This window comes from Argopecten irradians, chromosome 4 (genome assembly GCF_041381155.1).
Source record: "Argopecten irradians isolate NY chromosome 4, Ai_NY, whole genome shotgun sequence".
Lineage (NCBI taxonomy): Eukaryota > Metazoa > Mollusca > Bivalvia > Pectinida > Pectinidae > Argopecten > Argopecten irradians.
The window spans coordinates 42,249,511-42,311,192 of NC_091137.1; the positions used below are offsets into that span (position 1 = coordinate 42,249,511).

At 34.5% G+C, this 61,682-nt stretch overlaps 1 protein-coding gene and 1 long non-coding RNA gene across 2 annotated transcripts; one reads left to right on the forward strand and one right to left on the reverse strand.

The window, feature by feature from the left end:
* Positions 1-4,848: 4,848 nt before the first annotated feature.
* LOC138321721 (sushi, von Willebrand factor type A, EGF and pentraxin domain-containing protein 1-like) lies at positions 4,849-36,208 on the reverse strand. Its single transcript, XM_069265628.1, is given in 27 exon segments — positions 4,849-8,089; positions 8,956-9,064; positions 9,541-9,615; positions 10,574-10,729; positions 11,148-11,342; positions 11,738-12,010; positions 13,104-13,304; positions 13,728-13,898; positions 16,565-16,795; positions 17,148-17,312; positions 18,572-18,750; positions 19,064-19,262; positions 19,549-19,710; positions 21,964-22,125; positions 22,851-23,162; positions 24,541-24,699; positions 25,123-25,305; positions 25,756-25,951; positions 25,953-25,969; positions 28,188-28,445; positions 28,821-29,000; positions 29,588-29,776; positions 32,177-32,301; positions 33,143-33,332; positions 33,676-33,720; positions 34,351-34,531; positions 36,069-36,208. Coding segments are annotated over 27 exon segments (4,452 nt in total). The 5' UTR covers positions 36,162-36,208; the 3' UTR covers positions 4,849-8,043.
* A 3,812-nt stretch (positions 36,209-40,020) lies between these two features.
* LOC138321722 (uncharacterized) lies at positions 40,021-54,632 on the forward strand. The gene is made up of 5 exons (XR_011208354.1): positions 40,021-40,218; positions 42,646-42,857; positions 44,354-44,480; positions 47,201-47,348; positions 51,470-54,632. It is a non-coding gene; the product is annotated as an uncharacterized lncRNA (long non-coding RNA).
* Positions 54,633-61,682: the final 7,050 nt, after the last annotated feature.

Here is a 61,682-nt window from a genome sequence, read left to right on the forward strand (position 1 = left end):
TTTGAGATTACAAGAGAAAAATATAACAAATCATTGAGATTTGACATATTGAGGTCATGTTTGAAGCTTATTGAATATTTGATATAGAATTTCAAAATATTGCAAAACCTATTATTTAAGGCCGACGTAGATACGATTAGAGTACCGCTACTATTCAGTATAAGCAGGTTTCGGGTGAAAGTTGGTGTACATTCTTTTATCTCTTTTTCCGATCCGTGATCACATTGAATTAATGTGCATAAAGTGTGAAGAAAAAATATGTATATTACATAAATCAGGGTTTTTATCAATATTTACCTTCTTTCGTATTTGTACAAACAATATATCATTACTATGTCTGACTTTTGTTGAAATTATTTCTTACCTTCCATACAAATATTTTTACCCGACCTCAGTTCAATACAGACTTCACGTGCCTGACAGGTCCCACATGGGTTTGTTTTGTAAATCTGAAAGAGATTCAAATGGCTGCATTGAGATCGCCTCTGTACTGCTGGGGAGTCGATATTGTGTATGCCTAACTGGTTTTTTTTAAGTTTTTGGAAATATTATTTCATACTAAAGTTTGGAATAAAAATAAAATGATGGTTTGATTGATTTTGAAATTATGTATGCCTAACTGCTTCTTTTATAATAAAGATTTTTGGAAATATTAGTTCATACTAAAATTTGGAATAAAAGTAATATGATTGTTTGATTAATTTTGAAATTGTGTATACCTAGCTGTTTTTTTTCATATAAAGGTTTTTGGAAATATTAGTTCATGCTAAAGTTTGGAATAAAAATAGTATGGTGGTTTGATTGATTTTAAAATATCGTGAACCAAAGATAAATATTCACAATATGTGTAATTTTGCCGGAATTGTATTGCCTTAACCTCCACATGACAAGCTACACACTGTAATTTCAAAATTGCAGAATGATTGTTTTCATAATTGATAAAACTAGTAGTTTCGTTAAAAATAAAGGTAACAAATTATATTTCCTCCGGATAACAGCATATACTACCCCTACCACTCTACAAATTTGAATGACCGATAAACGCCTCGTACAAAATGTTCTGATGAATAACTATATCTTGTAACTTAACCATCTTAAAGAGAGAAAAAAGATGCTATTTTTAAACCCATTTTAAAACAGGTTCAGTGTGTTTGAATTTTATTCCGTTACAATATTTGTATTTTTCATCATTTCTTGTTACTTTTACTACACTTACAATGTATTCTAAATTTTAAGTTCATGTTTCATATTGCTTATTACATTCTCTGAAAAACGTTTGGTTTCCAAAATGGCCACCAAATTGGCCTTTTTCTTCAAATGATTGTATAAAAATCTACAAATGATACGTAGAAGTACAATTTTTTCAATATTCATATAACAACTTGCTAAAAATAGTGAAAATTATTGTTTGAAAATCGCAAAAGCTCTTTGATGAAGGACTTCATTTTTAGATCGTTAATATAAGTATGATATAAAGCTTAAAATGTGTTTCTGATGGTTTCATCAAAGAATGAAATTTAGTAGGGTATCGATATTTGGAATGGACCGCAAAATGCTTTGTTAAAGATGCTCAACCGCCGAGAGAGCATAAACGATACTTTTTATTTGAACGTTAATTGATTTTTAATTGTGGATATATATCTAATTAACACAAAAAATAATATAAGATCTTTTATTTTGCTTTTATTGTGCATGTGTAATCAGTACTGCATTCTATATATGACATAGTGCTATGGAATTTTTCGGGATGCAATTAATTATTTTGAATAATTTAATCTTGAAGTAAAATGAGAAACTCAAACTTTTCAATTGTGGTGATAATGTAAATTAAGTAACTTTTGTATCTCAAGAAAAAAAATTATTCGTCTGCTCCTGTTTGCGATAGAGAAAAAATACAATTTGTCAGCGGTGGAGCATCTTTAAACATATATCGATACCCTCCCTTACTGTACGCGTACATTGTACCTAGAAAATAATTGCATGCTGTTGATAGCATTGTCTTTATGTCGATATCAACGATAAATCTTATTTGATAAAACATTTCGAATTAGATCAAGATATTGCTGCTTTGTAATGATTATATCTTAACGTCAAGAAAATTCGGAAAAAAAATTGTTTCACATCCCAAACATTAAAAGTGAAGTGGAAAACTTTCATAATTCATACAAAATTCTAAATATAATATTTGTAAATATCTAATCTATACATACCTCTGCATTGCTGTAAATATTGAGGTTAAGCGGTGCATAATGAGAAATATAACCCCTTATTAAGTGACAAGACAGCTGATTTTTGTTGTAAACAATGTCGGCACAATCTGTATATTTCTGACACTTTCTCACACACTGTTGGTATCCAATCGGTCGTAAATCTTCAATTATTTCATTAGTATAAGCGATGTTTTTACTAGTCACGTATTGACGACACTTTTCGGATTTAATGCCTCTCAAACTTGTTACCAACATTAAGCATAAGAACGTAAATGGTTTCATTTTATAGGAGTTACCACGAGTTCTTCGCAAGGTGCTGTCGAGTTATCCGAGTTCCATCGATTCTGAAATGGACATCGCAATGTGGAGACCGTAATATATATCATACAGCAAACAATTAAATTATCGATTGCATGGATGTAAATCTACATGTCGCTTTCCTGTCAGTTTCCTGTCATAAAGACTCCACCTTCTACAATCTCATTAATTAAGATCAGACTTGTTATTCCGCTCCAGTACTGCTCTCTAAGATACGTAATGGAACGTATCATAGAGTGTATTAAAGCGGAATTACTGAAGTCTAATTTAAATAAGATAAGAATGCACCCTTTGTTTATGGACCCTATGCAACTTGTAGGAAACAGATCAATTTCGCATGGAATCAAGAAATATTACCCATCCGCTAAAAGTGAATAGTGAATTTTTGAAAGACAATATTGACTACGTCATGAATATACTTTTTGGAGAAAACGTCAAAAGCTATCGCATAGCAAAATTGAAAGCAGTTTAGAAAATAGAAATAAACTGACCAATCACAGGTATGACGAGATTTCGAATATGTAGATAGTTTGATACACTGTACATCAAACGGCCAATCTATCCGTGTCATCTGTTGATACATACACAACGAACCTTCAGTTTTATTATGACATTGTCCGGGAATGAATTATACGACGGTGATAGTAACGCCTGAAATATCGAGGATGAAAAGCCATCTATAGCAATAATAAATACCAGGATTGGAAGCATAATACCTTTACTGATACCTTCGTAGATCGTACTTGTATTAAAATCTGTATCGAAGTTTTTTTAAATTAAACCCCTAAATTGAAAGAAATTAATCTTTATTGTCTGTATGAAGGAAATCATTGCTATCTAGTCCATAGTGTATTGGCATTAAGAATGTCTCATTTTGTTCACTATCTAGACATATGCTGAAATTGTTTTTTTTTTCAAATGATACTGTATATTGATTTGAATTTTAATACAATACCAAGGCCCTAATAGATATCATTCTATTATCGTTTTAGTAGCAACATCCCTGTTTACCAATATTGAAGGCAAACTCGTCAATAAATATTAATGATGATTTATTGTGAGGATTTTCAAGATGTATATTGGGGGATTATCTCGTGGCTTAATTAATCTTTTAACAATTTATTTAAGATATCATACTTACGGTAGACCAATATTCCCAAATAGTTAATGGTCCTGGAAATCATCGGAAACCCATGAGTCACAGCTCTATCATTCATAAAGCGGGGACTCGCTGGTTCCTAGCATATGCACTTTAAAGTAAAAGCATTTGTAAAAAAGTGCAAACATTCTAGAAGTCAAATTTAGAAAAATGAGTCATATTAAACAAAATTTAGTTTAAAGGATGAGTTTGAGGGACAAAACATTATTCGACTCTTTCAATACTTATTGGACTCGCCCATTGCTTATTCGATTCCCTCATTACTTATAACTTATTCGATTTGCTACAGGCTATAACGTTTAAAAAACGTGTTCATTTACAAATATGCGTTAATTCTCGGACATGTGCGCTCAAATACGTTCTCTGCAAACCTTTTTTCCTTGGCTATAAGTTATAGATTTTGCAATAGATTTTGCAATACTTTCTTTAAAATACGTTCAAATCAACCAATCAGATATTCATTGCATTCTCATGGATTAGATATAATTGTGATTTAAGATATGTATCTTTTAATGTGCTATATACTAGAGGTTTACTTGATACATTTCGCAAGCCATTCGTAACTTTGGCACAGTTTGACAGAATGAATTTGATCAATAGTCAGTATGTTTCAATCTCATTATATTTCTTGTGGTTGACGTGCAGTAAGTTCTCAAGGTTTGTTTGGGTGTGGACAAAACGTATGAAAATAACCATTTCAAGAGAAAAATAAAGATCTCGAGCTTATTACACGTATTGCACATAGACAAAATGCACGCAATCATGCGAATGGGTTCATTTGTACCTATATGTATAGTAGGTAATATGTCATTTTTTTTACCAGACTTGACATTACAAAACATCCATGAACATTAAATGACTTTATACAAATGGCAACTAGTTACCATGTTTCTGTGACGTCTGTTGGTCAGAAATATGAATATTCACTTGAAACATGTATTTCAACTGATATGCCGGCAATGAAGAACCCTGCCAAACACCATTATGGCGTTCATAATAAATTCAAAGTTTTACTAATGCTAATTTAGTTTAGATATATTCTTCTAGAAAAAGATGAATATTCAGTTTACGGTTTTATAAATTTATTTACTTTCCAAGTAATGTAAAGCATATTTTTTCTTACAGGATTATATACAGATGGGAATGACAGAGCAGTAAACACAGAATACGTATGGGCAGAATATGGTCAGTCTTTCGGTTTCACGAATTGTATCCGGGTGAGCCTTGAAATGCCACCACTCAGAACTGTGTAGTGATTAATTCTAACACCGGGCTATGGAACGACGATAGTTGTCTTGGTCACAACAGGTTTATATGTCAGTACAGCTTGCTATCTTTATAACATCATATACTGATCTCGAATCCGCTTGATTTTACAAAATGACCATCAAATGAGTAATTTTAAAAAATCCTTGTACAAAGTTTTCTGTAAAGAATAAAATTCTTTCTTTTTTTCAAATTTGCAAATGACAACATGCAACAGATACAATGATTGGTATTAAAATTTTATTTGAAAATCTCAAAATGTCTTTGATTTATATCAAAGGAAATTTCCATGAGACTAAAAGCTCTGAGGTGCGGATCCTTAACTAATTCAGTCCGTTATGAATTTTGAAGAAAACATGTGAAAAGTGTATAAAAATCATAATAGCTTACCAGTTATTCATTTATATAGTTACTTTTAGTTCCGCGGTCTCTTAAGAGTATTGATCATCTCAATGTACATGTACCTTTATTGAAAAGGAAATCGCAAATTTCCCCCTCAAAATTATACAACAGTAGTTTGTTTTCTGTATATACAGAATAACAAAGAGTTGCATATCCCACCGCAAGGTGGCGGGCAGTCTAATAGCAATACATACAACAAAAATATTTTCTAAGTAAAGCGTGGCATTATCCTCCGCGGTATAAAAACTCAAATACATCAATGTCAAATACAATTATCCAAGTATAACTTTAAATGTTTGCAAGCATTGTAAAACTGAAAAAAATAACAGCAGGTAACAAAAAGAAACTGTAACTTGGTACTTTAGACTGAGTTTCCATGGTAACAAAAAATTCCAAAAAATTTGAAGGTCCGCAACAGCAAAAGGCAAACAAGGGTACTTGTCTGATATATACAGACAATTTCCTGGAGCTGTGTTGAATGGCTTTGGGGGTTATAGCCCGGAAACAAAAAGACACAGTAATTTGGTATTTTAGTTTCCATGGTAACAGAAAAAACCTAACACGGAAGTTCTGCAATAGCAAAAGGCACAATTAGGGCAATTGTCTGATGTATGCAGAAAATTTCCTGGAGCTGCGTTGAAAGGTTTTGAGGTTATTGTCCGGAAACAAAAGGATACTGTAATTCGATATTTTTGTCTAAGTTTCCATGGTTACGGAAAATATTCCAAAAATGGAATGCCCGCAATAGCGAAATGCACCACTAGGGCACTCGTCTGATGTATATAGAAAGTTTCAATGACATGCGTTGAACGATTTTGGAGTTATAGCCCGGAAACAATACGAAGCAGTAATTTGGTATTTTTGACTAAGTTTCCATGGCAACAGCAAAAAAAACCTAAGATGGAAGGTCCACAAAAGCAAAAGGCACAACTAGGGCACTTAGAGCTGCGATGAACGGTTTTTTAGTTATAGCTAGAAAAAGAATCTCGGGCGGACGACCGGACGGACGGACGAACAGAGCCCGATTTAATATCCCCCACATACCGTAAAAATACGAAAAAGACAAATAAAATAAAGGATCCTAAATAAGAGCTGAATTTGAACTTGTAGAGCAGAAACTATAAGTGCGAGACGAGTTGAAGAAAGTTTACTATGAAATCAAACATTTAAAAAAGAAATGTACTATCTTGCAGATATTTTAGCCTCGGTTACCATTTTGTGTTGAATGCCGCCCCAAAAATGTACAATAATTATATCCGCTGTCAGAAACAGACTTACAAAATCAAAATTTCATTACACATATATTGCCCAACCCAAACATTAAACTTTTGAAAATGATGCACCCTGAGTACCTAACAGGCTGTCACCAAAATATTCACCTCTCTAGAAAAACTTCTGCCCAAAAGGAAATGTCCAGACAAATTTTGCTTTTTCAGTTTTTCCTGTAATCCCTATAGTGATTGTATCCGTCTGACAATCTGGATGTTGGTTTTTAGACAAGAACGAATTGATTTCTTTGAAACTTCTTAAACACAACATAGGATTGTGCTTTGATCAACTACAAAAGTCACTACAGGTAAGGGATACTGTAATAACTTGCGATGATTTGCAGGGAACACGAATTGCTTCAGCAACACTGGGATTTTTTTTCAAATTTTCATCTTTATAATTATCAGTATTACTACACAATGTTATCCTAAATAGTAGTAAGAGCTCTCCGATACAATATCTTTTTCATCGTATACACAGTATGATATAAAAAACAAACAGATTTAGAATTCCGTGTGTATATATGTTAGATTTAAAAAAAAATTGTAAATTTTACAGTATATTCATATATTTACATTTTGCCACAGAGACTCCCATTACTCTAATGATAATTGTGATCTGCATTATGAGCCAATAAATGCAGGCTATACTTGGTGTAGTTATATCTATATACATGAATGGAAGTCCTGTTTGCTGAAACAATATTAGTCAGCGCGGGAAAATTGACATTGTAGTTGAATGAACCAGTTTGCTAATGAAACTGAAAAAAAATCTTTTAAATGTCTGGACTATTATAAGTAAACTCAAAAGCTATTGAAAAACATTGAGATTTTGTTGTGTTTTCAAATTTGTATATGGATTATTTTTAATCACATTGAACTTGGCTGATGAGGTTAAATGGCTGAAGCGGGAAATTCAAATCTTCATTAGCATCTAATAAATACTTTACTTTGAATTAGAAAACAGAATTTGAATATAACAATTAAAGATTATATGCATGCAATCTTGGTGGCAGATAAATATTCATAGCGTTCTAATCGATTTATCTGCCACTAAGATTGCATTTATATCTCCAATAAATGCAATCTAACACTCCTTTAATTGTTAAATTAATCAAACGTTTACCAGATATTTATGTATTGTATACTAAGACTATGTCATTTGGCATCAACAAAAGACAATAGTTTAACACTGGAAAGTGTAATAATTGTATTATTGGCGATGGATGATCCTGGGAATTCCGCTCCACTAGTCAATAATTCCTTGACAGCAGTATGAATGCTTTAAATACTGTTGACAGTAACATACATTTGTCTAGAAGTATTTGACAGTGAGTTTCTTGCTAAAAACGCTGATTTCCCCCTGGTGGTGGATTTCCGTAGGTGGGGTTATTTTGGAATTAATGCTGCAACCTTATATTTAAATCAACTTCGTTCGGCTCTGAAACTCCGGCGGTGGATGTGGACTGTTAAAAAGATACAGGATAAAACATTAAAATGTAATTCTAATTTCAGTGTTTATTCAATTAACCGGCATGTGACGGAAACAGAATCTTAAATTGATGCATTTTTGTGAAATTTCAATGACAAATCTGCCTAAGGTTATGGAGTAGCTGATAATTTTCACGGACATATTTTAATTTTTCTGCGATTTTGATTAACAAATGAGGTGTGTAAGATGCCATGTATACCGCTTTTGTTTAAGACTTAAAAACTTATCATCCAGCTGTGTACTGTCGAATCTGTCTTAAGCGACCACTCAAGGGAAATTGAAAAGTGGTCTCTTAATAAAGAGTGGTCTCTTAATAAAGAGTGGTCTCTTAATAGAGTAGATCAGGTTAAGGAGGATATATTTTTTTGGTATTTTAAAATTTGAGTTGTCATTCACTGTTCATGAATAAATTATAATTCAGTGTATCATAAGCATTCAAATATTTTGAGATAAAATGAATATAAAAAAAATATTTAACATATCTAAAAATATCATTTCAGTAATTAATTAATATAATAATGTGGTTCTCAGTGAGTTTCATCGCAAAATATATACTTTATGTGGTAATAAGGTTATAGGTGTGGCATTTTTTATTTATTGTAAATATTTATTTTCTATTTGTTTGAATTATTGCATATTATTTTTATTTTATTATTTAATTATTCCTGGTATTGAAAAGAATATTTTTCTATCATATTACACAATATATGGGAATTTCTGTGATTCTTCGTTAGTACAGATTCGACTATATACAGTCGAAATCGCCGAATTATACCCTCGGGAAAATATGCGGTTTTGGAGTATATATAAAGCGTGAATATAACATTGTATCTAACTTACCAAACGGCTTTTCTGGGTCGATAAATGAGAGCACCTCCAATAAGGATAGTGATGAGAATACCAAGCACTGACAGCAAACAGATCAATATCATGGCGGTCTCGGATAAGCCTACAACGTATCATATGTTAAAATATAGTTATTAAGGATCAATATGAATTACAATGTTGCGTTGTAAAGATGCCACGTTCGTTGCTCCAGTGAGCATTAATGATCTGCTAGGCCAATATTACGTCTTTGTATATAACAGATTTAATTGTGTATGTATCCATAGCGACGTTGTTCCTTTTTGAGCGAAATTCTCGTCAATTTATCTGAAGAGTCAATCTCTCCCAGGGTTCATTTTAATGTGGGGACCGCAATGAACCCTGGGAGAGATTGCTGAAGAGTATGTCGTTACGCTCGCAACTACATGACATCACGATTATTACCTACCCGCAAAGGCAGATAACTCTGACACAGGATACATTTTTGTTGAATGTAGAAACATGAAACTTTACAAAGTTATGATATTTACGTTATGAGACCTAACGTAAGTTTAACAGCATGGTGTTACATATAGATATTTGATGCCATTACTATAATACCTGATGTTGTCGTAGTTGTTGCTGAGATAGTCGATGTGGCTGATGAAGTGGCGATTTTCGTTGTCAAAACAGTTACTATAGAAACAATGGTAGAAATCGAAATAAATAATTTAGATTATAGATTATGGAAAATAAAGAATATGTGTCTGTAGTTTGTGATCCTGAAGAAAATTGCTGAAAAGATACTTAAGGTGTCTTAATAATAAGTAAAGTAAGGTCGAATAATAGCACGATAATTCTGGTCAATATCAGGTCAAGATTTCTTGAGGTTTCAGATCAAATATCATGTGAAATTCTGATCATTTTCAGACTAATGAGATTTGATATATTTATTACTTCTTTGTGTTCAAGTATCTCTTCCGTTTCGTACTATTACCAACTAACCCGATTTCTCCAGGTTTTTGATCCGTGTTTTAGACACCTAAGAATACATAACCCAATGACATACCGGATAATCAAATAACCCATTTTATCCTCACAAAAACGGCATGCCAGATTAAATATTAACATGTTTGTTTGGCTTTTCATACTTTCAAAAAGTGTTAAAATGACGTTAAAACGTTGTTATATACATGACCCTTTCATTCTTGTTTTCAGCACTGATCCCCCCATTTTTCCTCATCAGAGGTTGGCAGTACTACTCAAGTTGACGATTATCGATTAAATCACCCAGTCATATACTCAACCAATCATTAAACTAATTAAGGCCAAACCAATGATCCAGTTATCCTACTTCATATGTGTTATATGTTAAGCAGGAGCAGAGAGTACCCTACGTAGACTTTGGAATATAAATCCTATATTTAGGTGCAAACCTCCAAGTAGAGGTAAAAAGTACAACAATAAGAAACAGACAAAAAATAGATTATTAAGAGAAATAATAAATAAAAAATAACAGCAACAAAACAAGAAAAATCAAATCATGTCATTTGTGCTTAAGATTTTTTTTTTTTCATATTCAAAACTCAGAACATCTTAAAGATGCTTATTCATTTTATTTCGTGATTTACATTTATTGGAATTAAATATTTACTAGAACAGTTTCCCTCGTGCAGCATCCCCACGAACTCTGTGGTGTACCCGGTCGGGCACTGATGACATATCACTTGACCAGGCTTGCTCTGGTAGGTTCCAAGGTCACAAAACACACACCATGTCCCATCCTGCCTGGTACCGGGTGGACATTCCACTGGTAAGGATAACGTAGAGATGTTCATTTGCTCAAAAATATTTAAATATTGTATTATTTAAAGATGCTCCACCGCCGACAGAGCATAAATGATATTCATTATTGTGTATATATGTCTAATTAACACAAAAAATAATGTAAGATAATTTATTTCGGCTTGGTGCATGCACAATCAGTACTTTATTCCATATAGGATATAGTGTCACGGAATTTTTTCGTCATGCAATTAATTATTTTTTATAGTTTTAACTTGAAGTGAAATTAGAAGCTCCAACTTTTCAACTGTGGTTATGGTGTAAAGTAAGTAACGTTTGTAACTGAAGAAAAATAATAAATCGTCTGCTTCTGTTTTTGATACTGAAAAATACCTTTTGTCAGCGGCGGAGCATCTTTAAAGAGAATAGATTAGGAAACCTACCACATCCTCCATCATCGTCTATGCTGCCATTGTCACAGGCTGTATGAGTCTCGATAACAACACTATCTGGGTCTATAGAGTATGTGTTGCCGTTGATGACGACACTGAAGAAAGCCTCGGAAGTACTGTTGATTTGGTCTGCAGTATCATCAGATTCACTCAGTATGTTAAGGTAGGTCTGTAGCTCTGAACTTACTGTTAAAGATGCAAATAGTAACATATTCCAATTAATCATGTCACTTTTATTATTTTCATCGCGGTATGAAAAAAATGTTGTCATTTTGAGATCATTCTAAGATTTTTTCTTCATGAGGTGTGAGGAAAAAGAATTGGTCAATCAATTTTAGTCAATCAATTTTAGTATGAAAACAAAGAAAATATAATTATATGACTCAACAAGTTCTATTGTGATATGATGTAATGATGACTTTCCTGGGAATAAGAGTGGACGCATTTTGATAAAGCAATGTAATAATTTGCAGTTATTTCATAATTGAAATTTATTTTTGAAAGATTGATGTCGATTTTCAAAATATGAACGATATAACTTCACTAGTGTTGAAAGCCTTAATAAAGGTAAGTCAGCTTACTAATATTGGACTCAATGAAGGCTGTCAAGTTCAGGTCTCCAATATTTTCTAGATCGAAGACGAACGACATATCGACCGTCGTCCCGGTCGTGCGTCGACGTCGTCTTTTACCACAGGTGTCTGTCGTCACAAAAGCGTCACATGTGTTATTGCGCCGACACTGAGCGTTCCCTGCTATTGCCTGCAGAGCAGCATCAGTGGATGTGCCGCAAGTTAACGCAGCCGTATATCTCGCTGATGTTCTTACTGTATGACTTTTCCCTCCATAAATGCCTAAATTGTTAAGGAAATAAAAAATAAATGAAACATTTCAGTTCTAGTTATTGCCTTCATATTCAACTATACAATTACAGTAAAATACATTAATAACGTACACACTAACAATGAATAAATGTTTATGACGTAAATATCATTCCCCGTCGTGAGATATATATACCATGTGTACAACGAAGTGATTCCGATGACCCTCAGAGTTTACTGTATGTCTATAAGACATGATATTACATTAATGAATATCTTTTTCATCCTGCATTCTTTCTTTCGAAGCATTCTTTTTCCATGTTTTGATTAGAATTAAATATTTGTTGTGCAAATTGCATATGTCGCTATATCACTTATTTTGTTATGTAATAGTTGTGGAGAGGGTTTCTATACGTTGTCATTACTTTTGCCCAATCCGTTTGTTCTATACAATAAAATATGTTAAAATAAAATCAAGTGATTCCGATGACCCTCAGAGGTTCGTTATAACTGTGTTTTACTGTAAATCTACGCGACATAATACAAACTGAGATTATTAGAAAAAAAATCGAGGAGATTGACCTGATAGCGATCAATATCGATTGTGTCCATTTCAAAACAACGTTGAATGAATGGTATATTCGTCAACCAATTGACAGTGCACTGATATCAGTTTTAGTAATAATATTTGAATGTTAACATTGAGATCGTCTTCTTTTACCAAAATGGCGGAATGTGGAAACTTTATGGCAAAATGACCTGAACTCATGAGGTATTACTCTTTCATACAAACATATAGCATTGCTGCTTTTGTAAACAATTTAGTTTCTTGAGAACATGAAACAACTTTCAACATGAAACAACTTTCAAAATTATAGACTTTTAAAGTACATTTATACTAATTATAAGGTATATATTAATCTGTATTTGCATATTACAAAGCCATCTGCTCTGCCATGTGTTTGCGAGCGCAACGTCATACTTTTCAGTGAAAGTGTGTTTTGCTCCTGAAATGATGACGTCAAAATGGATACCAACACACAAGGCTTACCGGACGCGCAGAATTACCGGACACAAACGTAACTCTGTAATAAACAAAGACAGATATCTGACATTATCAACTTACGTCCACAACTCGGAGGTTTCCCATTCCAATTATATGACGTGTTGCTCCCACACTCATAATACTCCAATGGCTGATTAGAGGGAGCGAACTCATACCCTGCTTCACATGTCAAATTACACCGGGTGTAATCCGTCTCAGACACACAGTGATCCGGGACGGCTTTCCATACCGACAGAAGCAACCGTTCGATGGAAATACACGCTGTAGAACAAATTGGAAAACGCGATTACGAAATGCAAACTTAAAAATCGTAATGATTATTTTCATATAAACTTTTTAAAAGCTAAATATAAGGATGTATTTCAATATTTTTGTCATTTCGAAAACAAGAGAAAGGGGTTATTTGGATTAAAATTAATGCCGTATGGCGACGCATAAAAACTACATCGGAAACAAAATAATGGAATATCATAAAATACCACTTTCTAACACAAAACTACTAACAATATGGTGCTCAATATTGCTATTAAGACTAAAATCGTGAGGAAATACAAATTCTTTGCATTGCTTGGATGATTGTCTTACTACATAGAGTAGTATCTATTTGACAATTACCAAGCAAACGAGACTAATAATAAAAGAATGCGCTCTTTTCTGACACCACCAGAAGTTGGAATAACTTACAAGGACATTGCTCAGAGTTACATTGCCTGATCTCTTGGTCATCTCCGCTACAGTCGTTGCCATCTGGCCCCGGTGGAGGACTAGAACAGGTGCGGATTCTCATTTGTTGACCGGTATTACAGGAAGCGTTACATGTAGACCAGTCACTCCATACCGTCCACTGACCGTGCACTGATTCATAAAGTATTTAACTGGCTATTAAGTGGCCTATACTATTTCAAGTTAGAGTTATCTTCCTTTGCCGATAGGTATGTATTGTTACGTCATTCTTTTCAAAGAATATGAACACGAGTTTCGCTAACTTTACAATGACGTAATATAGGATACCTACCCGCAAGGGAGGTAACTTTGATGATATCAACGTTTAACAAGCAGGGTCATTTAAGGATGACCTCCCCTGATTGCGGTGTGTTGCGTTTATGCATGTGTGTGAACTATGTACTTTGACACCGCAGTATGATAGTGTTCTGTATGCTGCCAGAGACACAGACAGAACAAGCATACCCCGGCCGATCATATCATACTGACATCAGGCATTATTATTTTATATTTACACTTGCTAGGCTTGGTCACTATACGCTAATACTAGCCGATTTTGTTTACCATAACTGCATGGTAACATTGAACTTTGAACTTGCGTAAGGAAATGTTCTGTGCAACGTAAAAGGACTACTTTTTTTTTTAAAAAAGAAACACATGGCTTTGTTTACATTTTGACGCAACATTACGTGTATATTGTTGTTTTTCATAGAATTTTGGAAAAATGTAAACAATATATACATGTTTTATATTTACATATGATTCAAACAATTTTTAAATTAACAATTGTATAAAGAAACGGAAAAATATCCCGACCGGGGCGACGTGCTTTCATTTTTGTTAAAAATGATGGGTGTCAAATGTAAACATTACCTCTGTGCCTATGTTCGTCCTACGATCGAGCCTTTGGGGTGGACGGGTGTGAGACCCTCTGATAGAGGTCAGTTATAAACATATCCTCTTGTCTTTGATCTTTGAGTATTTAATCATGTGTATTATAAAACATGCACCGCTAATAATCCACGTGTTGACAGTTCCGCGTCACCACAAATACATTGTATCCATCGAACACAAGTGAATTTGTTTCATCTATCGATGGCGATATGGATCTAAGCGTAGATTATATAATCACATGGCTCCCAAGGATGTAATACCGTCAAGTCAGACGACATCTCAAACACATTGAGCTACTTGAAAATCGGTGTTTTGCCAACTTCGGCAAACTAAAGTGTGTAAGCGTGCGTCAGCTTCGCCTCGCTGCACAATAACGGTCACCGAGTTCACACATGTGGCCGTGTACAAATTCTTTATGTTATTACGCTATATATTAACTTTTAGCAAAATTGAATATATATTTAAAGTTCTGATCTGATTAAATAAAATTATCTCTGAAATTTACTTTGTTTGTCATGTTTATTTTACACTAAAATATTGAACTTTTTTGTCGTCGCGGATGAATAATTCTACCTTACGTGAAGCGTCACCATTCGCTGTTCAAATGAGTAAGCTCCTCCCACTTTTGACCGACTTTTATTGAATAATTACGTCACTTTCAAATGACGATTTTATTGCATAAAATATAAATAAAAAGTCGTTTGAGTGTAAATATAGGGATTGGATTTCGTTTTTATGTTAACCATGCTTGTATGGAGCAATTCCTCTAAGAATATATTCAATATGGGGCGCTAACGCGCCCCATAGAATATATTCTTAGAGGAATTGCTCCATACAAGCATGGTTAACATAAAAACGAAATCCAATCCCTATATATTCACATTATTCAAATGTTAACAATTACCATTATGCTGTCGATTTGGTTTTTTATTTTTTATTTTAAATAGATACACCATACCGCTGCTTTGCATACTTTAGATCACTTGAGCAAAGTACCTAATTTATTCTAATCGTCCAATAAAGCATAACAATTGAACTTAAGAATCTTAATGTGCAGATAAATATGAAAATATATACAGCTGGAATACATTAATTGAAATCAATTCAGCAAATACATACAGAGTAATTACACTTTTATTAATGAAAATTGGGAACTTTGAATGTTGAATGTAATTGGGTCACCTTACATAATTTATCACAGAGCTAATTGTACATATTTTAGAACTTTTTAAAGCAAGTGTCTAAAATTTAACATCAAAAAATAGTCATTCTCTGAATCACACCTGCATAGGAACTAAATATTCCGTCTTTGCATATTACAGATCTTCACCCATTGCATTTAGACGAATAGAATCTTTCCCTGCCTAAACAGCGTGACAACAAAAACCCAACCTGAGGGGTAATTTATGAATGTCCAACCCGGGGCTTGCTGAGGGCTGGATATTCAGAAACTCCCCCGAGGTTTGTTATTTTATTGTCACACCCTCATAGGTAGGGAATGATTCTTTTTCTCTCATATACAAATAAAAAGATAATAGCCTAAAAAGAAGCATTTTCACCGCGACATTAACATGGCTCCGTAGTCTGCAGGTCAATATTGATAACGTTATTGACAATGCATGCCACGGTCTCACCGCATTAAGTTATGACGTTACTGTAATTGTTTTCAGGTTTAAAAGGTAAGCGCGCGAAATCTGTCATACCCTAGGGTTGACAGAGAAATCTCTCACGGCTAAAACTGGTGACAAATCAGTGAATGGTGGGAAAATAATGAAATTCATGTCGTTTTCTCACAAACACATGTTATCACATTCAGTACATACCCGCAAGGACAGATAACTCTGTAATATGCAAATACGGAAAAAGATCAGAAACATGGTACATCGCATTTCAACATAACGTACCAGTGATCTCCTCACAAAATTCCCCTTTGTAGTCGCCTACACACTGACACGTATAATTCCAGTCTTGATTTTGACAAACAGCTCCATTTTGACAAGCATTGTCGAGACAGAAGTCGGGTGGGATGTCACAGTGTCTGCCTGTATATCCACCAATACAGGTACAGTTGTACGTGTTCAAAAGGTTTTCACATTCATGGACCCCACACGGGTTACTGGCGCATTCATCAACAGCTGTGAAAACAAATGAATTGCATCGTTTATTTATCACAGCTATGATCACATACTCTAAAAGTAAGAGTATCAACATTACAGCGGTGTAGTTACTAGCATCATCGGTAATCCAGGGGTTACTACGGTCATTTTGGTCATTTGCCGGACATCAAAAGAATTTAATAACGGTACACTGTATATATGAGTTTAACATATCTCTCTGAAATAATAAAAGGAAGTCTTTATATACTTTTACTATGACACAGTCCAGGTGCAAATATGAGGAGAGTGATAGTAACCCCTGAAGTATCAGGGTGTAATGCTTAAAACAGAAAAGGTGCACGAATACCCGACATCACTGCCAGAAACTTACCATCACATTTTGACGGAATATCCATAACTATTCCCTCTTTGCCTTTAAAGTTGTCCATGTTGTAAATAGCGTTAGTAGACTGTGGCGAACACGTTTGTACATCTCCTTGTATTTCAGCATCTGATCTTTTCGTACCAGTCATCCAAAATCCTGACATTCTGCAATCTTTTCATAAAACGGCAATAATTACAATAAAACACTCATGATACATGTAACACAGCAAGAACTGAAATAGGTATTGAACATATATTCTTTTATGCTGTCCTTAAATAAATTAGATAATTATATACATTTATATTTCTATATCTCATTATCCACCTTTCAAGTGACTACACCCATGTCATATATTGCCATATTCAAGTAATGTTATGCCGGATGGGGATAAATATTCTGACGTCAGGAAAGTTTGACGGGAATAGTTTCAACAACAGATTTTGGGTTACGCAATATAATTTATCACACAACTAGCTCGTCCAGCCATATCATACGGCCATATCATAATTATAGTATGGCATATGTGTAATAACTGTCATGTAAGATCCGCTGTTTGAAATGATCTATCATAATTTATATGGCTAAATAAATTACATTGCAAATAGAACACTGTCACGTTAGAAAGGGCCCTGCTCAATGTACCTTACGTTTAGAAAAATAATATTTTGACAATGAAATCTACACTTGAAGATATGACTTGAAAATGATTAATGACAGTATAGTACAAGAGATCCTAGAGGGATCTTGGCGCCTAACAAAAATGATCAATGACTGACCATGGAAAAAAGGATCATTTCTTTGCTTTTTAAACTTACATATTAAAATCTAGTTGGAAACTACATATGAAATTTGAGTCAGGATGGCTACCTGTCAGTCATCTTGGTTTTTGTTGACTGATCAGATACAAAATGCAATATACACAGTAAGGATCGTAAGGGCACCTACATATAAAATTTGAGAATGATCCCTTCAGCACTTTCTAAGAAATAGAGGTAAAAATTAAACTGCCATATCCAAGATGGCGGTCGGTCGGCCATATTGTAAACCAATCGGTTCCAAAATACAATATGCACAGCTATGGTCTTAGGAGAACCTACCTATGAAATTTGAGATGGATCCCTTCAGTTCTTTCTGAGAAATAGCGGTAACAAACTTCAATTATAAAAATTTAAGATGGCTGCCTGTTGACCATCTTGTTGACCGATCTGTCCCAAAATGCAATATGCACAACTAGGGTCCCAGAGGAACCTTCATATGAAATTTGAGACAGAGCCTTCATGAGAAATAGTGTTAACAAGAAAAACAGACAGACGGACAGATGGACAATCTGATTACTATAGGGCACCCGCATTTCGATGCGGGGCGCTAATTAATCAATTACCTGTTTTTTGTATCTCATTGTATACTCCTTTTAAATGCAAAATGCTTACCAGCAATATCGCCAATTCCCGTCGATATTTGGACACTTGTGCCCGCCGTTACTATATTTCCCGTTACTGTAAAAGATGCAGTATGTTGGCCACTGATGAGCAGCTCAGCTTGTCCAGTCGCTTCATCCCATCGGACGGTGACGTGTGTCCAACTACCAAGTTCCGCTTGGATTGGCGACCTTTAAAATAATTACGCAGTGTATTACTGAAAAATACCTACTAAAATGGCTTTTATTTTTTTAGAATAGGAATGTCAAAATAGTTGATAGTTTTGTAGAGTCGCAGTTTTCATTAGGTTTCCGTTAATATTACACGTATCGTCACCTTCTCAACAATTCATTTAAAATCTAATATATCTGTTAAATAAAATCAAATGGTATTTTGTGTCGTTATACTAAGCTTGCTAAATCATTTAACATACATATTCATAAGAAATCATGATCAAATTTCTAGAAAAACGAACATTTTGGTAACTGGAACTAATATACTTACCCTAAAAATCCCAGTGTATGCGAGTCGACTACCTGAAGCAGTTCCTCTGTAGCCATACCGTTTACAAGATGAACACTAGGCTTTATCACATTTCCTGTGGGGCATCTAAGCCAGATCATCATCGAGAATGCATTTAGCGACGAAGTTAAACTTGAGAAGGTAATGTTTGTTCCAGATGACGCAAATATAACGTCAAACCCTTCAAAACAATCAAAAAGATTAAAAACTAGTATTTTTTTTCGCTTTAAACTTATCCTTATCTTGCATCTTCTGTACACATAATAAGTATATATACTTTGATTGACTACTTTCTCATAAAAAGAAACGAAACCTGTCATTGCAATTTCACATTACTACTATCAAACTCATGCAGTAGATGCTGTTGCCCCTCGACTTAAGGTTGTCATGCCGACATTGACTTACCGACACATGCAGTAGATGATGTTGCCCCTCGACTTACGATTGTCATGCCGACATTGACTTACCGACACATGCGGCAGATGAAGTTGCCCCTCGACTGACGGTTGTCGTACCCTCACTGCAATTCGTACATTCTGTACTATGTTTGTCAGACTGGTAGGTACCAATGGTACAGCTGGTACAGGGAATCACGCCATTGCTGGAGTAGGTACCAGCATTACAAACCTCTAAAAGTATAAAGAGAAATGTTTTTCTCTGGTTACTCTGGCTTTCATCCTGTCATAAATCTAGCACATCCCGTGTGCTGTTCTGGTTTATTTTGTTCAAAGTTCATTAAGGTCAAGTAAAGCCGTAATACCAGGAGAAAAAAACAACGACCTACCTGGTGTGAACACGTTACCAATAGCTTATATTATCACTCACTATCCTTTAGATTTTGTTATACTTCAAAAGAAAATCTTATATAGGTTTCTCCAGAATTATATTTTTCTGGGTTTTTTTCCCCCTTATTTCCAAAAATCTTGTTAGCAGGAAATCTCAACTTTACACACGTACGCGAGTTCTTGAAATGTAAGTTCGATTTCGTACGATAACATTCAATGTCAAGGTCACAGACATAAAAGACTTTTTTTCGAACGTACTTTAGACGCTCATAACTTCATAACCGTACGCTGCACAACGTGTACGTTTCGCTATTCAGATATATCGCGACATTGAACTGTTTTGCATACTACATGTTATCAAAGTTGATGTCAAGGTCACGAGTTCGCTAGGGAGTCAAATGAGATCAAACAAGGTCAAAATTGAACTTCACCATAGAATTCCGTTGATCTTGACCTTCATTCAAGGGTAAAAAATATTACTAAACTATTTAAACAATTTCTTAATAACCAAAAGACCTGATATTTGGACTGCGGCATGCTGGGATAAAGGGATACTAAGTTTGTTCAAATGAATGACCTTGACCTTCGTTCAAGGTTACAGGAATAGCATTGGCTTAAATCTTTAAATGACTTCTATTTAATAGTCAAGAGGCTTAGAGACCTGATATTTGGTCTGTGGCATGCTGGAATAATGTGCTATCCATTTTACTTAAATGAAAGGCCTTGACCTTCATTTAAAGTCACATGGGTCGAATAGGACTAGAGACCTTATATTGTGCCTGTGGCATGCTGGTATATTTATTCAAATGAATGACCTTGGCCTTCATTTAAGGACATATTCAAATGAATGATTTCGATTAAAGGTCACAGGGGCCAAATAAGTTAAAATCTTTAAACGACCCTTTCTTAATAACCCAGAGGCCTAGACCTGATATTGGGCATGTGACAAGCAGGGATGATGGGCTATCAAGGTTGTTTTTTTTTCAAATGAACGAACTTGATCAAGAACCAATGAATTTAGACACCTGATGTTACCGGAACAGTAAGTAATACTGACTGTATTATATCTCAAGTATGCACCATTATTAGCAGAAGAGCGATTTGGGTCCATCGGGTCATTGTTGTCTTTTAAGGCGCTGTCAGTGGGTCCTTGTGTACAAATTGTGATCATACATCGTGTGTCTCATGGGTCATGTGTCATCCATCTGTTCATCTATCCGCCCATTCATTTGTTCGTGCGTTTGTAGTTTTGTTTGTCTGACATAATGAAATCTATCTGGAAGTCTGTGCGTATCATACTCAGTGTCTGTTCTGTCTTCTATAAGGGCGTATGTCCAGACAGACTTCAAACGGATGGCTGGAATGACACATGAATATCCATGTGCAGCCGGAATCATAATTTTATTCGTTCGTTCTTTTTTTGTTCGTTTGTTGTTCTTTCTTGTGTTCGTTCTTTCTTTCGTTCGCTCCTTCATTTGTTCAATTTGAAGCTAAGGGAAACTTATCAAAGCGATTGATTACCGGGATGGAAATCCAATGTTTTTGAAATAATAAAAAAAAATAAAAAAAAAATGAAGAAGCTAATTTATAAAATATAATAATTACTCGAAATATCTTAAACTATTGTTGTTATTGTATTCCCTATACTGACTCGGCATGCGATGTTATATGTCATTGGTGACACAATTCCATTGATACGAATCATAAAATCAGGACAGTTATAAATCTTAATTAAATTTGAGAATCAATACAGGTGTTTTTTTCTATTTTGGTTAAAGCAATCATCTACAAATCTATATCTAACCTTGGCTTGATTGGTTAAACCTTCTATGAACACCAAAGGCCATTTAAGAACGTGCGAGGTTCAGTAGGTGGAGGAAAGTCGGAGTACCCGCAGAGTAAACATCAACCTGTTGTCAGTACATGACCCACGTGGGATTCGAGCCAGGTCATTTAAACCATTCCACAAATACAACGATAGATCAAGTAATCACTCTATAAAAGCCATGGCCTTGTCTTTTTTTCCTTTTTAAACAATACTCCATAGAAGTAAAATGGTTACGTTAAATTAGCAATCAATGAATCAAGAATACTCACGGAAACACTCTGTGACATTCTTTCTCCTAGTTTCTTTAGTAGACATGTCAGATGGACATGGTTTACAAGTGATTTGGTGACTCTCATCCTGGTAGGTTCCTATTGGACATTCCACACAGTCGTTTACTGTTGTGTCAAAGTACTTCCCTGTGGCGCAACCCTCTGTGAAATGAAGCGACGGTTACATAATTATGTACAACTGTATATCTTTATATGTTAAAAGTCTACGTAATTGTACATTTGTATATATAGTACATTGTAAAATAGCCTTTAGAAAATGTTTTCAAAAGTTCCTCCCTAGCGGAAACTTAATTCTTATCTCTTTAAAAGCCCCATATATGCAACTCTATTTTGTAATCGCAAACATCTAATGGAAAATCATCACATTTTCTCTGCATAAAATGTTGACAACAGCCAGGTAAGTTGTTACTGAGACCAACTGTGAAGTTTTGAAAAAGAATAAAAAAAATTATTAAGGAAAAACAGAAACAAAGATGTTATCGGCCGTAGAAAATGTGTAGGCCTATACACGAAACGCTTCGGTAATTGTCAGTTTTGCAATGGCTACAGTTTCAAGATGTATGTTCACAGTATGTTCAAAAGACGATTTTTGACCATTCGATATCATAGATTTACCTACATCGAATAATGTTATAATACACGTCTATCGTATTTTTTCTAGGTCATTATTACAATGTTCGATTATTGTATATGTTGATGAAAAAAAGTGAAACGTTACGTATATTTGGCCTTTAATAAGGATCATTAATTACTTAATAATTTTTTTTTGCTCATACGATCTCAACTATTTGGATAGTCTTTATATTACGAAATATACTGTAATAATTTTCAAGTTTTCGTTGATAGCAGTGATATGTCCCACCTACCACAGTTTGGAGATCCATCAGCATACGAGGGGGTCTCGTGGGGCCGACATGTAATCATGGGCAAAGGATCATGCACTATGGTGGGTGAAGGTGTGAGGCCGCCATACACGAAACTACCATTTGGTTTGGCAGCCTCATCTTCTAAAAGAGGAAAAACTGCTAACAAAATATCGTCATTGGCGTCCAAGTCAAGATTATCCTGCCACGGAGATTCCAATGTAAACCCAATTGTAATAAAATAGTCAGTGCTTCTCTTTTTCTTTCGACCTGTTACGGAGCCGCAAGTCACGGTGACCCCGTTAACTGAACACCCTGAAAGAATGTTACACATGTTATTAAGAAATGATTGATAAAAAGTACAAAATATTGCAAATCGATAAAGACATGAACTATAATAATTACAAAAAACATAGACATTAAATCTTCATGAACTGATATCAGACATCCAATTTGAAATTGATCGGTGCTTGATAGAACTTCTTCGACATAAAGAAATGAGACAAACATAGAATCCTTAAGAAGACTCATTCCTTTCTCTTCGCGTGAGAATTTGATACAAATTTGCAATTTTTCATTTTTGGAAGCCTTTGACGAGAATTATTTATCTAATATGAAAGCAAAGTTATGTCATATTCTCTCTATCAAACACGTCATGTTTGATTTCGTTTCATCTCGTTTGAAGTTTTCATTCAGGTTGAACCGCATCACTAGAAGGCGTAGTTCGATTAAATACAAATCCGCATGAGTAAATAGTGCGAAATTTGTTTATTATTTATAATATAATGCATTTCATTATCAATATTATATACAAAATGTGAATCGTTCTTAAATAAAGAGCCGACAATAATACAAAGAAGTAATAATTATGTAAATTTTATAGAACAAAAGTGATAAAAAACAAGAGACATTTTGTATTGTGATGTTACCGGTTGAATTTAGGTGCGAAAACCTTTTCATCAACTGTTATTCGCCTTCGCTGAGATACAGGATTGACAGATGTCGTTTTGTGACTGCTGATAAGTTAAATGTATCTTAAAAGTAACACTTATTCGGAGGTAGGTTGTCTGGTATATCACGTGACTGAATTGCCACCATCTCTGGTGTGTTTTTATTTCGTATTACACATCATTTATCAAGAATTAACTTGAATAGATTTTAATGTTATGGAAATATATTACAAAAGTATGTGTGCACTATAAAACAACCAAGAAACGGTTTATGATAAGAGTGTACTCATATGTTTGTGATTGAATTTACTATAGACAATCTCATAAGAATTCCGACTTCATTGTGGGACTCTTTTTATATGAAATCATTACGCTGTTGTCACAGGCGACAAATCAAAAGCGACATTACAAATGACAATTTTTCCTATATGAGCTGATAAATTAGTTTATAATCCAATGAAATGCTCGTAACAAGCAAAATTGAAACGTGGTTAAGTTAATTTGATCCTTTAATCGGATTGTCATTCAGATCATTGACGCCGTTTAACTGAAGGTTATAGTGTTAAGTTTTATTTAGTTTTTCGTACATAATTGGCTCTACGCGTATGAATACATACCTTTCAAAGAAATCTACTAATCGCAACAGAGATAACTTATATTTCACGTGTTAAATATGATTTATAAAATGATTTTATTGAACGAGAAAACATTGTAGTTTATGAAAAAGGAGCTTGATTACATACCAGATGGGGCACAGACGTTATTCCATCCAGTGGCGACCATGTCTTCGAGGACTGTTACGAATTTCTTTTTCAGGTCCTCTTGGACAGACGCATCGTTACAGTTACCAACAAAGTAGTGCATTTCGCCCGCTATGATATTGGATATCGGTACCTTCTGACCTATGGACAATTTACAAAATTCCGTATATCATAAACAGAAGGTTTTCAAAATATCTTAAACAATGTTATTTCCGTTTGAAATATGTACACTATAAATCTACACAAACATATCCTGTCCGCGAAAATAACCAGCTATGTGGTATGTTTCACCATGTACTCAATTAAGCTATGCTAAACGTTTCTATGGCCCCTATTTTTACTTGAATTCCGCGATCGTACTATTGGACTTAATATCTATCTTACTCATTCCTTATAAGTTGGTGAATTAAATTCTCTTGAACTATCAACCCCACGTAAAACACTCTGGTTTTGGTTTAACGTCATATTAACAGTCAGTGTTATTTAAGGACGTGCCAGGCTTATTGTGGAGGAAATCCGGAGTACCCGGAGAAAAACTACAACACGTTATGTATTATATGATACCTGTACAATCGTCTACTGCGATAGGGTCCCACACCTGGTTCGTTGTACAGATGTATAATTTTCCGGGAGTCACACCTCTTGGATATCCATAGTTAGCATTACAACTCTGTCGGCAGTAGTAGTTGGTGGCACTGTAGCATGTCAATGCACCATTCAAGGGTGGAGTGAGTTCAGGACATTTATCTTTAACAAAGCGAAAAGTTAATTATAATTTTAATTGTCATGGTAACAAGCATGAACGTTATTATCTAAAGTATTAATTAAATATATTATAGTTTAAATGTGAAGGTAACGTTATTGAAACTGATCAATTCATATTCAAAACTAATAAAATTATGGTTCATTTGGTAGAATGTACTTGACCCAAGTTTGGTTATTATGCTGACCCCGTCATCGCTTCGCATGATACTGAATACAGACGTGACTGAGACATTATATTTTGACAGTAAAAGCATTTGAGACGGCAGCCCCAATAAACAAATAGTACATTGGTACATCTGTGAAGGAATACGTGTTATTATTGAAACAAACAACAGTTGGAACAGTCGACCGTTATAATGTGCAGTTCAAGTTCTTTCGACAATGTCGTCAAATCAATGAAAACTTTATCACACCTGTTTATATAAATCTTACCGTTACATTCCGGCTGAATCCCGCCGCCCCAGTCCCATGTCCCCTTGTCCGTAGTTCCATCCCGTTCACAGGTAAGACTTGTATTACCTATGAGATCGTAGTTCCTCGCACATGTTATATTGCATTCGACACCGTAAATGTACTCTGTTCCAGGGCAGTCAACTTGTATCAAGCCGTCATCAAATAGATCGTTTTTGAGGATCACATTCCAGTTCTGTAAGAAATAACGTTTGTCTCTTTTGAAATTCAATGTCGCAAATTTGAAAAAAATATCGACATGAGTTGTCAATTAACAAAACAAATATAAAGATCTAGCTTGTCGGATATAGTGATCAAGAATAAGCTATGTTGTCCTGTAGAAGGGATAAGTGGTAAGTTAGGATGAAATGTTACCACACATGGAACATGTTGAGTGGCAGTTCCGGTTTTGTATACGAAAAGATTGGCTATATCTAGGGCGCGGACCTTGTCGATTTCTTGGTTGATCATATGTGATTTTTATCCTCTAGAGAGATGGTGGCATTTCATTTCATCTCTTCGCATCGACGTTCGAAAGTGGTATTGTCGGGCACTATTCGTCGGATTCGTAAAGCTTGTGAATAGGGAATGCTATTTGTTGTATGCAAGGGATGACAACTGGTGGGACGGAGGTATAGATGGGAATCAGCAGGTTTGGAATACAAGTCAGTACAGTTGTGTGGCCGCACAATGTACCAAAAACTGCGCGCGCATATCTGTACAGCTGTACGATTTGGACGATCGGTCAAACAAATATTGAACTATTGTCCCGCATTACTGTTCGTATCCTATTATGTAATCGTGTTCGTTTTGTATGTCTTGATAAAGGGGCAAATCGCCTCGAAAATTTGACAATTTTGTTTTGTCCACACGGTTGGAATTACTTCCTTGTCCCATATTTACCATTTGAAGTAACATCCTGGCTCAGGTATACATATTAGTCCAACAGATCTAGTATAGAAAATGATGTGATTACCTGAACGAACGTTAATAAAACCAGATATTTATCTAATACACTATATACATTTCTGATAAAACCTATAATCTAGCTAGAATAAATGTGACTACATGTATACGATTTTGCGTATAGTTTAAGTTTGAATATCTAAATGAAATTTCTTAATGAAACAACATGACAATAGTTTTAATTAATAAAGCTGTCCTGCTTAATAAAGCTGTCCTGATTATGTGTTTAAGTTATTTATTTTCAATCAAATTTTAAAATGTTTGTAATAGAAAACAAAGCAGCTTCAAGTACATAAATTGCCAAGTAAACAAAACAAAACAAAACAAAATACATATTTATTATTTAATAATATCCTTTATATTTCAGATTTAGATTTACCATGTACAGTAGCAATAAAACGTCATCATCATTTCGCATGTTTACTCAATAAAATTGAATTCCTGAATTTATATCAACCACGATAGCTATCGCACAGATACCGTTCCTACCGCACAGACCGCACATCGTGCGCACAATTGTGCGCACAATGTTCCATCCGCACATCGTGTAACGTTGTGCGGTCACACAACTGTACTAATGGATCCTCGTCTAAGGTTGATCTAGTGTCTAGAAATATGTTGGTATCTGATGATATTTCATGGTATTGTGATATGTGTTAGCATGTTCAATAAATTCATCGAGAGACTGTCGGTTGGAGGTCCATTTGATTTCAATATCATCAATGAATCTGAGCCAGCTGAAAGGTTTGATTGGGGTAGAGGTTAAGATTTCAGATTTAAGGTGTCCCATGAATATATTGGCATACGAAGGAGCCATCTTGATGCCCATAGTCGCACCACTAATTTGTAAGTAGTTGTCATAATTAAGCTTGAAGTTGTTAAGGGTGAGGACAAGTACAAGGAGATCTACTAAACTCTCTGTCTACGGATGGTCAGACACACGTCTGTCCAATGCCGCACGACAGGCAGCCATGCCGTTCCGTTGCGTATAACAGTATATACATGTATACTATATATACATATTTAAGCATTGAACGTCTTTCAGTTGGCATTCATAGCAAATATGAATGCCAACTTGACAGAGGCCAATTCCATGAAGCGCGCTAGCGCTTCATGTTGATTTTGCCTCTGTCCAGTTGGCATTCATAATGGCTATGAATGTCAACGGAAAAACGTTCAATGCTTATATTTACGTTTGGTTACAATTTTATGTTGACATACTAAGATATTTTGCATTTATAATGGATTTATCATTCGTTATCGTCAAGGATGGAACAGCCATTCTAACAGCCGTTTTCCTCGCTGGCACGACAATTGTGACGTCACAATTATAATGACGTCATAATAAGCGATTGAAAGTCATAGTCTATATGACTGCCAACCTCGCGTGGTTAGATTACATAGTGGGACTGCTGTGAAAATGTAAATATATAATTGTATATACTTACGTTCCACTACTACGGTAAAGGAACAGCTGACTGGAGACTGGTTGCCTGAATAATCACGCGCTACATAGTTTACGGGATGAGATCCCACGGTAAAGACGCTTCCTGACTCGGCACCCATGGTTCTCACAATGGTCACATTGCCAGAATTATCGGTAGCTTTCAAAGGCGACCACGTGACCACAGCTGAAGTCTGACCTCTTTCTGCGTGCACGTGCACTGGACTTGATGGACATTCGGTGAAATACGGTGCTTGGAAATCTGGTAAAAGTATAAAAACACAATATCTCCGTTTTATTGCATTGTAATAATAAATTTAAGCACCTTAATGTACCTTAATCATTAAAATTGATTCTTCCAGAAAACGATTAAACAAATTTTCCAATTTATGTAACAGCTATGATTGCTATAAAGTAACAAAAGGTCACATATTACTAATCCACGGATATATATTATCAAAATGTAACGCCTATATGATCCATAGTTTTAAAAACTCATTTGGATAATTTTGCAGTAGGGTTTAGCTTGTATTGTATTAATTATATTACATTATACTACGTGTGGTACTTACGAAACATAACAATACCTAAGACATATAAAGATCAAACAATAGAATAACCTGTTGATTTTCCATACCATAGCATGGCTGTAGCGTGCCTGACCATGTCCCATCTTGACGACACTGTATCAAAACTGCCACCGTACCATATCCCTGATGCGTAGGACATGACGTCATGCACGTGCTTCGGTAGGAGTTACCGTCAGTACAAATGGCCTGTCCGTTCTCGGGTACAGGGAGAGTCGGGCATGTGATTTCTGGAATTAAAATAAATAAAGAATTTTAAATGTTATTAACAGAATGTTATAAACAATGTGCTTCATGGTATTAATTCATGTTTTATGATATGAACTATGTACATGATCACATATATGGATTTATTAGCTCGGGAGGACTGTCTCGGAACCAAGATTAAAAGAGCTTTCTGTCCCTAGAAACCACGTGATAACCATGTGATGTTTAAGAGAAATCAAATGTATTGCTGTACACTCCACTGCAAACCTAATGCGATTTTATAACCAATCGGAATTGCAATATTATGAGATAATTGACATGAGTACTGAGACAAACGTTGGCAGCAAGGCGAAAAAATCATATTTATGTACTTCGTGTAGGTATAATAGTCCTTTCTTACTTGAGAATAAAGTAATTATCGTAAATTACATTTCTTTCTTTTCTTCAGATTGAACATAATTTTGGTTTGTTAAATGAAAATGAAATCCGTTCACGTAATAGAAACAATTGCCAGGTTAATATAATACCATATTAAGACAAGTCAATATTTATAAAGGAATATACAGGTAATCACGATTTAAACATATGACTCCTTTATAATACAACGTACTAGAACAAACTGTTGGACTTCCATCGAATGTATTGCCACTTTGACAGGTTCTCACTGCACTTCCTGATAACGTGTACCCTTGGTCACAGGTAAATGTACATGTACTGCCGAGGACAAGGTCGTCCCAGTACGGCTCACATGACACGCCACCGTTAGTTGGTCTCGTTGGCTTGTAGGTGCAACGCTGAACTGTAATAAAACATGTATTGTCAAACATGTCAAAAATATATAAAAAAAGGAAATGGTGTCTTAGGCAAGTAATCTTTACACACAAGTCCAGTTGTGAATGTGAAAAAATTGGCCTTTTGATATCACCAGAATGTGGTCTCATGCAGAAAGTCTTAACACATATGTGATTGTACTGTGTAATATAATGTGCTACACGAATTGTAGTCGTTAAAATGACGTTCATTTTTAATAAAGACGTCATTAACAAATATATGTAATAAGTTGTTGCGGTTAATATTCTCTTAAGTTGTGTTCCGCAATATGCTTTTCTAAAAAATATGTATAGCAAATCAAAAGAAACGAAACGTTAAAGACATCATAATGCATGTAGTGACAAAATATTGTAATAAACTAATTAGCTTCATTTCATCAATGTCTACAACCTTTACAACGGAATCGAAATAAATAAAAAAAAAACCAAAAAAAAAAATATATAGTATGTTTCAGGATACTACAGAATTGTATGTACCCCGGCCACAACAATAATAACCAAGCTTACAGTAAGCATTGCAAGCAACACATGTCCCCAGCCGTCAATTACATTTTTCTATTTTATTTCTAATTTTTCTAAGTTATATTGCTTAGTTATGCTATCATTGTATGAAGTTTGAACAAATTTGGTCTCAAGTTATCCTCCGGAAACAAATAATTGTGAAACAAACTATTTTTAGTAACAGTGACCTTTGATCCCAAATCCAATCCCAATCTATTTTATCCCTTATGATTCCATTGTATGAAGTTTGAACAAATTTCGTTGATGTGTTCTCGACTTATCATCCAGAAACTATCTATTTTTAGGAACAGCGACCTTTGTAGTTGAACTTTTGACCCCGAATCCAATCACAAGCTGTATTTTCTCATATGCTAACTGTGTGAAGTTTGATCAAAATCTGTTGATGGTTTTTCAAGTTATCTTCTGGAAACTAATGTTTTGTGAAGCAATCTATTTTAGTAACAATGACCTTTGTAGTTGACCTTTTGACCCCATGTTCAATCCCAAGCTATGTTATCCCCTATGATTCCATGGCATGAAGTTCGAACAATTTTCATTGATGTGTTCTCAACTTATCGTCCGGTAACTAAAATTTATGAAAAAATTCTATTTTTTGTAACAGTTACCTTTGTAGTTGACCTTTTGGCCCCAACTTCAGATCCAAGCTGTTTTTTGTCATATTCTAAAATCTGTTGATGTTTTCCCAAGATATCTTATTTTTCGCCGGCAGTGGACTAATAAGTGCTCTCGGCATCGACATCTTATTGAATAGTGAACTTTTTCTAATGACTACTGTATTTAAAGGCCCAATATCCGTATCTTTTTTTTTATTTTTTTTTTCATGATTTAGAAGAATGTTGAAAAAAAAATCCTGTTGTATATTATGCAGAGACAGGACTAAATCGAAGTCAAGATGAGCGATTATGATTCGGAACATTTTGATAAAAAATCAAAAAAATATCAAACATCACTAGGTGGGTCCCACTTAGTCAAACAAGCCGAAGTTAACCGACATTGTAACGTCGTTGCCGAGAACGTCATGTGACTACCGTAACTACGTAACGTCTGTCCGAATTCTTCCGAAAACGGGTCATGAACTTTCCGACTTCCGTTCGGCAATAATCGTAACTTCTATGGCGACCAGTTTAAAATGAAGGCATGCTTACATGTATCGACTTTCAACAAGTGCTGGACCAAAGCTATTAAGAAATCCTTATAAATATTCTTTAATATCTTAATTTCAACTACATCTACAAATACTAAAAATCTCGGAGTCGAATTTATCTTGAATTTTTGTTGATAGTTACGTATAGTGTGGCTTTAACACTTAATACACACTAACTATGTTCTCTCTAAAATGTTGCTAGAATCGTCCTCCTTTATTAAGTATGCAACATACCATCAATTTATATACAGGTATAATTATTTTAATAATATCCAATCTTATTTATGTATGAAAAAACAACAAAAGGTTGTTAAATATGTAATATATTCCACACGATTGAGTTATTCTTTTAAAAGTTACAAATGACACCAGATTTAACTTTTTATTTATAAATCGCGACCAATGACTTTTATTGCGTGTTAGAGCATTCATATACAATGATTCACCAAATATTTGAATTTCCGTTCGAGCTCTCTCGTACAATTGCAAGGAAAATTCTACTTTTTCGAGAATCAAGCAGTCTGAAAAAAATCTGGCCAGCCGTTTTACCTCACTTTGAAATGTTTTGAATTTGAAGTAATTGTGAAGAAAAAGACTTGGTAATATAAAAAAAAATCATGAAATAATACGAATGGATGAATTTTGTTTTTAATTACAATTAAGTATAATAAGGTCAATAAGTAAATGTTTAATGCTTACATACCTGTCACTGTGAATTGCTTTGTACATGAATCCGCGTTGCCATAACTATCCCTGGCCGTGTAGCTAAAGTAATGAGTACCTTCAGTAAACGTAGACCCACTTCGTAAACCATGGGTTTGGGTGATACTGTCAATAGAAATCAATTCATAAATAAATCTCAGGAATCTTAAAAAATATTGTAACCCTTTCATAAATTAAATGATAATCCATTTGTAACGTCACATCTGATTGGTTGATGCAACGGTGCAACGATATAGGCAAGAGTTCCACAAAAATTGCAATTTCAATGAATGCGGCTTAATAATAAGGTTTATTTACGAGATGTACGAGGTCAATCACGTCATTATTTTATTAAGAGTACACTATGATTTTGAATGATATTTCAATATCATAAAATTATATTACGATTATCTATAAATACAAAAACTCCCAGAAAAAGGACCATTACCTTTCCGGAGCAAAACAAAAATGTTTCTTAAAAACATTAATAACATCAGAAAATATACACCGATAGCCTAAGATGAGGTTACAACATCTAACATAATGCAAGATTCAAAGCATAATGTATGATACCAGTGAAGAGTCTTTCGCTGTTTTGCGGTCTGGCGCAGTAATATATTCGACTAACGCGCGGTATATAGGACGACAGCGGAAAACATGAGACATAAGACATTACATTGGCCACAAAATAGGTTCGGTCGGTCAGGAGGATTTTTTTTTCCTTTTTTTTTAAGTGTCCTTCATTCTAAAATGATGGCGGGAACTGAAGTCTTAGATCGAAATCTCGACTATTATTTTTTTCGTGAAAAGTGGAGAAAAAAATTAGGTTCGGGGGTGAAAAATTAGGGTCAGTCGGGTAACCCTAAACAGATTTTTTTGTCATAAGTAGAACGTAATGAATGAAAATAAATCTGGAATAAAACTGATACATTTCTGTACACTGAAGATAAGAAGATAAAAGGCCTACGTTATTGGATTGTTTTCAGGATCAGTGGCTGTAGCGCTGTTCCAGGTGACGACTGTAGATTTCATTCTAGGGTCTGTGATATATTCATTATTGATGGCAGGACAGGTGATGACAGGGGCTTTGTTGGGTGGAGGGGGAGGTGGAGGTGGAGGAGAGTATCGTTGGCTTCGCCCTACACGTACACGTATGCCTGTTAAAAAATGTTAAAAGTGTAAATAATGGCATGTTTAAAAGCCAAAAGGAAACATACGATAAATTATGAATATTAGTTGGTAGCGTTTAACACAAATTTTAATATAGCCTTTTAGTATACACTTTCTCATTTTATATCACTTTTACACTGAAATATTCACTTTTCATCAAACATTTTTAAATAAATTTTTATATATATACAGACAAATATGTTTTTGTAGTACATGTAGAAGGTAAAACTTATCAGTTCAGTAATATAAAATAGACAGAGATTTGATACATCAAGCGGCGATGTTGTATAAAGATTCTGAAGAACTCAACTGAGTGATGTTTATACTTACGAATTCGAATTCGACCCCACCTTTTCACTCTTATCTTTTCTTCACCTGAAAGACACGGTCGTCAAATTATCCTGTCAACTTTGTTGCTGTCCAGTTGGCGTTCATACTGCAATAATTGCCAACTGAATGCAGATCAATGCTTATATTTACATTTTATAGCATTTTGTTGTGGTAATATCTCAAGTGATTTTGCGTCTATGTTGAGTAAAAACTTCATTATCGTTGAAGACGGGACAGTTATTTGAACAGCCAGCTTCCGTTATCACTCGCACGACAATTGTGACGTCACAATGACTATGACATCAAAATAAATGAGTGACAGTTCATGGACTGATGAATGCAAACTGCGTTAAGTAAGGTCAGTGTACATAGTAGAGCTGTAATGGATGTGTTCTGTTTGTATAATGGAAAAACACAACAAAAACTCCATATTCTTGAAGTGAATGATGTAATTCATTATAATAATAAATGATGGAAATACAAGCAATACTCTTTACTTATTATACAGACTTGTTTGTTATATGTCTTAACTCGATTAAATAAAAATCTCTTATTCAAAGACGTGAATCAATTAACACCACGATATAGCAGGACAGAATAGACAACTGCTCAAACCGTGTGCTTATATCTCGTACGTTGAATATGCGACTAAAGTCGATGCTATCACAGACTTACCTTCTTTTAAGTCATACCAGATTCCTATTTTGCATTTTATGTTCCGATCACGGCCCTCCTGAATAACAACACATGTTGTACCAGACGGGACTGAATTGGTCACACTGACTTCTTTGTTTTCCCCATCTAGTTCACAGATAATCTTTTCAACATTGCTGAAAGTTGTTAAGGAGCAAAAGCTCTGAAACAAATGATGGCGTAACTGAGAACAAATGAAGAAGTGTTTTGTATGAGAAATTACGTAAACATCATCAAGGCAAATAATTATTGGTAATGTTCCAAACAGGATGAGCGGAGTCAGCTCAATGGTAAAATGCGTTATCTTATCCTCAAAAATTCCTTTAGCCAAGCTATAGATTTGAGTCCGATTAAAGGCATTTACAAGGTTCTAGTCGTGTGTCGGTAATTGTTCTCATCTACTTCGCAAGTCCCACACTTGGAAAATCTTTTGCCAACAAAAGCTATGGCATTTTAAAACTTAATTCACTTTGACGATACATAAATAATATTACTGCATACTTCCAACCTGTCACAAAGGAAAAATGTGGCCAATAAATATCTTGCTACCACAGTTGAGTCCACACATAATCCCCTTCCATGGGCAATCAGAATTACAAGGTCATGAAAGGGGCTGCATACACTCTTTCATGGCCAATCAGGATTACATAACCATGAAAGGGGCTGGACATGTGTGCAGTCGACGATGGTAACAAATGCTGTAAGAGAGGGGAGATAATAATTATTCACCCTGTTCATTCAATCAATCAATAGACCAACTAATAAATACCGACAAGACTTTTAAAAAGACAAAGCAAAAAGAAAATCCCAGTAATTTAAATGAACATCAAAGGGTTTAATTATCTCAAATGAACATCAAAGGGTTTAATTATCTCAAATGAACATCAAAGGGTTTAATTATCTCAAATGAACATCAAAGGGTTTAATTATCTCAAATGAACATCAAAGGGTTTAATTATCTCAAACGAACATCAAAGGGTTTAATTATCTCAAATGAACATCAAAGGGTTTAATTATCTCAAATGAACATCAAAGGGTTTAATTATCTCAAACGAACATCAAAGGGTTTAATTATCTCAAATGAACATCAAAGGGTTTAATTATCTCAAATGAACATCAAAGGGTTTAATTATCTCAAATGAACATCAAAGGGTTTAATTATCTCAAATGAACATCAAAGGGTTTAATTATCTCATGTTTCATTTAATTATTTTATGACAGCTGGAAAGCAATTTTAATAAGTATTGTAAAGAAAAGTTTCTTCAGGAACCTTTATAACAACAAATGCAAATGACACTTTTAAATTCAATTTACTTGCATTCAAAGTTTCCGACATTTTTTCCATTATCTTATTTATCTTCGAATCATTGAGCAGAGCTTGACAATAATCAAATTGTTTCATACGGTACATATCCGGATCTCCAAAAATATTTTAATGCAGCGTTTCCCAAAGGTCATATTTTTTTTTTATTTCTACACATGGCGAAAATCCGTATGCTTCTTTCGATAGGTTTTGACAAATATTTGTGATTGGCTGGTCGTCATTCTCTTAAAGAGACATTCACACAAGCCTACTATCTTTCAGCATTAAAATATGAATATAAATTGCATATTATTTAGAAGTGAATCAACTTTTCTTACACGTACATGCCGAAAATTAACAAAAAATAGTAAATGAAAAGAGGAACGAAAGCACTTACATTTCCCCTACGCTTGATGTCAGAAAAGGCCGCATACACTCCCGATAGCATTACAACTATCACCAAGCATTCAGCGGGACCGTAACTACGCATTCCGAATGTTTTTTGAGATGAAAATAAAATAGATGAAAATTTAACGTTTTTTTTTCAAATATTGCACATGTTTCGATCAAAGTAAACCGACACAAAATGGAAGTTGGTTCGACAGTGTTATAATGTCATTACTCCTGCAGTCATATCATATTGCAGTTGGTGGCTACATTATTTACTGAACTCTAGATTGAAATATTTCATTGGATAACACAGGTAATAATACCTGACAACACCACTATTGACTGTATGTGAAGTTATTTATAGATGATTTGAAATAGTTCAGGTCGCCTTTCCATATATTAAATGAAGCCGGAAGTAAAATCCATACAAAGGAGAGAGGTTTAGCTATGAAAGAGCTAAACAAGAGTTTTTAAAATACTGTAACATTGAATTCTAATTGACAAATTCTTTAATACGTATTTATATCAATAACAATTTATCACATATGATATAAAATATTCGTTTTGTTTCTTTCCGTTATGAATGTAAGTTTTACCATATGTATACTTTGTATAAGTATTACTATGGAACGCCAAAGCTGTCTCGTATGGTTCAACCATAGGTGTTTCGCACGCTGTTAAGTCAAAAACCCACTATAGACTAATATATAGAGAAAGATAAGGAACTCCTCCGTGATGCAAAATTGGGTAATTTAGTTCAAAGTGCTGTAAAAATATCCAAACCAGATATCTCAACAGCTTCGGTCTAAATTAAAAGTTAAGATGTTAAACTTCAATATGATAATAAGAAGTCATACTGAACTAGTGTACTTTTTTCACAAACAGACTCGAAACTTGAAAAATTGAAGAAATTCCCTTAGTCGGACACGATCAAGAACATTTTTGCAAACCAAAATGTATATTAGCCACGGCGAAAACACGGCAGCCTACAATAACAGGCTTTGACATAAACAAGCATCAGGTGAAAACAATCGTATTTACTTGTTTGACGCTTCGTTCTCATCCCCTTATGTCGTATTTCAGTGCTAATAGTTATCCGGGGCAGGTTGACGGCCATTTTGCCACTATCTTTAAAGTAAGGTAAAGCCTAATCTCATTGGTCGGTTGGTTTTAACTCTACCTAATAAGACTGACATTTGTGACACAAGCAATAAATATAAGCATCTAAAAATTAAACAAAACCTAAATAAGACTGGCATTAAAAGCAGCAGGAAAAAAACACAGAAAGCAACAAGTAAGTCCAATGATCTTAGTTGGTACAAATGTTGCAGCTGCATATTCAGCCTTTCCAGGCCTTCAACAGTCTCCTGAAGACATCTTTCGGGAGTCCACACCTGGACTGCCTCAAAACGGAACGATTTCTTGCCATACCTTGTGGTCCTTGATCGAAATTTAAGTCAGAGTTGTGTGACAACACCTAATAATTTGACAAAATTTTCACATTCACTTTCGTGGTTGCCAATGTTAAAAGAAGGGATGAGGTTTTTATTTTTTTATTTTTTTTTCTTTTCCGGGTTTGCCTGCATCCCATTTTTTACCAAACTAATTGATCAGATTCTGGCTCTCATTTCCCAGTGTATTTGAAAGAGCGATATTGTTATTACTGGTAAAAGAAAGAATGTTGTCATCTTCTATATGGTAAAACATATCATTCATGGAAATGTTAAACAATAGTGGGTCAATAATCGACCCTTGTGGTACTCCCTTAGACAGCTGCTCCGCATCACTGGTATTGGGCCCAAGACTAGCCCACTGTCGCCTGTTTCTGAAGTAACTGCGGACAAGGTCTAACGATGAATTATTAAGTCCTTATGCCCGCAGCTTTTCCACCAACAGTCCATGGGGGAGGCAATCAAAGGCCTTAGATAGATCCATCAAGATGGCACCAACATATTTGTTGTCATCTAAGGCCTGACGCCAATCCTTCAGGAGTCGTAACAGAGTAGTATGGAACCCAAAGCCCTTCCTAAAGCAGCGAGGGAAGGGTAAAAAACTTAATCGAAATATGAGCAAATTTCAGATAGAGCAGGTAAAACATTCACTGGTCTATAATTTTCCTTATTCATTGGATTTTTTTTCTTTAAAATAGATGTAACTTGAGCCTGCTTTAGTCTATCTAATATATTTTTTTTTCGCAGAAATTAGCCAAATTTGCAAGGGGCAATAATAGAGAGTCAGAGCCAAGTTGTAAACTTTTGGCAGGCATACCATCTACGCCAGTTGATTGTTTTTATATTTAGTTGTTTAATGACTTTGTCGAGCCCTGCTGGCTCTATAGGGGTGAAACCAAAGACTGTGGTGTCTTCTGTACACCCTTTGTTGGACAGAAAAGGCTAGACTGTGGGCCTGAAGTCCTTGGACTTTGACCCACCACTTCAGCGTTCGAAGAGGTAAAAACGCATAGACAGACGTTTTATTTTGACAACAAGTTTTCTTTATTGACGACACTTTTGCCAGTTTGCAGGAGTGCTATATTTGTGATTATTGTTAAATATTATTGTTATTGCGTTTTTATATACAATGCCTTGTGTAACTTACTGTTAAAAAAGGGGGGGGCTTGTTAATTGTAGGTACCTTTTCCTTTATAGGAAGGTTTTCGGCAATAACATCTTTAAGCATATGTTCATGTGTCCATCTGTTTCATCAAATACATATGCTATATAAAATGGCACAGATTGAGCCAATCGCTTGACCCACAGCCAAAATTTATCGCCTTAAGACATAATGTGGGTTTGTTTGTTAAAACAACATCTAAGGTGAAGGTTCACTTTCTTTTACAAAACATGTTGGTGAACTAATCTCAAACATCAGAACATCGGCCTTCAGTGAAGTGTTTAACGACTATTTGGACATGTGTAACTCCAGTAATGCTTACGTAATGTGTTAAAGTACTTTTTTCCATTGTCCTCCATCTATTATTGTTGTTTTGTGTGTTAAAGTACGTAAACTTGTTACCATTGTTCTCAATATAAAAGTGTCAGACAAAAGAAAACAATATTTGACTTACAGATCAGCTAATATATTTAACCATATATGACTCACAAATAGGAATCAATTTAACAAGACGGTGGTTGATTTTTTTCTGTACAATAAGGTCGACGTATATTACCTCACAAAGGTTTTACAAATGTAAAAAAAAGGTGAAAATGATGAAGAATTTGATGTAAATGAAAAGAATAAGAGAGGGATAGTCATCGAAGCAATTACGAAATAGAGACGGGCGTCTATTGATAAGAGTGTATTAGTGTCATGATTATAATGGGGGAATCTTCCATTTACTAGTGATTCTAGTTAAATTTTAGACAGATTTCGTATTTTATACTAGACGTATTACCTGGGTATTCGTATGGTGTAGTGGTAAGGCACGTTTCGTTCTTATTTACCCAAGGGTCACAAAATGTTATATAAAATACTTAACAATGTCGTGAAATTTGTCAATATTTCTTGTTTTATAAGGAATGTAGAACAATACATTTATATCATATATTGCTGCGTGGTTATGTAACAGAATTAGCCTCACTGAATTGGCCCTGTAATAGATACACATTTAAAAATAATGTTATTTTTTTAAGTTCAGAGCCATAAAGTAGAACAGGCACGGTATGTACATGTAAGTTTCACTTTACAGGTATCAAATAGAATAATGTAGCAGACGAGGTAGACATCACTACTAATACATATACATTCACGACGGGTTTTTTTTTCAAAATCGAAGAGCAGGTTTTGGCTGTTATTTTACTAAGCCTGTTATCATCTAGAACCACAGTAAATTTATGGTCACACATATGATCCTTAGAGAAATTGTAGGTTTGTTTCCAGTTTTTTGTTGTGTTTATTTTTTGAACAAGTGTATGTTTAAGATGGTTACCATAACCGCATAGCCGCAATGCTACACAACCGCAGTAGACGGGTTGGAATTCTGGTGCAAGCTCCGCATATGGATAAATAACGTAATAGTCCGTTTAGCCAATCAGGCGAGGCTTTATATTTATAGCTTGGTGAAGGTAGATTTCCCGCGATCCCGTAACATACAAACATGCGCGTGATGCTGACGGATGAGGCGGCATGCTGAAAACAAAACAAATGGATTGTGGAAGGTAAGCTTTAACAGAGAATTAAACGTATTTTATCTGTAATATTTGCTAAAATTATAAATAGCGACTGAAATAAGGACGACGGATCGATCCGGATAATGTAAAGAGCATCCGGCAAACACACAGTCAAAGGTGCCTGGCTCCCCAGTTCTCGCTAGGTATTTCCATTCTCGTCATCGCATGTGTAGGCCTTCTTGTCAATACGTGCACACGAATTTTCAGATATTTTTATGGAAATAGCATGGTACACTGCACACACTCGAGGACTTCAAGGCACGTCATTCCTCAAGTAACCCTTGAAGTTCTCATGCATTCGTTTTGCCAAGGACGTATAAATCCTTGGTTTTGTTTTGCACAGATCTTTTTATTAATAATTAATTTCATTCACACTCTTGCACCCCTTAAGATCAACCTCGACTTAATCGTCATTATCATGTTGACGGCGTCGTGAAAACCAAAGAAGAGTGTCTTCTATTAGAAGATATTACTTTTCTCAGGTTGGGCACAACCCTGCATATGCATATGGAATATCCTGCATTTTAGAAACAGTTACCCAGAAATGAAAACACATTAGTACAACCCGTTACAATACACTCTTTCCCCATCTCTGTATGTAACCATAGGCCACGGCCAGCTAACGGCCAATATGGCGGTTGGCTATGCATAACTGAAAATGATTTTTGCTGTGAAGAATGCTATAATGTTGTTTTAAAAAAAATATTTTCATAAATTTTAATGGTGTCATAATTTTAGAATGCCTTACGACTGATTTAAGACTATGTTTGTGCGCTTAAGTAGCGGGATTTGACCTGGTTGGTCATCAGTGACCAGGTAGCTCAGTCGGTAGAGTAACCACTAGTGTTTGGAGGGTACTGGGTTTGAATCCCAGTCTGCCCGCTACATTTTCTCCTCTGCTGTTAAAGAATTGGCACCCAACTAAATAACCCGCGTGATGGTTATTGGAGGGTCCCGGGTTCGAATCCCGGTCTGCCTGCTACATTTCTCCTCTGCTGTTACAGAATTGGCACCCAACTAAATAACCCATGTGGTGGTGTTTGGAGGGTCTCGTATTCGAAAAAGGAGGGAGGAGTGTAGTAGGATTGGACTGCATGGATCAATCATCGGTGACCAGTTAGCACTCAGCTAGTGTTTGAAGGGTCCCGGGTTCGAATCCCGGTGTGGCTGCTACATTTTTTTCCCCTCCTGTTACACTTACATGCACTAATAAATTTTAAACAAATTCATGCATTTTTCTTTCTCAGAATCCTGTATTTGGTTAACTTCTTGATTAGTCAAATGGGTAACTGCATCAGTGTAACATCTAGCAAATGATTATACAATAAATTTAATCACTGCCTCTGCCAGGATTTGAACTCGGGACCTCAGGGTTACTAGTCTGACGCTCAACGGATCAATATATTCACAGGGTTACATCAGCATGTTACTCAAATGCAAAACTGCTACCCAGATGGAACCTGTTAATTTATAGGAGTGACTACTATCGTCTACAATTTTAACCATTGCAATATAATGCTATTGCTATCGGGGAAAGCACTATTGCGATAGATCATGATTGAGAGCAGTATCCGTAACCATGTTTGCTGTTTGATTGTATGCATTTTATCGTGACTGTTACACTGTAGTCTGTTACTGTAAGACTACCAAACCTTTGAGTTTATTTAGCTACAGAATAATATCTGACTATTAAAACTATCGATAGCTTATTAGCACACTGTCAGCTTTTGTTATCGACTTGTTGAATTTTCCATCGATTGATCAAATAGACAATCGCAATATATCGATATAGTCCAATATTTTGTTACACTCGTATTAATTTATCAAAGTGAATTTGCATGACAGGCTAATCGTACGGATACAGATGCGATGGAGAGAATTGGTACATGTCGAGAAATGGTCGCTGACCAGTAAAGGCCTGTAGCGTACCTAATCATTGTTGATATTCAGTCTGGATCTTTGATACTAATGCATGACTTGTAGTTTGGCCCTAAATGACCTTAGTTGTCGATCCCATGGGCCGTTAAACTCAAACAAACAAACAAACAATTGAAACATATATTATCTATATTTAGCAATGATATATATCATATTGTAACATATATTATGTGTGCATAGTTTACATGTGCATATATCTCAGTCATTTCAAGGCTTTAATATGATCGATTAGATTACACCTATAATTCTTATCATGTAATCATGCGTATCAAATCATGTTACCGTATCTTATACATTTCACATTAAGTCTGTATCATCCATAAGACTGGATTATTTAGGGTAATGTTTATTACATAAAGGCTTAGGCCTGTAGTTGCCAGTTTTCTCTTATTTCCAGTTAAAGCCAAGGGAATTGATCAAAGAGCAAGAGCGAAAGCTTATATTAGAAAGGTAACTGTCTCATATTTATATTTTCAGTGTCAAAGGTCCACATTTCACTTGTGGTGACGGAATTGCCGCTGTCAGGGAAACTAAGCGTGAAGGAGCGAGGAAGAAGCTGGCACAGTGTGGAGTACGCTGGAGCATTATTACAGTGTACCGACAAAGTAACGCTGGCACAGGATGCTCAGTACTTTTTCCGGCAATTCCGCTGCGCCAAGTAGAGCGGTGGCCACCCAACTATTAATTGTGTAAGCCTCTGGATATATACATGTAAACACATACAGTATATAAATAAACACATGCTGAAAGAATAAATGCTAAAAGATCACTGCATCTGTATCAGGATATTTGTCATATTCACCAATGCATCTCAAAGAATGAAAAGCATTTGCAAGTTTACAGTGACAGATTCATGTGCCATGAGTACAGAAAGAATAAATTTATGGATGACTTTTTGTGAGATTTATTTCGTCCACAACTTAAATTTTGGTTTTCTTATAAACCTAGTGTCCCCTTTGTTACATTTTTAGCCCACCATCATCAGATGGTGGGCTATTCAAATTGCCTTTCGTCCGTGGTCAGTCCGTCCGTTAACAATTCTTGTTACTGCTATTTCTCATAAAATACTGAAGGGATCTGTCTCAAATTTCATATATATGTTCTCTTAGGGCCCTCGTTGTGCATATTGTATTTTTGGGGACTGATTGGTCAACAAAATGGCTGCCAGGCAGCCATCTTGGATTTTGATTGTGAAAGTTTGTTACTGCTATTTCTCAGAAAATCCTGAAGGGATCTATCTCAAATTTACTATGTAGGTTCCCCTAGGGCCCTAGTTGTGCATTTTGCATTTTGGGACCAATTGGTTAACAGGATGGCCGACCAGCTTCCATCTTGGATTTTAGTAGTTAAAGTTTGTTACAGCTATTTCTCCGGAAGTACTTAAGGAATCTTTCTCAAACTTCATATGTTGGTTCTCCAAGGGCCCTAGTTGTGAATATTGCATTTTTGGGACCGATATGTGAACAAGATGTCCGACAGACCGCCATCTTGAATTTCGGTAGTTGAAGTTTGTTACCACTATTTCTCAGAAAGCACGGAAGGGATCTGTCTAAAATTTCATGTGCAGGTTTCCCTACGGCCCTAGTTGTGCATATTGCATTTTGGGACTGATCGATGAACAAGATGGCTGATAGGCCGTCATCTTGAATTTTGATAATTGAAGTTTGTTACCGCTATTACTTAGAAAGTACTGAAGGGATCTGTCTCAAATTTCACATGCAGGTTCCCCTAGGGCCTAGTTGTGCATATTTGTATTGTTGCCAATATGAAAGTAGTTAATTAATAAACCTATAGATATACAATTCGGAATATCCACAGTATTAATTAGAATAAGGTTAATAAAAAAAAAATGTACAACATGTGGTTTAGTCACACAGTAAGACATGTAATGAACACACTCATAAAATAGCAAATTCATTGTTACCTGTAATAGAATAACGAACTATGCATAATTACAACAAAAATATTTATAATTGGTCCTTAGAAGTTCCTTATATCCGTGATTTACTGAATTTTGCTTTGTAGAACCTTGTAATTATTATAACAGAATTAGCCTTACTAAATTGTTCATTTTTTTTATTTAATCAAACTTAAAATCTATGTGTTGGAAGCAGTTCTATTTCTTCGAATTCTCCTTTATGTATGGATTGAACATGAACACTTGTTTTTAATTCTTTACTTACAGGACTTACCCACTGTCTGCAATAATATATTTTTAGACAACAATGTATACACATGAAGTTCTGGACGATGGATGGATATATAGTTTCTGGCCGATCGTCTTCACATGAACAAATTAAAGTGAAGGCAGGGTATGTTAATTTATTATATTAATTTATTAAACATGACTGATGCGCACATGTTATTTAATTGTTCATCTCTGTACACATACCAATACAGGTTCTTTCTTAAGTACCCAAGGCTAGTAGTAGATTTAGTTATAGTGTACATATATCAAGTTCACAGCCAGACATCATTTGGTTCACATGTTATAAAGGAAAATCATACAGCAAGTCTACAAATTGTGAACATGACATCTTGTAATCAGTTATGTAGATATCATTAAATCATGATCAATATGCTTGTTTTGTACATAACTAATACATGTGCATATATATATATATATATATATATATACACAAAAAATAATTGGAAATCTGTACAAAATGTATAGAAAATTGCCCAAGTGATTGTCAGACAGTGCTCCACTAGGGCACATAGGCACCATTTTGTACCTGACCAAAAGGTATATTAATTAGGCCGGGTACTATTTCGTTCTAGTAGTGTAGCAGACCACCATTAAGCTCAGGGTTTGATCCCAACTGGCATTGTGGTGCTGTAGAACACTCAAATTGGATGTAAGAAGAAAGAGATAACCTGGATTGGTGTGTGTTTTAGGGTGAACACATTTCAAAGGGGAAATTGTTAAGTAGTATAACACGTTTTAAATGTAAATAGGCATGTAGAGATACATGTTAGAGTTGCTTTTTAGCTTTGCACTACGAGGAAATTCCCTTTCGCTCAGTCAGTAGAGAAACAACCAGTACGCGTGCCGGAGGTCACAGGTTTGATTCCTGCTGAGGCACACTATGCTCTATAGGCCTAAGCTAGTTACTGGTCAAGCTACTGACTCTAAGGGGAGGATCTTCTTAATGCAAATTAAAGTTAAAATATGTCCATATCACTGCATACAGCATTTACAAATATACAGTACAGTGTTTAGTCAGTTAAGTGAAGTTCATTGCCATATATTTACATTTTCACTGCAGTCCCACTATGTAACCTTACCAAACGCAGTTGGCAGTCATATAGACAATGAACTTCAAGCGCTTATCATGACGTCATTATCATTGTGACGTCATAATTGCCGTACCAGCGATCACGAAAGAAGGTTGTTCAAATGGCTGTTCCATCCATGATGATAACCAATGATTATTTCATTAAAGAATTCCTTGGCATTTCATCATAAAATTGTAACCAAATGTAAATATAAGCATTGAACGTCTTTCAGTTGGCATTCATAGCTATAATATGAATGCCAACTGGACAGAGGCAAATTCAACATGAAGCGATAGTGCGCTTCATGGAATTTGCCTCTCGCCAGTTTGTATTCATATTGGCTATGAATGCCAACTGAAAGACGTGCAATGCTTAAGTGACTTTTAACTCATTCGCCACTGAAGACACATTTGAATGCTTTGAATTCAAAATCTGAAACAGTTCATGAACTTTCAGGATTGAATGAGTTAATTAATGTAAGCATCGGACTGTATTCAGTTGGCTATTATAGGAGTATGAATGTCAAGAGATTTTGCATCTATAATGAATAAACATTTCTCCCATGCATACATCACAAGGATATCTCATGGTTGATAGGGAAAAGATACATGTAACTAGACAATTATGTGATGTCCTCAATACATGCTGCGTGCATTGTCAATGATGTCATCAATTTGATGCCTAACAACGTTCCTGTTAAAATGGCGTGATGAAAAAGCTGGAAAGCCACGGAAATTTCATATTTTATCTACTTAGTATGGGAGAAAAAGAATCAAATATGGATCTGTCAAGTGGACAAAAATATTGGAACCCTTGCAATTGGCAGGCCTCAGGTTGACAATCACTTTTATTCGTGGTCATCTATTGTCGGTTGTGTGTCTGCAAACAATTTACATTTTCGACTTCTTCTCCAAAAGTACTGAAGCAAATTCACTAAAACTGTCTATAAAGTAAAAGCCAATCAACATTTTGAATTACTGTAACAGTATATGGTACCCAACTGCCATGGGGCTGTGAGATGGGCAAAAGGGGAAAATTGACTAAACTTTCAAAACTCTTCTTATCTACTCACAGATGTGATGAAATTCAATGCTGTTAAAGATTGATTGGTCTATGAGGTCCTTTACAATAATTGTGGATTTTTAGGTCCTGGAATCTCTCATATTTATTTTTCTCTGAGGAGATAATATTTATTATAATTTGTACAGGGAAAGCATATCTTTAAGCATTATTTGTTCAATTTCCATCTGAAATAGGTCAAATTTGGTAAAATGAAATAGCATTTTAACATATAGTCAAACTGGACCAAAATAATCCCAGGGGATTGATGGGCGACCAAAAAGTGTCAAAATGACTTCTATTGCAAGAATCACCTCAACTGAGTCAACGCACAGATGTAATGGAATTAATTTAGTACTTTTCATAGCATGAGAAGTCAAATCAATGCAACCAGCTATACTGGTACTATAGATAATAAAAGTTTTTATTTTTCTCTTAATCATTTTACAAAACTTAAATGTGCTCACATTAGTCCTCAATGACATCAAATGAGGCTGATCGGTGCATGCATATGGAGCCGAATAGTCTTAGCATATCTTTGTGACTTTCTGTATCAAAACTCATGTGTATGTTAAGGCCCATGGTTTCTCTTTTTGTTTTGTGACTAATATGAAAAGGTGTATGAATAATTTGAGTTTGACAATGATATTCAAAAATCTTATTGCATAATGTGTATTTTTCCTTGTTTTTTCAGTCAACCTCTTTGAAGACAATGAGAAAGTCTCCCAGTTATCCAAATAATATCACAGGTCAACACTGCTGATATTTCTAAACTTTTTGCTTGGATCACAAGAAATGACAATCCAGACGTTTGATGGCTCTTTAAGAAATTATATGATCAGGTAAAAAGGTGTTTTAATTATTATTCTCACATTTGGGATATGAAAGTAACTTTCCATATCACCCTAATACTGCATATTGCATTTTGGAACCAGTCAGTCAACAAGAGGGCCGACAGGCAGCCAACTTGAATTAGATAGGTGAACATTGTTATTTGCTACTTCTCAGAAAGTATTGAAAGGATCTGCCTCAAAATAATATGTAGCTATATAGGCTTCCTTTTGCATTTTGGCACCGATAGGTCAACAAGATGGCCGATAAGGAGTCATTTTGGATTCAAATATTTTAAGTCGGTTTCCGCTATTTGTCAGAAAGTACTAAAGTTTTAAATTTCATGTGTATGATCCTAGATGTGCATATTAATTGTGTTTTGGGACTGATTGGGCTACAAGATGTCCAACAGTAGCTATCATGGATTTTGACAATTGAAGTTTGTTGTTAATATTTCTGGAAAAATTACTGAAAGTTTCTCTGAAATTTTATATATTGATTCTCTCGGTCCTTAGATTTCTACCAATACAGGGTTTTCAAGATTCCAAAATGAGATGGATAAAGTACTACAATTTACCAGAGATTAGTCCCACCTTCCGGTGATAATGACATCATGAAACTCGTGTCGAATGATGACGTAATAATCACCAGATGTTGGGATTAATCGAAGGTAAATTGTACTTTACCCATGTTGTTTTGGGATCTCAAAATCCCTGTATTGCATTTTTGCATGTAAATGATCAGGAAACAACATGATTGATATATCTTTTATAGTATTAAGTGCCTGATGTGTTATGGCGGCCGACACAATGCCAATGGTATTGGTTCTGGGATTTTACTGAAGTGTGAAATTTTCTATTTAGTTTGAAAATAGATGTTTTATTTTAATAGTTGAAGTTGGTTACTGCTATTTGTCAGAAAGTACGAAAAGGATATGTTTTAAATTTCATGTGTAGGTTCCCATATGACTCTAGTTGTGCATATTGCGTTTTTGGACTGATCAGTCTACAAGATTGCCAAAAACTGTGACTTTTGATTAATTATCATGAGAAGGTAATGTTTGTGTAGCCTGCAATGTATAAGGTAATAGGGATAGTATTTTACCATATAGGTTTAGTTCTTGTTTCAGGAAAGTATTTTTCACATTAAAGCAAGATGGCTGACAGGAACTGTCTGTTACCGCTGATGATGGAATTAGTTTTGTATCTTAATGCAATGGTTACTATGGTCTGTTTAGGTGATAGATTTCAGAATCATCTGATTTTTCAACTTCCAGAAAATTTGTACATGTATGTAAATCAGAAGATGGTACCATTATGTGATGGCAGACAACCATCTGACAAAAAGGTGTTACTTGAACAGAAATTTGACCAAACTATGTGTTTTGTCAGTGACAGAAAAAACGTTAGTAACATAGAAATTTATCAATCCTTATTATTTAATCCTTATTATTTATCAAATGAATGACAAAAAGGTATCACTAAAATGACAACTCAACAATATGCACAGGAGGATTGACACAAAGAAAGTGGCTCGAATTATCAAATACATTTTCTTCTGGTGCCTCATAAATTCCAACAGGTTATATAATTACATGTGTATTTATGAGTAATTTAATTTCATATGTTACACTCCTTTCTATTGATTGGAGGTGTAAGGTTATTTTTCCTTAGACCAAAAGAATTGTACGTTGAGTATTATGACGTCATACATTAATTAGAACGTGGAAAATTTTAAAGCAGCAGTCATTGGCCGAACCAAACTATTGACTAAGATATGCTACAAATCAATTTGTTTTATTGTAAAACTAGATAAAAGTATGTAAATCAATGCCTCGTTAGTACACTTACTTTTTTCAATTTATATTGTAAGGATTATTCTCAAGATGAAGTTTATGAAATCATAGACAACAATCAAATGGACTTTTTTTTCATAGACACCTCGCCTGTATGATGAATGCTCAATGGCCAGTGAGTTAATGTCATGGCGCGTCATCAGTCAGTCGTCCGCTGTCTGTCTGTCAACATTTCTTTTAAATCACCATTAGTGATAAAGTTCTTCATTAATTGTAACCAAATTTTTTATCATTGATTCTGACCCAAACCCCCCTATTCCCGGGGCAGGAGGGGTGGGCCCAATATGGGAAATAGAGGTAAATCCTTTACTAGTAAACCGCCTCTATATCTAGTCATAGTGTTCTGCATGGAATGTAACCAAATTTGGCTTGGAATATAAATATATCCTTTAGGGAAGGGGAACAGAGTTTGCATCAATTTTTATCTGACCCTTAGGGAGAAGGAAGGGCAAGGCCCAATAGGGGAAATAGAGATAAATCCTTTAAATCGCTACTGTATAGGATTTCATAGAACATGAATTCATTGGATTATAACCAAATTTAGCCAGAAACATCTTCTGAGGAAGAGGAACAGAATATAATTTTGGCTCTGACCCTCTCGAAGAGAAAGAGTGGGGCCCAGCAGGGAAATTATAGGTAAATCTTTGAATTCCTTCAGAAAAGAAACAATGATCCTGTATTCAGAACATTACCGTACTTGGCATTACAAACCGGGTGAACGATAAAGACCTTCTGGGCCTCTTGTTTGTCTATGACTTTATAAGCCCGAAAGATACTGAGAATAATCCTTAACTACCTGGAAGCTGTTAAAGATACAAAAAATAACAAACAAACATACTAATATGTACAATAGGTGAATCATAGATTCTTTACCTCCAACAAATTGTAATTTTCATCTCTCAAAAACGGATCAGATTTATTAGTATATAATTTCTTTACTTTACACTTTTACCATCATTTAAATGTTTGAGCTCTATTTCTTTTCAGAATAAAAAAAATTGCAGTATAGAGGTTCCCCAACACATGACTGTTGTTTATCATATTTATCAAATTCGGGATAGTTAATTTTCAAATTTTGAAAAGACACAAGCTTTAGGGAGTGTCTTTTACGAAGGACTATGTATGGTTTGGGGCCTTTCTGACCCTCAAATCCATGAAACTTTCAAAACTATTATTTAGTGATTAATTTGTTGTATTTAAAATATTTAGTACATTGCTGATTCAACTATAATGATTGTTTTCTTATTTTGCAGCTGCAGTTGCCATGGTAACCATGCTAAAAACACAAATTTTGAAAATTTGAAAAGCAAAATATGGTCAAAATTCCCACATTTTCATATTTTATGCATAGGTTGAGTGGTTATCATGGCAACTGAAACTGCAAAATTAGAACACTCATTACAACTAAATTCAGGATGTACTAAATATATCAAATCCAACAATTTAAATACTAAATAATAGTTTTGAAAACTTGGTGAATTCAAACCATATATACCGGTAGTCCTTTGAAAATTAACTAACAAGAGTTTAGATAAACATGATAAACAACAGTCCTGCGATGGGGAACTTATTTATCCCATAACTTTAACTCTATATGTATACTGTGGTGATCATTTTCTCATCTTCATTCAGGGAAACTTGCCACAATATAATAATATCTTTCCGCCATAAAATATAGTGCCTAAATAGAGAGCCAATATTTTATTGTTTAATACTTTGAATAAGCAGCTACTGTTAAACAGTAATAACAATGCTATTTAAAAGAAAATGCGCTATGAAAAGTATCCCATCAATCCTTGATAAGGGCTTAATGAGGGATTCATTCCAGCGTCTAGCATAAATGTGTTTGTTTTTAAAAAGCTTTCTGTTCATTGACAAAAATATGGTGATGGTACATTTCTATTTTATTAATTGACAAATGACGCAATTGGTCAAATTTTTGATGCAACACATAGCATTAGTATTATTGCTATCTGGTATACTTTCCCTACAATAACATCTAGTGGTGACCTCTTGAACCATTTCATTCATAAATTCCCAATTTATTGAATAATGTTCCTTTGGACCACTCAGAAGGCGGCCTTTTCATTACTGCGCATGCAGTTACAGTAAGGCAGTCATGGGAAGATGTCGGCCACCATATAGGATCATGTTGAAAATTGATGCGTAGGGTTTAAAGGAATGCTTAACAACATGCCTTCTGGGGGTTGGTGGGGGCATCTGTAATGGTTCTCGTTATAATCAGTACCTTATTATATGAATTAATTTATTTTCCAGGATGCTTTGACATGAAATGAACCATGTGTGACAGAAGAATGAAATGAACCATGTGTGATGGAAGAGTTTGCAGGAAATACTGAAAACATATACATATGTAGAAGCTCCAGTAAAAAAAAGCATTTGAAAACTGGCATTATTGGCCTGACATCCAGTGATCCAACCCATGTGATGTTTTTGCCTGTCACTATTGCATATAACCAGACTGTTCCATGCAGGAAATTACAAGAGCGGAAAATAGACTGATACAATGATGTTATTATGTTTGTTGTAGCACATTTTCGACAACAAAATAAGTACCTAAAAATTGTGTGTCAAAATCCTATTGTTATATTAGTAGTAGAGTTATTTGTACATAAAATTTGTACATCTACAGAATCCAGAAACCAATTAAAATTCCTTCCTTCTGTGATTAATAATTACACAGTCAAATGAATCTATATTGTTACAATTCAATTTCAACAAATTTTATTTCAAATATTATTTGAAAAGGGATTGAACAACAGGCATAGTCTATATAAGTTCTCTCCCTAAGTTAAAACTAGTACATAGCAAGATATATAAGTTAAGAAACGCAATGTTTTTTACAATATATAACAGTATAAATATATTATAGTTATCAGATACAAGATTTGAATGTGGAAGTTTGTAGATTGCTTAAAACTGTATGTATATAGAAGATAATTGCCAGGTTTTAAAAGGTTATTGGTACTGAATCCAGTATTCAATGAAAGGTTTCCCTCCACCCATAGGATACAGACCAAAAAATGTCCATATCGGCTTCCTAGCCATTGGTCATCACCAATGAGGTTTGGATTCTGTATTTAAAGTAAGATTGTTAAGGGGAGTAAATCAGTTTTGCTGTATTTATGAATACACTTTGAAAGATTTTTAATAGTACATATAGGTTAAGCTACATTTAACTGTTATATAATTATAGTAGTGTAGGGGGATTGGACTGGGTCGATCATCGGTGACCAGGTAGCTCAGTTGGTAAGAGCACTCGACTAGTGTTCGGAGGGTCCCGGGTTCAAATCCTGGTCTGGCCGCTACATTTTCTCCTCTCCTGTTACAGAATTGGCGCCCAACTAAACAACCCACGGTGGTGGTGTTTGGAAGGGTCTCGTGTGTCTTCAAGGGCGAAGACTTCGAGAAAGGAGGGAGGAGTGTAGCGGGATTGGACTGGGTCGATCATCGGTGACCAGGTAGCTCAGTCGGTAAGAGCACTCGACTAGTGTTCGGAGGGTCCCGGGTTCGAATCCTGGTCTGGCCGCTACATTTTCCCCTCTCCTGTTACAGTGTTAGAAAATATAGGACAATAATAAGATGATGATTAAGTCAATCCATCTCCAGAAAATTCATATTAATGTTTATAACTAAAAAAATAATTTAATCATCACCTAAACAACACTGCATAGTAATTGTTATAATTAATACATAATGCATACAAGTATAAAGTATCAATATTGTTACAATGATATACTGTATTCATGTACAAGGTTCCAACGTTTTAGTATTAAAGGGACAAATCAGTCTAAGAGAACATTAGAAATTTTATATATGTCTGAAATAAACCAGTTATTATGGAAATTGGATAAGTTAGTTTTACTGTGATATGCCCAAAAAAGTCCATGGTGGTGAAATGTGTGTGAAGTGTTTAAACTCGCTCATTGTTCACCATTACACATTGTGGACGAACGTCTTGTATGCCGAACCCTGGCCATTGCTCGTATAGTAATGCAACTTTTGTCCAGAACTACTGAAATCGCTCTAGGTGCATGCTCCTGTCCAAAAACCCAATTTCATGAACTCCTTGGTGGTTATGTATTGCATTTGTTTAACTTTTGTGACTTTGGCTCTTGTGTGGGTACAACATACATAATGTACATGCTTAATTAAAATGCTATAATGATAAATCACAGAACAAAGGAATGTTAATTAGTATAAGGATTCAGTAGATTTGCAAACAGAACGTTTTTGACATGTACACATTTTATGTACAAATAAATCTACTACAGCTACAACAATAAGGTGAAATCAGTTGCGACATCATTGTATACTATCAAGAGTGTATACAGTGTATAAAGAATGTATAAACTAAAATGTACTATCAAGAATGTTAAAAATGTACTATCAAGAATGTATATCAAGATTGTATAAACTAAAATGTACTATCAAGAATGTATATCAAGAATGTATAAACTAAAATGTACTATCAAGAATGTATAAACTAAAATGTACTATCAAGAATGTATATCAAGATTGTATAAACTAAAATGTACTATCAAGAATATTATATCAAGAATGTATAAACTAAAATGTACTATCAAGAATGTATATCAAGATTGTATAAACTAAAATGTACTATCAAGAATGTATATCAAGAATGTATAAACTAAAATGTACTATCAAGAATGTATAAACTAAAATGTACTATCAAGAATGTATATCAAGATTGTATAAACTAAAATGTACTATCAAGAATGTATATCAAGAATGTATAAACTAAAGTGTGTACTATCAAGATTGTATAAACTAAAATGTACTATCAAGAATGTATATCAAGATTGTATAAACTGAAATGTATATTTGCTAGATTTTTTGTTGATAGTTGTGGATATGATGTTTCCATTTCATAATTATGAGATTTTATAGAAATAATATCATTGATAAAGTGATAAACTAGAAGAGGCTGTGCCCAATAGGGGAAATTCTATTAAGTTACACATGTAGTATTAAGTTATCTATATTTTGTATTTCTGTATTTGTGTAAATCCAAAAAAAAACCTATAAGCTGATAATCAATATTTTGTAATTTCCAATTTTTAGCACTAGTTATGATGTCATAAATTATTAGTGTCACTAGAAACTTTAAAGCATTCAAGAACATTCAGTAGATAATTATGAGGGTTGGATGCCAAATGGACAATGGCAGATTTAATAAAGCATTAATGAACCAATGCCAATCAAAAGCACTGTTTAAATCGACTTTGGTGAACCATTAGAAACAAGATAATGGAAATAGATTGCTTTGAAGCCATGAACTGATGGTTTTAATCAGATTGTGTAAATATTACTGTTTTGTCATAATTTGCAACATAATTGAGATACAAAAATCATTACATTGCCTCTTATAATTATGAAAGAAATATTATAATGACAAAATTATAATGACAAAATTATTGATAAATTGTGTATATAAATTTCTACACATATTCAATAAAAGGTGTTGCTAATTTAATGTCTCTTTGGTTTCATTTTTAGGTCATCTGACCCGAAGGGTAAGGATGACCTATTGTCATCATGCATCATCCCCCCTGGTGCACGTATACCATGCGTTAACCTTTCATTCAAACTTCTTCTTTTCAATAAAAAAAATGCCCAATGTACTTATATATGGCCTGTGGCATACTGGTATAAAGGACTACATTTTTTTTTTCTTCAAATAAATGACTTGACCTTCATTCAAGGTCACAGGGGTCAAATAGGCAAAAAAACCATATTATGAATTATTAAGAGGTCTGGTCCCGACTTCTCGAAGTGCAGACTTGAGTCTAAACGTTAGTTTTTCTCCCTGATTTTTTTTACTTATATTTGTTCCTGTAGCATGTCAAGTTTGTTCAGATGACTGATTTTCACTTTGGTTGGCGGATATACCAGTATGTAAGTTTGGGTACGAACTACATACTGATGAGTAATTGAAAAAGAAATAATTCCTTGTTTGGGCAGTTATTTTACATATATACCTGTAACTACGGACACATATACGAACGCAAAATCCAATAATGCAATTTTCCTGTTATATACCGGGTATATAGTCGATATGTCCTTCTATCAAGACTCGGTCTACCAATACCACACGCACGACACGGTCACATTTTATGGCATGTCCTCAACTTTTTAACATTTTCACACTCGTCCGCATGCATCCTCGATACTCCAGGGGTTCCGATCACTTACGATTATTAGAGATCGTAAGTGATCGGAACTCCTGGAATATCGAGGATGGTCCGCTCGTGGCCACTTTCCAACATCACAAACGTAATCATATGTACACTTTACATCAATTTTACATAAAATGTCTTCATTTGCCAACTTTCTAACATTTCCATAGAAATAGAGGAGTGACTATGTGGTATGGAATTTATCAAAACCCGTTCGATAATATGCGAGTGGCATATCAAATTATTTAACGAGCATCGTTTTATATATAAAACAATAGAAACCCGGCTCGAATGTGACGTTGCCGTCTACTGAAACAATCATGCGACGTCATATATATATACTATGACGTCAAATCTATATGTGACGTCATAATAGTTTCATTACCTGTGAATGTTACGATATTAATGACATGACTGGACAGGCCAGTTATGTGATAAAAAACGTTTGCACTTGATCACTTTCCAATATGATAACATATATACATCCTTACGTATGCAGTTTTCTACAATATCACATACATACGTCCTTACATGCAGTTTTCTACAATATCACATGCATACTTCCTCACATGCAGTTTTCTACAATATCACATACATACGTCCTCACATGCAGTTTTCTACAATATCACACACACATACGTCCTTACATGCAGTTTTCTACAATATCACATACATACGTCCTCACACGCAGTTTTCTACAATATCACATACATACGTCCTCGCATGCAGTTTTCTACAATATCACATACATACGTCCTCATATGCAGTTTTCTACTATATCACATACATACGTCCTCACATGCAGTTGTCTACAATATCACATTCATACGTCCTTACATGCAGTTTTCTACAATATCACACATTCACATGCACTCATTCACAGTCCTATCACAATATCATACGTCTCATGCAGTTTTCTACAATATCCCATACATACGTCCTCACATGCAGTTTTCTACAATATCACATTTACGTCCTCGCATGCAGTTTTCTACAATATCACACACATACGTCCTCACATGCAGTTGTCTACAATATCACATTCATCCGTCCTTACATGCAGTTTTCTACAATATCACATACATACGTCCTCACATGCAGTTTTCTACAATATCACATACATACGTCCTCACATGCAGTTTTCTACAATATCACATACATACGTCCTCGCATGCAGTTTTCTACAATATCACATACATACGTCCTCACATGCAGTTGTCTACAATATCACATGCATACGCCCTCACATGCAGTTTTCTACAATATCACATTCATACTTCCTTACATGCAGTTTTCTACAATATCACATTCATACGCCCTCACATGCAGTTTTCTACAATATCACATTCATACGTCCTTACATGCAGTTTTCTACAATATCACATACATACGTCCTCACATGCAGTTTTCTACAATATCACATACATACGTCCTCACATGCAGTTTTCTACAATATCACATGCATACTTCCTCACATGCAGTTTTCTACAATATAACATATATACGACCTCACATGCAGTTGTCTACAATATCACATGCATACTTCCTCACATGCAGTTTTCTACAATATCACATACATACGTCCTCACATGCACTTTTCTACAATATCAAATACATACGTCCTTACATGCAGTTTTCTATACAATATCACATACATACGTCCTCATATGCAGTTTTCTACAATATCACATGCAAACATCCACCCTATTTCATCCCCAGCTGCAGTGTCGGAGCTATATACATGTAAACATAATTCCTTTCCCTCATCCCATTCTAATTTGCACAAAGATGCTAAACATACACGAGTATGGATATGACATGCAACAGGGGCAATTTCTGTATAAATAATAAGTTTTCTACTAAACGTTGTGACACCCTGGGGATTATTGTTGTTTGTCCATCCCACACCACATGGACATGTTGTAGTTGGACTTTTATGGACAAGTATTGGTCCTTTCAGACATCCATCAATACGTGGAACACAGTCGGAGTTTTTATCATTAAGCATGTCACGTGCTTGCACAGCATAAGAAAGCTCCTCAGAATATTCCATTTGAGCAGTATGAGTACTTTTACAGGGGAATTTCCACAATCCACTTGCTTGATCAAAAACATCATGATCAGTAGGATCTGATAATAATTCAGATTCAATATCTAATTCAATTTCTGGAATTGCAGAATTATTCTCTAAATTTGTTTGATCTAATTCAATGTCTTCTCCATTTTCTGTTTTGAATTCTGTCCATTCTTGAGACTCATATATTACTTTTAAATGCTTGCAAAGAGTCTTAGAGTTAGAAAAATTATCAATATTTCTCTTTGATCCTCTGACAGACTTACAATATCCATTCATACATGAAATACTCAAAATTTGAATTTCAACAATTTAATTAATGAATTTTAGAAAAATGCTGGATTTGTGGGCCAAGAAAATCGCAAACCATACATAGTCCTTGAACACCAAATTCATAACTGATGAAACCCATGACAAAATACAGATTTTATAAAATTTCTGTTTTCTGATAGCATGGACAGCAAACTACGAGTACCTTAGGAGAATTAACGTTTATTTTGTAAAAAAAAAAAAATAAATGATATGAAACCAATGGTAGCGATGAATGGAAATTGCAGTTATCTCGAATTCAGAAAAAAATAGATATTACGCACTTGTATGAATAAACCAAATAATACTTCGTGATACTCTATGTGATTTTGGCTCTTTTTATAACACATTATTAATACACGTATGTGACAACTGCTAAACCTACATCACTTAAAAGTAAATATCCAATTCCGATTCTATATAACTATTGTGTTTTAGGTATATACTGTTATTTGGCCATTACATGTGCTGTGACAACTATCCATGTTGACATATATCCATTGGCATGGATATGTGCATCATACAAATATTCCTTGCGCCTTGAATTATAATTATAAACCAAACTCCATATGGTAAACTGAATACATCATATCTTCAAACGTCGAATGCAATATTGTTTGCGAATATTACAATTTACTCGATTATACTCTCATGAGGATATTAAATATTTTAATTATTTCTATTGATACTTCAATTTTGAACTAAAGTGATACTTAAAAATAGCAGCTTTCTTTTTCATAAAAATATATTAATTAGTTCTCATAGCTTGATTTTTTTCAGGACGAAACATTCTTATTCCCAAGCGCAGTCCATGACTTGGTGCAAAGTTTAATATTTTTTTTTTGTTGCTTTTTATTGAAGTGTTAGATTAAAACTTAATTTCAGACGTGCAATTTTGTTCACAAAACAAATTAATAATCCAAACAGCTATTTAGGGATTTTTCTTGCAAAATTTGGAGCCTGATATAGCCCCTATTCCGCATGACAAAACCTTATATGTTTCCCAATTCAAACTTTAAATTTAAATTAAAAGAACTTGAAAATTATCCAAATAATTATTGACGAGATATGTCATTGAAAGCTTATTTAATATTTATAGAATATTTTTTTCAGAAAAGAAGCAAGCTACAGATATTAATTTTAATCATTATCAACATTTCATTATTTTCTCCAAATCTTAATTTTGTCGCAAACTTTCCAAAATTCAAAGCCACAGGCCCCATTCTCAAATTAATGGGGGAAAGTCCTGTGTTTTTAATTGTGTTAAACGTTTTTAAAAATGTTAAGTTAACAATTAAAGCTGTGAAACATTACTGATTTGCATTTCGTTTAATTATTTATCATTATAAACGCTTATCACAGAAACAAGATAAATATCTGGCTATATGAACAAACAGAAATTAAACAGAATAAGAAGTGACAAATATCAAAAACTTTTTAATCTTTTAAAACTCCATAAAATGCTACCTTGCTATGTGTTTAATAACACGTAAGCCCATATTTTGAATGTTGTTCAAACATTTGTTGTTATTAAAGTGTCAAATGAAATATATCAAACACAAATTGACATGTGTACAATGGAAATTTGCAGGGCGAGAATTCCATGTATACAGTAATAAATCATACCATAAAAAAGTAAAACTGGTAGCACTACAAAACAGACAAGGTTCCCGCTATTACAAGGAGACACAACACAAATATACCGTATACATAAGTAATTGTATGCCCTCTATAAAATTCATGAGCCACTCGAGTAACAAACCTATAAACATGAAACAATCTTCTAAGAACCAATTCTATATTAGGAAGCAGGAAGTAGAATTAGAATTTCCAGAGGATTGTTCAATGTTTGTATGACCAATGCACTCATTTATATATTAACAACTGCAAAGTGGTTTCCGATAAAATATACAAAAAACTTATTAATAATAATGCTAGCCCATATCTTAAATGCTTGAAAGTTGTTTGCAAAAGAACTGTTTGAGGGTTTAATGATATATATCGAACATATGGCGTGGATTTCAGGTGTAGAGGAATAAATCATATCATAAAAGGTAAAACTTTTTCTTTTTTTTTTTTTTGGGGGGGGGGGGGGGGGGGGGCGTTATCACAGATTGCAAAGATGGTACGTGAGATATATATAATCCATCATATATTATCAAGCGCTTGACAATATGTTGATTGAATGTTGGCATTCAAGGAAGGATAGATTATTTATTACCAAATGATACACTTCGTATTAAAGAGACAAACATATTCCACATATAGTATGATCCAACAGCTTTTTCAGAGAAAACGACGTGCATTTCGCTCAAAAATTCTGACGTCACGACGGATACTTACCCGCAAGGGAGCTAACTCTGTAACATACAAAAATGAAATGAAACCATAGAAAACTAAATCATAAATCGATATGGGTGTCTCCTGTCCATCAGTTTTCTTACGTTTTTACAATGTACCCTTAGTAGGCTCCTCGTTTTTAAAAATGCATAAACTTTATAATCATATGAATTTACAAGGCAAATTATAGAGTAATAAAACCGAAATAAAAACTTTCAGTAGATGAAAATAAATATATATATACATATATATAAACAATTCACATTTAAATGTAGAGTGAGCCAAATATCAGAAACAGATTTTTTTTATGTTTCTCATAGTTGTAAATATTCGCTTTTCAATCGCGGGTTTCTTGTACACCACAATCAACCATGCATTAATTCTGATGGAAGTTAGGTATTTCAAGTTATGGAAGTTACTTATGCAAAATCTTGCCTTTATCATGTATCGCAAGCAACCTTAAGGTCCCCAAACCCGTACCAAGGGAGCTAACTCTTATTTACAGTAACCTATGTTTCCAGGCACAAGGACGAGGAATTGGTTCATTTTTATTTCTTTCTAGATTGTATTTGTTTCTTAGGAAATTTTAAGGAAAATTCCTTTTGAAATGCATTCAACTAGATGTAGTCTCATTGAGTTTTCATCATAATTTGCTTCTTGGAATTCAATATACATATAACCGTCAAAACAGTATTCAACCAAGTTTGCATTAGCGAACACCCCACAATCTACCCCATTAGTTTGTTGCGGGATATTTGGAACAATAATCTTAACTGATGTTTTGCATTTCTAGTAAATCTGGCAAATTACCCTTTTGTTTAACATTACCTACTTAACTATCTTGTAAATAAATATGCCCGTCGTCGTTTTCTTTTACTGAATCTACCCAATGATTCTCATCTGTATGTGGATTGATTCAGCTGGCAATATGTTCGATTTCATTTTTATACGTAATCCCACTTATTATTTTAACACTGAAACATAACCTGTATCCTACATTCCACCTTTACTTAGAAATCTTCTTTTTTTAATAAATCCACACAGTTTATAATCCATTAAAATGTTATTTTCTCTCTTTAAAACTTATGTAAAGATAAGGAAAAAATAGAAAATAAGAGAGCACGTAGGTATTTAAGGATTTTTAACGGAGATTTCAAATGTATTTGTTTTAATTTTAGGCCTAGATAATGAATGAAGTAACATTCATACACAATTTAAAATGGAACCTTTGAAGTTTTTTATATATTAATCGTTGCGCTGAGTGGAGGGAAATACATGCACGTGTATTTTAGTTTACGAGAAATGAGTACATGCGCGCTCGATAACGTTTTGGCCAAACTTTATGACAATGTACTCTGTCTCCATATGTATCACAAATAAGCAGTTGGGCAGCACTGATTATACTTTCTATTGGCTATCTGTGCACAAATGTGCTGGGTTATGAAAAAAAGGAATAGGTGCATTGATAGAGTGAAGGAAATGGTGTTTATTTTCCAAACCATACAAAACTAAAGATTTGTTGAGACGACGAAGTGGATCATAGTTT